The following is a 71,697-nucleotide window of genomic DNA, read 5'->3' on the forward strand; positions in this document are numbered from 1 at the left end:
ACCTGGCATGCTCTTCTCCAGAGATCCCAGCTCACCCCTCACCTCCTGCAGGATTCCCCCAATGTCACCATCTCGGGGAGGCCTTCTTCGCTCCCCCCGCCCCGCAGCACTCCTAGCCCACTTTCTCTGCTTGATTTTCGCAGTAGCATTCATCACCGTCCACAGTCTGTACATGTCGTGCATTTAGATTCTTTTGGCCTGTTTCCCCCCATATTTTTGTTGTCTTGTTCCCAGCTGTATCCTCAGTGCTGAGAACAGTGCCTGACTCACGGTAAGCACTCGGAACATCTTGTTGGATGAATGAGCGAATGAATGAATGAGTGAACTAACAGATGAATGAATGAACGAATGAATGAACGAATGAATGAAAGAAAAGAATGAATGAAAGGAAGGACGGAAGGGAAGAAAGAAAAAAGGAAGGAAGAAAGGAAGAAAGAGAAAGGAAGGAAAGAAGGAAGAAAGGAAGAAAGAAAGAAGCTAACTCACTCTAGCATAAGTTAAACCATGCTGGTCCGTGGCACCTGGCAGGCTGTGAACTTTAGACTCCTGAACGAAAGGGAGGGGTGAGGCCTGGGGTAAGCCGATGTGTTGCCGTCTAAAGGAAGCACCCGCTGTTCCACTCCAGCCCACTGCTGCCTGGTCTTCAGTTTTTCAGGACTGAGTGAACAATCTCAATTTAAGTTACCATACCAGATAAAATTGCCAATATTTGAGCATTTGGGGCCTACAGAAATGGCAATTCCATGTGATCCAAACAATACACAGGACTTCCCTGGTGGCACAGTGGTTAAGAATCTGCCTGCCAATGCAGGGAACGTGGGTTCCATCCCTGGTCCGGGAAGATCCCACATGCCGTGGAGCAACTAAGCCCGTGCGCCACAACTACTGAGCCTGAGCTCTACAGCCCGTGAGCCACAACTATTGAAGGCTGCATGCCACAACTACTGAAGCCCGTGCGCCTGGAGCCTGTGCTCTACAAGAGAAGCCACCACAATGAGAAGCCCGCGCACCCCAACAAAGAGTAGCCCCTGCTCGCTGCAACTAGAGAAAACCCGCACGCAGCAATGAAGACCCAACACAGCCAAGATAATAATAATAAAAAATAATATAATTTTAAAAAAAGTTTTAAAACAAACAGTACACAATTCCTCCCAATTTCAGTTGCTGCCGACAAGTTTTCAACCACATTATTCACCACAACAAACCCCCTGCTTGGGCCAAAGGGACACATCTCTGAGCTGGCTTCTCCCAGGACCACCAGTCTGCAAGCTGCATAAAGGCTTTCAGTAGCTAGTTGTCACCCCCAAAAGAAAAGCATCAGCTCTGCCTGGGTCCTTGGGTTCCACAGAGAGCGGCTGGGCCAACAGAAATGGAGAGGTGGGGGAGAAGGGAAACGTGGAGGAATCCCCCCTCCTCCATGTAACAACTGCAGACCCCTGCGAGAAGCCTCTTCTCAGGGAGGGGCTTCTGCCCCCAGTGGGTCTCCCCAAGCCACATGGGGCAGCCCCAGCTTTCTGGGCCCGGCCTGAGTCCCTTCTTGCTCCAGGGTGTGATTCTGTCAGGCCACAGGAGCGTGTCAGTGATGGTGCTGCCTGTCATCAGATGCACAGATGTTCGAAACTCAGAAAGCTGCTAAAGAGGCTTCTAGGCAATCGAGGGGGGGTTGGGTGGGGAGAAAAGAAGCTTCTGGAAATAAAACAAGCCAGTCACCGAGGGCAGTGTGATGGGGCCTTGGTGGGATTGAACAGTGGTCCTGCCTGTGGGAAGGGTCAGGTCAGCATGGCCCTTCCCTTGGAACATGCGATGGGGCAGTGCTAGCCGGGCCCAGGACGGGGCGCAACCTGCCCCTAAGTCCAGTCGGGAGGCGCCCTCCCACCCTGCCAAGTGTCCCAGGGTCTCCCATCGCTTTGGGTTGGACACAGCCTCCACATGCTGGCAATCCATCCCACCATTCATTCACTCACCGTCTCATTCAATTTTCAGCTCCTTTGTGCTAAACGTCTACCACGGCTCTGGGTGCTGCGGAGACAGCCGTGAGCAAGGGGCAAAGCACTGGTGGCCCGGCTCCTTCACTGAGTGGAAAGTAGGTCAACAAGTGACATGCAGTGCAAGGCTGGGGCTGTGGAGATGCTCACCCCAGTGCAGCCACCGCCTGCCTTGCTCCCGCCCTCTCCATCTCTCCACAAACACCATCATCTCCTTTTCTCTTTTGCCACAGACCACGAAGGTCCACACGACAAAGCGCACATTATTCACAACCGAACCTGGCTTCTCTTTCTGGAACGTTGGAGAGTGGATGCTCTTGATGGGCACTGGCTGCTCCAGGTGAGGGGAAGACTTTGCCGTTCCAGGCAGGGCTATGGGGTGGGAAGGGGAAGGGGAGCGGTTCTTCCCTCCTCATCAGGAAGGTTGGAGTTTTCTGACACAGCAAAGAAACAGCAACGACTGCAAATCAGTTAGCCGTTGTACTTGTACAGGCGGAAGGTTTCCGTCCTGCCACGCGTTTATGGCCATTTGGAATCATGCATTTTCTTGTTAATGTATCTGTCTTCTCCGCTTGCTTGAAATGATCAAACTAACAGTTATTGGCTGCTTCAATATGTTGCATTATGTGTATTTACTCATTCAAGACTCAGAACACCTTATGAGCTAGGGTCCATCATCGTCTCCTGTTTGTAGTATAGGAAATTCAGGCGCAGAGAGGTTAGGAAGGATGGCCAAAGACACACAGTTAGAAAGAGGAGCGATCTGGGATTTGAACTTAGGACCAAGGTCCTATGTTCATAATTTCTATCCCAAGTTGCTTTGTCGGCGAGTGAAGGCAGTGACCATGCCTGCTTGTTCAGCATGGGGTCCCACAGCATCTGGCTTGGAGTTGATGTTCGGTACCTTTTTGTGGAATGAATGAATGAATGAATGCACCTTTACCAGGATGGATGGTGCCTACTTCTGTGAGGGGATATTGGGCTCTCTGTACTGTGTTTTTTTATTTTTTGGTTGCTCCGGTTTTTAGTTGTGGCAGGTGGGCTCCTTAGTTGCGGCTCCAGGGCTCCTTAGTTGAGACCTGCGAACTCTTAGTTGCGGCATGCATGTGGGATCTAGTTCCCGGACCAGAGATCAAACCCAGGCCCCCTGCATTGGGAGCGCAGAGTCTCACTCACTGGACCACCAAGGAAGTCCCCTGCCTGTATTGTTTTTGTTCTAATTCACGTTTGGCAAGTGGTTAGCTCTTGGCACGTGGAAGTTACTCAGAAATTGTCCACTGACTGGATGAATGACTGAGGGAGAGAGTGAGTGACTCTGAAGTTGATGAGGCCAAGAGGCAAAAAGGGAGAGAGGGAGGGACTGAGCCCAGACATGCATTTGCCCAGGCCCCAGTCTTGGTTTTCTCCTCGTTGGACCACTGCTATTGTTGTTTTGCTGTTCTGTTGTCATGAATCTGGACCTTTGCTTCTTTCCTGTATCCTCTGCGTCAACATCAGGGGATCAGGGCGTTTGGACACCTGGACGGCATCAGGATGTCCCTGTGAGCGCTGGGTTTTTGTGGTGGCAGAGTCCAGCAGACCTCACAACATCCCAGCAGCTCTGGGAGAAGCCCCAGCTGTGATGTCCAGGACTTGAGGCGGGATACAGGGCCCATGGAAGACGTTGAACACTCCTGCTGCCTTTTGTGGATTCTCAGCTCCTGGTGTGTGTGGGCGCTCAGCCGGTGGCTGCTGGGTGTCCATCCAGGCCTTCACGCGTACACTCGTGCATTCCCTCGTTTGCTGCATTCGGCCCGGTTACCTGCCATGAGCCCTGGCCTCGCCCCCTCCCAACACTGTGAGCAAGTTAGTCCCAAAGTGCTGTGAGCTCAGTGTCCTTATTGGTAAAACACAGAGTGTGACTGTCCCTTTTTTGCAAGATGATTGTGGGTTAAACAAATTAAGGCAGTAAAGCTGCAAGAACAGAGCAAGGCCTGCAGGAGACCCTTAACAAATGGAAAGACACAGGTGTCTGCAGGTGTATGGGCATCAATTCACTCACAAATGAGGCCAGTGGTATCTCCAGGAGATGCATGAGTTTTCAGATGAGACCCAGTTGGGTTGGGACGGAAAAGAGAGAAGGAATTTTTCCACCCTCATCTTTATGTTCACTTTATTTTCTGAGAAAAGTGTGCTGTGTAATGAGAAAAGCAGAATGGGGTGACTTGGTGTTAAGTTTGGAGATTTCTCTTATTCGTTAATCTTTCACTAACAAGTGTAGTCCAGGGCAAATCCCTAACAATTCTGGGATTTGGGAAGAAAAGACAAAGCCATTTGTGGGCCATTCTGGTTCTCTTCTGCAAAAATTCTCAAGCCAGAGCAGCAGGGCAGGGTGGTGCGGGGAGAATCCTGCCTTTGGAAGAACATGTGGGAAGCCAGGGTCACATGTAGAGCCGGGATAAGAAGATTTGATGCTGGTAAGTGCACAGGTTGTCCTAGGGTGGGCTTGGGTGTGGGTTCTGGTCTTTTCCAACGAGGAAGAGAATTTTTGCCTTCATTTGGGTGTGGTTGAGTGGCTAAAGGGGCTAGGCCTGGAGTTACCTGCCAAAGAACAATCTCGATATGTGCATTTCTCCAAGCATTGGCCAAATCCATAACGATGGACATCGTGCATTCATCCATCACTTTGTTCATTTATGACATTTATTATAGAATAAGTGGGAATATCAGATAAGGTGTCTGAAAACAAAGAAATCCCTTGTGGTTCTACCACTCAATTTATTTTATTTTTTATTTATTTTATTTTTAAAAAATTGATGTACAGTTGATTTACAATGTTTCAGGTGTACAGCAAAGTGACTCAGTTATTCTTTTTCATATTCTTTTCCATTATAGATTATTACAAGGTGTTGAATATAGTTCCCTGTGCTACACATTAGGCCTTTGTTGTTTATCCATTTTATATACAGTAATGTATATCTGTTAATCCCAGATTCCTAATTTATCCCTCTACCCCCGTTCCCCTTTGGTAACCATAAGTTTGTTTTCTATGTCTGTGAGTCTGTTTCTGTTTTGTAAATAAGCTCATTTGTATCATTTTTTAAGATTCCACATATAAGTGTTATCACGATATTTGTCTGACTTACTTCACTTAGTATGATAATCTCTAGGGCCATCCATGTTGCTGCAAATGGCATTATTTCATTCTTTTCAATGGCTGAGTAATATTCCATTGTATACATGTACCACATCTTCTTTATCCATTCATCTGTCAATGGACATCTAGGTTGCTTCCATGTCTTGGCTATTATAAATAATGCTGCTATGAACATTGGGGCACGTGTGTCTTTTTGAATTAGAGTTTTCGTCTTTTCCAGATATATGCCCAAAAGTGGGATTGCTGGATCATACGGTAGCTCTATTTTCAGTTGTTTAAGGACCCTCCATACTGTTCTCCACAGTGGCTGCACCAATTTACATTCCCACCAGCAGTGCAGGAGGGTCCCCTTGTCTCTGCCACTCAGCTTAAATCAGCTACATATGCATGCATTTCCCTAAGTGGTATAGCAGGGCCATTAGGTGTTTAGAAAGGACATGGGAAAACAAAGCCATGTGATCACCAGGCGGTGTTTGATGGAGCCATTAGCACACAACCACGAAGGTAGGGACCCCCAGCCTTCACCTCCTGGCCGGTCAGAGGCGTCGTGCAGTCCAGGGATAAAAGCATCCTGTCAGCTCCCACTGCTCCAAGCCAGGAAGCTGAGGTGTTCTTGGGAAGTTCGGGCATGGGTACCAAATGGATGTCCCAGGAACAGTCCAGTGAGGAAATAACCATCAGGGACCCTGACCCCATCCTACCTTGGCAGTGAAGGGAGGTGAAGTTCTGCTGGAGGTGCCCCACCATCATCCTCCCCGTGTCCGTGCGCACCAGCCACCAGCACCTGCATTTCTCTGCCCAAGGGCTTCTTGTGGTAACGGTGCGAGATCTGCCATTCTTGGGGCCAGCTGAGGTACTGGGAGTTGCTGCCCCCTGGGAGCGGTCCTCAGCCAGTGACTCACAGGAATGGTGCATGAGTCTCTTCCAGTGGGCCGGCACCCAGTCCCCCCAGCACCATTGAGCTCCAGCCACTCAGACACTCGGGTGGTAGCTGGTGACACTTCCTGTGCTGGCTTCCCTCACTTCTCACCCTCCACCAGGTCTTCTGCGGACGCCCCTCCCAACCAGATCCCTCGCATTCAAATCCTTGCCTCAAGGTCTTCTTCTAGAAGCCCACTGTCTGCCCACACAGCACGTAGGCAAGGAAGACAGATGGTAAAACCCATACTGGTGACCAGTGCTTTAAATGGAGGCCCAAGGAGCAGTGGAGAGGCTATGGGGACTTAGCCTAGAAGGAAACAAATAACTCTGTTTGGGATTCTCAAAAACAGATTCTTGCCGGGAACTTCTCTAACATGCAGGAGACTTTTAGAGGAACTCAGAAACATTTACCCAGCGGTTCCTCTGTACCAGATGTTGAGACACAATACTGAGGCCGAAAAAGCTTGGTCTCTCTCATGCAGCTCATGATATAACTGGGGTGAGGTTGATCAAATGATCCAAGGAATAAATGTGCTGTAACACATGGTAGGAAGGAGAGGTGAGAGGCGCTCTGGCTGCTTTTAAAGGAGGTTTTGACCTAGTCGGCTCCGAGGCGTGGGGCTCCAGAGCACGGGGAGGCTTTGACCAGGTGCAAAGGGAGGGACCAGTGTTCCAGGCAGAGGGCCTGGCGTTTGCAAAAGCACAAGGGCGGGGGGATGTGTGCTGGAGAAGATGCATGGGGCCAGCGAGACGAGCTCACAGGGGACGAGACTGGGAAACGCCGTCTACGGCCATTCAGGATTTTACCCTGGAGTCTTGGAGGCTGTGAAGCCAGCGACGGGCTTTAGCTAACATGATTTGCGTGCTGGAGAGATCACTCTGGCTGCTGAGATCCACTCAGAGTTTATCTAAAGATTCCCTCCCGTCCCCTCCCCGCCTCTCCCGCCCACTAAGACCCTTGGACTGGAACCAGGGAGCAGGAAGGCTGGGGTTCACCACGACAGAAATGACTGTCGTTCCGTTTGAACCAGCCCAGCACACAGTGATTCTCGTCTTGCCAATTACCTTGCCGTTTCCAAAAGCACGTTCACGCTGGAGGAATGAATGAAGCTGGTGCGGCCTTATATAACAGTTGGATGTCCCTCGCGGCTGGAAAATAGTGCTCCTGTCAGACCATAAGCCCCAAAGAACACGCCTTGGATCTGATAAACAGACGTTGGCAAATGGGAGGTTTGAAGGCAGTGCCAAGCTCTGTGGTTTGGACTGGCCCTACGAGTGAAACAATCGAAGCAGCTTTCCCCTGCAGGAGGGGAAAAAGTAGGGGAAATTCAGCCTGAGACAAAGAGGCAGTGTAGGAGGCGTAGGGCCCGCAGCGTGCACGGCTCTGCCACGTTACCACAGCCTCGCAGGCTGCCACCAGCCCACCCAGCGGGACGCCATGGTTGCAGGGCCCGTCGACCATCCTGTTCATCCACCAATGTTCCTTCCTGCGGCGCCTCCTTTGAAAGTAAAGAGGTGGGGTTGGGTTATGCGGGTGGGCATGCGAAGGAAGACTGTGGACGATCTGTAGAGAGCTCTTGGGGCCCATGCGTTGTCCTTCATGTTTGATGATGTGGCTTAGAAGCTGTAAAGCCTTTACTTGTTTTGCCATGGATGGCTCTGAACCGAGCTGGGCAGATTCCCTCACCCAGTGTGGCTCGTGACCATGGACCATCTACCAGAAGCCTGGCTGAGGTTCCAATGCAGTGGGCCTGGTAGGAGGCGTGGAACCACATAGAGAGCCCGCTCGGGCATTCTTTTAGGACAACATCTACTGTTTGGAGGAGCAGAGGGCAGGGCCCATGTCTGTCAACCAGCTCCACTCCTCCAGGGCTCACACAGTAAGTCCTCAGACCAACAGCTCCTATGTCCTGGATAGAAATGCAGAATCTCAGACCCTACCCGAGACCAATTGAATGAGAATCTGCCTTTTCACAAGATCCCCAGGTAATCAGCAGGCATATTATAGTTTGCAAAGGGTGGGTCTAAAGGGTATCAGTAAGTGGTCTGTTATTAGAAGCAGTTTTTCTGTGCCAGGTATTGTGTTTTCCATACTTCATCTCATTTCATCCTTAAAATCACTCCTGGGGACAGAGGGAAACTAAGATGCAGGTGAGGACATGGGGGCTGGGTGATGTCCAGTCTTGTGCCCAAGGTCATACAGCTGGTAAAGGGTGGGGTCAGGTCTGGGTGGCCACTGCTCTCCTGCTCCCTTCAAGAGAGCCTAGCTGGACGCTCTCCATCCACGGCTTGGCAAACCTAGGTCTCTTGCCCAGAATCATTCCTCTGTCTGGTGCCCAAGCCGGCTCTTAACCTGCTGTGGTCCCATGGCCTCCTGCACAGAGCAGGGCCTCTAGAAAGGTCTGGGGAATGATGGAGACTGTGCTCCAGACAGCCGAGTGAAATGGTGAACAGCCTGGGCGTGGACAGAGAGACTCACATCTAGAAAGACCTCTTCTCGAGCAAATACTGGCTCCGGTGATGTTAGGGTGCACACCCCACACTCCCACTCCTGTAAACTCCCTATTCTACTGTGAAGGCCGGGCTGGGTGGAGGGCCCCGTGCGTATGTGTCTGTACACATTATACACAGTAAGAGCCGTAGAAGGCAGCTCAGTTGAAAGACAGAGTGTTGTTTTTTTTTCTTTCATTTTTAAATGTAAAAGCCTGGTGATGTTGGAACAGATTTTGGCCTGGATTTGGCATTGTATTTTTTTTTTTATTTCACTTCCACTAGGGGCTTAAGTTGTTGGGTTTGGACAAGAACTAGGCAGGCAGCTGTGGCTACTTGCCTGCCGGAATTTAATCTTCTCTCTTTTGTGTGTGATGGCGACCCACAAGGCCCCGGTTAGGTGCCACCATCGCTTAAAACAGAGATTCCATATCAGGGGCCCATGAGCCTTGTGGTGATGCACTTACTGGACAGGCAACCCCAGTTGGCACTGGACAGGCAGCCATGAATGCTTGAAGGCCTGCTTCTGGGCTGAGGAGATGAATGAAGCAATCTAGCTATTCCCTCTCTTTCTCTCTCTCGCTCCCCGATTCCTCTCTGATCCTTAATATCTTACTTCTTTGGCTTGTCAACTTTTAAGGAGAGGCAAGTGAACTAATCCCTTTGGGAATAGATGTCAGGTGCTAATTCCATCATGCTTTTTTAGCCCAAACACCCAAATTTAGTAAAAAAAAAAAAAAAATTCTAGGGCAGGACTTTAAACATCTAGAAGAGATTAAATTTCATCTCTATTGCATTTTTCCAAATGCCATATGCAGGTTTGTGAAATCCTGGGATACCCATTGTAACTGCAACCCATTCTGGTCTAGGATTTAGGAAAAGGCAGGGCCAAGTTCAGATCTTTCATTTATTCATTCATTCAACAAAGTTGCTACGTGCCCAGTACTCTTCTGGGCTCTGGGATTCTGGGTCCCCGCTCTGTGGAATCTCCATTCTTAGAGACAGACACTAAATACATGAACAAACAAGGCAGTTTCAGACCCTGATCAGTGCCACAGGACAATACAATGGACACTGTGCTGGGGGCATGAGGGTGGGGAGGGTACTCTTAAATGGGGTAGTCAGGGAGGGCTTCTCTGAGGAGGTGACACCTAAGCTCAGATCTATGTGGCCAGAGAGAGCTGGGGAATGATCCTCAGGCTGAGCCTCCAGGCTGCCAGAACAGCAGAGGCAGAGGCCCCAAGGAAGGAACAAGCTTGGCTTGTTAGGGGAGCAGAATGAAGGCTGCTTCCAGGGAGAGAGCAAGGACTTGAGCCTGGAAAGGGCTGCAGGGACCAGACCCCACTTGCGGGGCCCAGCAGGCCCCAGGATGAAATTGGATTTTTATCTAAAGTGCTTTGGGCGTGCCATGATCTGATTTAGGGTTTAGAAGACCCCTCTGGCTGCTGTGTTGAAATGGACAGAAGTGGGAGCCCAGAGGTTGGTGAGGAGAGTCAGATGGTCTCAGGAGTGGAATGACGGGGCATTGAGCTCAGCCGGTGGGGACACTGTATAGGGAGAGATGCCCCAGGTGGGCAGCCTTTCCCCACCTGTAACTGCCTCTTTCCAGCAAACCATGTTTCTTCCACATTAACAACAACAGAACCCTGACGCCTGTGGGACTCTGGTGGGAAAAACAGAGCTCCACTGCGTTAGTGCATCAGACACATGAGGGGCGAATCCCGAAGGAGGGTCAGGGTAACACAGTCATAATTTCCTTCCATTTCTTCATCATCTCTAACTCACAGACACAATCTCAAGAAAGAAATACACTCATTTATTTATTTACACCTTGTCTTGTTACAAAATGATAGACTCTCTAAACAGAGACATTACAGAGAGGAAGTCATCTTGAGAGTGTGTGTGTGTGTGTGTGTGTGTGTGTGTGTGTGTGGTGTGTACTTTATATTACTGAGTGCCTATTATATGCCAGGCACTGAGCTTAAGCTCTTTATTACCTTACTTAATCCTCTCACCAACTCTAGAGGTAGGAACAATTATTATCCTCATTTTAGGCTGCTGGGGGTTATGAAACTAGCCCCAGATCACACAGGTAGCACCAGGTCGGAAGGCATTCAAACCCACGGCCCATCTGTTTCCAGAGCCGATGTTCTCACCATTGTTCTCTACTGGCTCCGCCATCTGCTGGGCAAGGGCTGGGAGCCTTGGTTTGCTAATTGGCTACTAGAAAGGCTCTTTTGCACAGAGTGGGTTTTGTCTTTTTGTCCCAGCTAATCACCCATGCTCTAAAAGTAGAGGTCTTTTGTCCATATTGGAGGCAGTACCTTGGGCTGATGGGAAAAAGTTTCCCTGCTGATCTTTATTTGCCATTCTCTACCCAATACATTGAAAATCCCTTGCCGCCAGAAGAACATTCCAGGATCAGAGGATGCCACTTCCCCACACAGAGTTCAAGACGGTTCTTTCTGTGGTTTCTGAACCCAGCTCGTTGTTGGGATGAAATCTCTGTGGATGAGAGCAGTGTTTTCAAATGAGTCACACTCGTCATGGCTCATGGAATCTGTTTAGTCGTTTGTGACAAGCAATTTTAAAAACAGGAATAGAGAGCTCGCTTTGGCAGCACACATACTAAAATTGGCACGGGACTTCCCAGGCAGTCCAGTGGCTAAGACACTGTGCTTCCACCGCAGGGCGCGTGGGTTTGATCCTTGGTCGGGGAACTAAGATCCCGCATGCTGTGCAGCGTGGCCAAAAAATAGAAAAAAATAAAATAAAATAAAATAAAATTGGCACGACACAGAGAACGTTAGCGTGGCCCCTGTGTAAGGAGGACATGCAAATTTGTAAAGCATTCCATATTTTAAAAAATTAAATTTAAAAAAGGAATAGAATAGAAAATATCAGTATCGGGGTACCTCTCTCACAGTAAGGGAAATACTGTTTGTTAAACTTTTCTTTTAGTTTATGTGCACTAGGTCACAATTTTGTGGAGGACTTAAACATTTGAGAGCCACTGAATCAGAGTGTTGTTGGAAGATCCTGCACCTGGAGAAAAAACATTTTACCACTTGTGGGTCTTGTACCTCATCTACACCAATCGTTTCAACTTACAATGTTAAGATATCAGAGAGTCAAGATCAATGTTAAGAGGCTCCAGTCTACCTGTCCCACCTCCTCTCTGAGGATAGGGCTGGTTTTGTCAAGGACTGGTCCAGGCAACAGCCCAGAGGGAAGTCTTTCCATTGAAATCTGGGTAATGTGTTTCAATTCTGATGTCTCTGTTTCAATTCAGATTATAATCGATAGGAGTGACAGTGTGTAAAGATAGTGACTGTCTCTTGAGTACTTCCTATCCACTAGGCATTTCCCATGTTGCGTCTCATGAAACTCTCATGGCAACCCTATGAGGTATAGGTTCTATTCTTATTCCTAATTTACTGAGACTCAGGTGGTAGAAATCACTTGCCCACCTGTGTGAGTCAGGAATTGTTTGGTTGCAAGTGGCGGTAACTGACAAGACCAGGGTCCTCTGGCTTTAGGCACTGCGGGATTAAAGAACTCGGATAAAGCCAGGAATCTCTCTTTGTCTCTTAGTTCTGCTTTCCTCTGTGATGGCTTCGTGTCATATAGTCTTTTCTGTATGGTACCATATAGTACTAGGCAGCTTGGGCTCATGGTCTACCATTTTACACTCCAGCACCTCTTTCGTGATAGTTGCAGCCAAAGTCCTGTCTTTCACTCCAATTGGCCAACGTGGTTCTGTGCTGGGGCCTGAGGGTCAGCCCCACCTGTGCCACAAGGGCTGAGAGATGGGAGGAGTCATTCTATGTATCAGGTAATTTTTGCCTCATCACAAGCCACCCAAAACTTAATGGCTTAAGACAATAACCATGTATTTAGTTCCTGATTCTGTGAGTTGGCAATTTAAGCTGGACTCATCTGGGTGATTCTTCTGGTCTCATGTGGGCTCCCTCATGTATTCCAGGGTTGCCTGCAGGTCGCAGGGTTGGCTGGCTCTAGGCAGAGAGGTCCTGCCCTGTTCGTTATGGGCTCCCATCCTCCAGCAGGCTAGCCCGGGCGTGCCCTCAGGGAAGACACAGTGGTCCAAGAAATGGAGTAGAAGAGCACAAAGTCTCTTGAGATTAAGCTTGGAACTGGCACACCGTTACTTCTGGCACAAGTTGTTGAGAGAGGCTCAGAGAGGTGAGGCAGCTGTCTGTGTTCAGTAGTGGAAAGCCCAGAGAATCACGGAAAAAGCCTGACATTGTGGACCTGTGAAACTACCACCTGTCTCTGGAGTTCCCGTAATGGATGAAGAAGCCTCATCATTTAGGCCTATGATGGCGTGTATTCTCTTAATTGCATCCTGAAACATTCCTAATTAACACACCGGTGTCCCCTGAACAATCTTACCAAAGTCTTTGGTTATGCGAGGCCGTGAGCCAGCCAGTGAGAATTCCTTTCCCTGTGTTATGCTTTCTTGGTGCTGCTCAGGGCTTGTTACTCTGCAGGGTTTACAGAAATAGCTTTTTGGGTTTTATTCCAGAGCCTTCCTCTCTCGAAGATCCATGCATGTGGCTAGAGCAGGTTTCTCAGTCATGGCCATATTGACATTTGGGGCAAGATAATTCCTTGTGGTGGGGCCGTCCTGTGCCTTGTAGGATGGTTGGCAGCATCCCTGGCCTCTACGCACTAGATGCCTCTCTCCGGTTTATGACAACCAAAAGACGCCTTAGCGGGTGGAGGTGCGAACAGAAATATCCCCTGTTGAGAACCACAGAGTTAGAGGGATAAACTGGAGACAGATTTGAATGCTGCCTACAAAAGTTCCAAGTATCTCTCTCCTTTCACAGTTGTTTCTTTACGTATGTCAGGATGGTCATGCTTAAATTCCCATTCACAGCAGGAAACACTCTCACAACACTCTCTGGCCAAACGAGCACCCTCGTTACAGGGCCTCGCCAGTTCCCCAGAAACACATGGGGGAATTCTGAATCCCCCTGGACCTAGATGGGACCTTGAGAAAGCATTCAGGTTGTTTAACCTGGTTGTTCTCATGCTTAGACTGAAATGGGGCCATAGCTTGAAGGTTGGGTGATAGCCACAGACCTGGCCCAAAACTGGTATAGAGAGCGGGTTGGAATGTTTAGAAATACGAATATGTTTCCTTGAAAGAGCCCTGGATTTGAGCTGAGTTAGGTCGTAAAGACAGGAAGCCGAGCTTATGGCGGACTGACATTTCCAGCACCCAAGTGGGCCTTGAGGATAAAGAGATAAAACGTTTCCAAGACCTCGTTGCAAGGAAACGTTCCTGGATGAGAGGCCCACAGCCAACCCAGCATCAGCCCAGTCTCGACAAGGGAAACTGGGTGTGTTTGGGTTTTGTCTAACATCTTGGAATGATTAATTTAGTCTTCTGCTCTTAATAAAACCCACCGGCCTTGTGAGGACCTTCCCATCATTACAGACTCTGTTTTGTATAAAATAAATTGGATCCGTTGGCGTCTGATTCATCTACACTGAATGCGGCAAAATAGTGTTTTGTGAGAAATTCTTGCTGTCTGCTAAGCCGGGAGAGCCTTGTCTTTAACAAAGTGCCTCCTTCCCTGGGGAAACAGGAAGTTACAGGGGGCCAAAAGAAAATGAGTTCCAAGCTGGCTGGGTTCAAGTCCAGACTCCACCCCCAAGCCCACCTGCGGGCTCCGCGTCCACCTGCCTGGCGCTCTCTCCAGCTCTTGACACCGGCGGGTGGTTAAGCCCCTGTCAACGTGGCCCTCCTTTTTGGCCTGGCCTTTCTGGTGTCAACAATGTCCCTGTTCTTATTCAGAGAGAAGGTTCTGCCTTCCCCCTCATCTCTCCTCTTGGCCCCCTCCTTAATCCTTGGAGTGCAAAACTCCGAATGTGTTTTTTCCTCAGATACGTTGAAGAAAGGAGGAGGGTGCCGGAGGTTTCCAGCCAGCACTCCATAGTCTTTCCTCCTGGCTTAGGGTTGAAAAGGAGCGCTGTTCTATGATCCTTCGGCACAGGTTCCTGACCCAAGAAGCTTCTCGAAGCTTATTTAATTGCGGGTGAATGGAAACCCTATGCGAACTGGCTCAGATAAAAGAGGGAATTTATTGGCTCATATCATTGAAAAGGCCAGTGGCTTCAGGTACAGCTGGATCCAGGATCTAAAAGATACCATAAGCAATCATTCTCTATCTCTCAATTTGGCTTTCCTCTCTTGACTTCATTCTAAGGCAGATTAGCCCTTCCAGGCGATAAAACACCCACCATCAACTTCAGATTTACATCCTATTACTGTAGATACTTCAAGCAAAATGGATGTTGGGCAGGCAAAAATGGCACTGCTATTGGTCGCTACCTACCTGACAGCTGTCCATGCAACTGCTTGTACTTGAAAATAAAAAAAAAATCTCTTTATGTTTTCCAGTCTTCCCCAAACTTTTTAAAAATTTTGTTTTTAATTTGGCCACACCGCGTGGCTTGCGGGATCTTAGTTCCCTGACCAGGGATGGAACCTGTGCCCTCAGCAGTGAAAGTGCAGAGTCCTAACCACTGGAACACCAGGGAATTCCCTTTCCCAAACTTTAAACAATGAACATGGGTCTAGATACGGATAATTTGGTTGTAAACAACAGACATCCAGTCAAAGTAGCTTAAGCAAAAAATTGTCATTTTAAGGAATTTAAGGATCACAGTGAGGCCTGACTTTGTGAGGATGGGAAGAAGAAATCAGAAATCCGCTAAGAGTCAGCGTGGCATCCCTCTCTCTCCGTGATCTCTGGTTCTCCTTGGGCGTTGACTGAGGATGGGAAGAAGAAATCAGAAATCCGCTAAGAGTCAGCGTGGCATCCCTCTCTCTCCATGATCTCTGGTTCTCCTTGGGCGTTGACTTCAGTCTCCTCCTGCTCTGCATCTGATGCTTTACTTTTCTATGCTCACTGCAGGACATGGCCACTGCAGGCAGCTCTCGCAGCCGCTCAGAGGTCACTGGAAGCCCACGCTCCCCTCCGATTCCCGGGAGAGAGCATCCGACTGGGCTGGCTTGGGCGAGGGTCCACCCTAAATCCAATCAGCTGTGGCCAGGAGACAGGGCACATGACCTGTGTCCACCCGATAGGCATAATGGAAGCCGATTCTCTGAGAAGGTGGTCACGGTCACCTTCCTTCCTGCCACAATGGAAGCGGTATCCTGTTTCTGTCTCAGGCAGACTCCCATATTGGTGTCCTGGTGTGCATCGCCTTTTTGGAGGACTTCACTCCTGTGGCCTCTGCCTTCGACTCTGGTATCATGTTTCCTCCCCTGCACCTCCACACCCATCCTGTGTCGCTCCTGTAGACCATGGTTGCTCAGCCTCTGTACTAGTGACACGTGGATTAATTCTCTCTTGGCGGGACTGACCTATGAACAGTAGGGTGTGGACGGGGTCTGACCTCTACGCACTAGAAGCCAGTACTGCTCCCCACTCAAGTGTGACAAACAAAAACCTCTCCAGACAGTGCCACGTGTTCTCTGGGTGTGGAGGGCAGAAGCACCCAGGTTGAGAACCTCTGCATAGACCTTCAAACATGCCTTGGTCTCACCCTCTTTAAAGGAGCCACCCCCCTTCACCACAGGTTTGCCTCTGTCGCTGGGGCATTTTCTGCTCCCTTCACGGCAAAGTGTCTCTAAAGAGGGGCTGATCCTCGCTGAGTCCACTCTTCTTCACTTCTATCCTTGGATTAAGAAGACGATGGATTAGTAACCAAAACAGCAGGTATAACTTTTTAGTTTTATCTTTTTATTTATTTATTTTTGGCTGCATTGGGTCTTTGTTGGTGCGCGTGGGCTTTCTCTAGTTGCGGCAGGCGGGGGCTACTCTTCATGGCGTTGAGCGGGCTTCTCATTGCGGTGGCTTCTCTTGTGGAGCACGGGCTCTAGGCACACGGGCTTCGGTAGTTGTGGCATGTGGGCTCAGTAGCTGTGGCTCATGGGCTCTAGAGGGCAGGCTCAGTAGTTGTGGCTTGCGGGCTCTAGAGCGCAGGCTCAGTAGGTGTGGCGCACGGGCTTAGTTGCTCCACGGCATGTGGGATCTTCCCTGACCAGGGCTCGAACCTGTGTCCCCTGCATTGGCAGGCATCGGATTCTTAACCACCACATTCGTGCCACCAGGGAAGCCCAGGTATAACTTTTCTTTTTTAAACAGATCAGTATTTATTTATTATCTTATATGTTTAACAAACATTTTATTGGACTTCCATCAGATTATCAGTAGAACATTAGAATTTCCTCGGTTTAGCAATGAAAATCCAAACTAAATTTTTTTAGAGTTGACCTCTTTCTAAAGCATGAATTCGTATATAGACTTCAATGATAATAATAATTATTTCCAACTTCAGTTAAAAAGAATAGCTAAACGTTTTTTAAATTTCGGAAGAAGGTTTTGAATATATTGGTAAATGGTGGGAAGGAGGAGGGAGATTAGGGGAAGATAAAGTTCCCAGAAATCTTTAATTGAGTGAAAAGTCATTTGGCTTTGTATGATTTTGATATTGCATAATAACCACTCAAGAGGCAGTGTGTCTGAGTGGGTGGCGCATGTAGAGAACACATGTTTTAATAGTTGCCATGTCAGGTATAACTTTTTAAATAGGAAAAAGTAAAGATCATAGATTTAGCCTTACCAATGGTTTAAATTAAAACCTGGATGAATGATAAGAATTATTAATGAAAAACTACAGTCTGGTTGACTCTGGAAATTTAGAAATACAATCTAGGGACTGCCCTGGCGATCCAGTGGTTAAGATTCCAGGCTTCCACTGCAGGGGGGCACAGGTTCGATCCCTGGTCGGGGAGCTAAGATCCTGCATGCTGCACAGTGTGGCCAAATTTAAAAAAAAAGGAAAGAAAGAAATATGATCTAAATTAAGTCTTAAGTTCAACATAGAACATTTGGCATTTTAAATCAATTAAAAAAATTTTCTTTATTCTAAGAAGTGAAAAGCATATCAGACAAGATTACAGTATTTACTTATTTTTTAAGAAAATTTATTTTAGAATAGTTTTAGATTTACGGAAAAATTGCAAAGATGGTACGGAGAATTTCCATATATCCCACACCCAGTTTCCCCTTTGGTTAACATGTTAGTTAACATTTTGAATATTAATTGTATATACATTGTATATTTGTTGTAATTAATGAGCTACTATTGATACATTATTATTAAGTAAAGTCCATACTGTATACAGATTTGTTTAGTTTTTCCTTAATGTCCTTCTTCTGGTCCAGGATCCCACCCAGGACACTATATGACATTCAGTCCCCGTGTCTCCTTAGGCTCCTCTTGGCTGGTTCAGGTTCTCAGACTTTCTTTGGTTTTGATGACCTTGACGGTTTTGAAGAGTGCTGGCCATGGATTTTGTAGAATGCCCCTCACTTGGGATTTATTTATGTTATAGACTGCGGGGATAGGTTTTAGGGAGGAAGACCCCTGTGGTAAAGTGCCCTTCTCATCACATCACATCAAGGGTACATACTATCAATATGACTTACTGCTGATGGTAAACTCGATCACCTGACCCAGGTCATGTTTCCCAGGTCTCTTCACTGTGAAGTTACCTTTCTTCCTTCTTGACAACTCTTTTCTTAACCTGTCATTGTCATGGGTCTGTAGAGGACCTATGACATAATCTTGCATTTGATGCAAGAAGGCAAAATAGAATGTCATATCAATTTAAATACCTTTGGAGCAGAATTTTTTGGTTTAGAAAATAAATAAACAAAAAAACACACCTCTTTTCAAAATATGTGGTTTTCTTAAGGGAAAAAATTTGCATTCTGTCCAAAGCACTGTTACCTCAAAAATAAAATCTAGAATGGGGTTTAGTTTCTTTTCCATGGTGACAATATTCATATTGCAATGGCTTATCAAAAGAAGTTGATTTCTCTCAAGTTTCCAGTTTTCTAAGTACTGCGAATTTATGGGGGAAAAAAATTGACCCAGATGGTTGGGGACTCGTGAGTTCTCTGTGGACACATGAAGTGTGTTGCCTAAACAGACAAGTCCTTGAGGCTTCCTACAATATAACTGCAAGTTTCACTTAAAAACAAATGAATATCCCCATTCCCCACCCCCCCCCCCCCGCTTTTATCCCCCTAACAACCTGCCAATTGTTTCTCTCTCTTTTTTTTTGTTTTTTCCTCAAGGAATTTTGGGGCTAAATAAAAATTTACATTCTTCACTTATGGCAGCCAACCTTTTTTCTTTGCTAAAGCCATATATCGCTTGCTTTAAAAAGGCACTCTGAGGAAGGGGAGAATAAGATGAAGGATAGCACTGTTTTGAAGGGTGTGTTTATGAAAGGAGAATATTGTGCGTTGCTGGGTAGCTGGGTTAAGCCTGGAAAGGTAGATTTTGCTGGTAGGAATTTGGTACCCTGATGAGGAGACAGTTTGTTTCCCTGGGTAATTTGGTAGCTCCTGGGTAGCTTAGCGCACAGTGCAAGTGCCCACGTCATAGCTTTACGTGACAGTAGTCTACACAGTGTCTACACGTCAGCACTCTTCTGGTGAAAGACAGTGATGACAAGTGACTGCAACCCAGATCAAAATAACTTAAGCAAAGTGATCATTCATTGGCTGCCCAGATCCATGGAGGGGCCAAATAACCAAGAACTGTGGTGCTGCTGGGCCTCTCAGGTGGCCTGCGATCCAGTATGGGTCAGTGATGTTCTCCAGTCGGGAAAAATGGGCAGCTCGTGCACAGTGGACCTTTCTCATCTGGAGAAAGGATGACCTTGAAGCTCCGCCTCGTTGGTCAATGACTCTGTGGGGCCTGAAGCCCAGGGAAGGCTCCCATTGGCTCAGCTCTGGTCAGGTGACCACCCCTAGACTAAGGGATTGACTCACCTGGAAACCCTCATGGAAACCATGTGGTCCAGCAGGGAGGAGAATTGACGAGAAGAAGTGGGGTTCGGGGACTTCCCTGGTGGTCCAGGGGTTAAGATTCCATGCTTCCAATGCAGTGGGTGCGGGTTTGATCCCCGGTTGGGGAACTAAGATCGCACAGACGTGCAGCGTGGCCGAAAACAGAAACAGAGAAGTGGGGCTCAGATTCCAGAAGGCATGTAGTGGAGTAGACAAAACGGTTAACATTAATGTAATAGTGAGCATGTAATTAGAAAATTCCAGTTGTTTCTATGTCTCGCATTTTCTCAGTTTATTTCTTGGGAAGAAAAGTCAGATATCTCGTTCTGTTCATAATAGGTTACCAGGCAGCCCTTCCCATAACTTTACCTCCTCACATATTGTTAACGTGTGTATTTTTCCTTCTGGTATTTCCTTTCCCCATCCCCCTGGCTTCTTTGTTTTTCTTTGCAAGAGACTGGACTGACCTTTGGGTTCTTAGCTAATCTCCATATCTGTGGATTTCTTTCAAATGGACTTGGAATATTCTTTTTTTTTTTTGAATTTTTGAGTTTTATTTTATTTATTTTTTATGCAACAGGCTCTTATTGTTATACATATTAGTGTATATATGTCAATCCCAATCTCCCAATTCATTCCAACACCACCACCCTCCCCCTCCACTTTCCCCCCTTGGTGTTGGACTTGGAATCTTCTTGATTACAGCTATATTGACATGGAACTCTGTGAAAAGTTCTTAAAACATTTCTCCCCCTTTGGTTCCCAATTTTAGTGAATCTTGAAACGTAATTAAGGCTCTGAAAGAAACCATTGAAATTAACCAGGAAACTTGGCCGCTTGGTCCCATGAAACAGAGAGCCCTAAATAGTTGGTGTGACAAATCACTTTCCAAATTTTAACCTAGGCATTGCAGGCCGGAGGACTGCACGTCAGATTTGGACCAAAAGTGTTCTGTTTGGCTCATACAACTAAAAAAAAAAAAGTCCGAATTAGTTACCAACATTTGAGCTTTATCAGGATTTCCAACTTCTCTCCAGATATCGGGAGATGGGGCAGTAGCTGGCCAGCCTTCCTGCTGGCCTGTTGTGGACAGTGGGGTGTGCTCGTCACCACAGAGCCCCAAACCCCGTTGTCATCCACTTGAGTCATATAGGAGGCTGCTGGGCCTTGGCTTGCTCAGACTCAGAACTGTTCTGCTCCATCCAGTGCAGGGCCCCGTGGGGTTTCCTGCCAGAGCTGGGCCTGAAGCCCAGACTCAGGGCTGAACCTTGTAGAACTTGATGGTTGGAGGAAATGTTTGTGAGATTCTCAGGAGGGAAATACTGGGTGCAGACTTTCATAGGGCATATTATCCTCCTCAGGTAATTTGAGAAATATGCACATATGAAATGATCTCTAGCGTTTGTGTCACTGCCTCTGCCCCCTTATCTTCCTATTTGCACCAACGTTTTAACACTACAGCAGAATCCCATCAAATGTGCATTTAACTTCAGCCAATTTAACTACATATGCACTGAAGAAGAAAGAAATCCTTGGCTGCATGTTTTGCATACGTATGTATACTCTTCAGAGTCTGCTCTCACCATTCCAATGCCTTATCCACCCTGCATTCACATGGAGGGGGATCCATTTCATTCCCACCCATTATCCCTGCCCTATCCCGGAAGGGCTTGTGCACACAAACCCTGTTTACAGGATCGTGCACATGATTGATGGGATTTCCCAGAGGAATTCTGACCATACCTAGTTCTTTTTTTATGCATTGATTTAGAACCCAGACTGGGTGATTCTTGGGGAGACAAGGTGATTCCTGGGGAGAGAACCAGCAAGAAGACGGCCTACGTGGAACTTACATTCTAGTGGGAGTTTTCAGTTTGGCACAGTCAGGATTCAAACCTGGGCTTGCCAGGCTCTGAAGGCATTTCATCCCTCCCTACATCTGATGAACAGAGCTAATTCGTACCCACCAGGTGCCAGCACCAAAGTTTATAAGGTATCTTGGAACCACATAGTAGGTGGGAAAACATGGCAGAAACACAAGAACCAGTGAGAGGTTAACAAGACATCTCCTGCTTGTTACCTGTGTGATCTAAGCATGTATTTAACCTCTCTGATCTCAGCTTCCTCGGGTTGAATAATGGGGCCCATTATAATGAGTCCCCTATGTGGTGGACCCAGCTCATGAAGATTAGAAGTAGTAATAATGCCCACCATTGTATTATATTCCAGGTACGGTGCTCAACATTTACATCCATTATATCACTTAATCCTTCCAGCCATTTCAAGGATAGGTACCCTCATTATCTCCAGTTTAAAAGGTAAACAAACTGACGCTCAGAGGATTTTAGTAACCTGTCCAAGGTCACACAGCTTTTAAGTGGCAGAGCAAGGGTTCCAAAGATCACAAGCGACCTACATGAGGACCCATAGCCAGGGAATATAGGGAGCAGATCTGAGCTACCTTGTGTTCCAGGGCCTTGCCGTGCACACACCCGTCCTGTGCCTGTGGATGAAACACCAGCAAATGTACATGGTAGCTTTCCTCTTGAAGCTGCTATTAAATTCCTAAAAAATGATTGGGAAAGCAGTTCATGGGACGGTAAAGTGTACAAGCACAGAGTGCCCTTGCTTTATAATAATACCGTCTAATACCTCTATAGCCCTTATGAAATGCCCTATTTAGACACTCTTCTAAGCCCTTTACATATAATAACTCATATAATCCTCACATTTTACAGATAAGGAAAGTGAGGCACAGAGAGGTTAAATAACTTGCGCAAGGTCACACAGTAAGCAGCCAGGCTAGAATTCAGAGTCAGGCATTCTGGCTCCCAGTCCGCAATCCTAGACTATGCAGTTCTGTACCTCCCATCTCAGGCCCTCCTCCCCACACTTTATAGCGTATCTTGCTAAAGGGGCCAAATGAGAACAGAAAGTTCTACCTTGTTCTTTAAAAAAGTTGCATAGATGATTCACAATTTATTCAACAATGTTCTGGTTGTTTTCATCTATTTGGTACTACTGAGGATTTTGGATGAACCTTCCTGCAGAGAGATCTTCCCATGTCTATCAGTAGGGTAATTTCCCACCTATATAATAAAACAAGGCTTTCGGGAACTTGGCTTCACCTAAGCTTGATGTGGATTTTATTTGGGCCATAGCGCATTGATGGAGTAGGGGATTTATTGTCTACATTGTAGTTCATTTTAGGCTGAGCCAAAATTGCTTCTCAGCTGCCTCCAAACGGCGGGTACCTGAGCAGAAGGCACACTGCATGGCACTGGCCTCAGAGAGTCGAGGGCTGAAGTGTGTGCAAAGCTCGGAATTGATGACACTGCTGTTCCCTATAATCCAATCTCCTTGGTAATGCTGATTCTGGAAGGAGGGGCGAGTCCAAGGGGAGACAGTAGGCAGGAGATATGTGCAGTGCTCAGGCTCAAAGTTGGTTTCAGTCTTGGTTCCACCATTCCCCGCCTGGTGACCTTGGCCCTGTGTTCCTCATTCATAGAATGCGGGTGTAATGAGAGTACCCTACCCATAGGGTCATTGGGAAGATTCAAAGAATACACGTATTCAGGACTGTTCCTGGTTCTTGGTTGGCCCTCAAAAGATGGCAGGTAGTATCACTGTGATACTGATCATCGTTGTCATCTTCACTTCAGGACACCCTCGGAAGACAGGGTTTACAAAGCTCAAGTCTCCCAAATACCACTGTTAACCCCTCAAGCCCTTCCGACTCTCTACCCAACATTCTGGTGAAGGCTCAGAAATAGAGTCGGTGAGAGAACTTCTGCCCCACCCCATCAGTGGACACTCTCCAGATCCCACCTTCCAGAGAGCCAGGCAGTGTGTCTAAAGTTGCTATACTGTTCACTCCTTCGGGACATTATTTTCGACCATTTACCCCAATATATGTACACAATTTAGCAACACATACTATTTTCATTTATAATTGTATTATTTACTACAAGTTATAAATCATTCATAAACTATATACATGTATTAGGTTGAAACATGGAATTGCCATTTCTGTAGGTCTTAACAGCCAAATATCTACAGTTCCGCGTGGTCTAAGCCCCCTGGCAATTTAAAAAATTAAAGTATTAAGAAGTGCAAATGTACCTTTTTACTTTTAGATAAGACACGAAAATAGAAGCTCTAATCCTTTTTGGTGATCTTGGGCGGAATATTCGTGATGGCAAAGCCTGATTTCTCATCTGTAGAGATAATAACGGCCCCACCTTCGCAGTAAGGTAGTGAGATTTAAAAATATATTTAAGTGAATTACTTATTTGAATAAGGGTGTAATCAAAGTTGAGCTATAATTAGTCCAAAATTCTGGATTCTATTTATATTTATCCGCTTGTTTTACAAAGATGAAGCCGTACTGCCCTGCTGCTTGTTAACCGCACAGCACGTGGGGACGTTAATACATATAATGCTCAGTGTCACGGTGCAACGGCTGCATCAGACTTCAGCGTGTGGGTTTTTAACCGTTTTTAAACTGAACCCCTATTGACGGCCGTTTTGGTTGTTTGACTCTTTCATATCTTTATAGTTGTAGCATTGTGCGCACCCTTGACTGTTGTGGGGGGTAAGTCCCCGGCCAAGGGAGCAGTTTCTTCTGGCCCCAACCCTGCCGTGTCCCTCCCTCCACTCTGGGAAAGGAACTGTTTCAAGTCGACAAAAGAAGGCTTTGGCTGGGAACTCTGGGGTGTGTAGGTGGGGCGGGGATTCTGCTCGCCCAGGTATAGCTGTAAAACCAGATAAAAAGGCTGCTTATGCATGCTGATGGAAGCTCAGATAACGTGCAGTTTACAAAACCCTCCTTGCTGAGAGTTTTAAATATGCCCTTCTTTTGTGATTTTAATATGTCCTGACCCGCCCATCATCTTCATAAAGAGCCAGAGAACCAGAGAACCAGCAGCCCTTATCTTTCTCTCTCATCTTCCTTTCTTGAACATTTTCAGCCCTCCAGAAAGGTCTGGATTTTAAGGTTTTTTCTCAGGGGAATGAAGTACAAATCGTGGATTTTTCACATGTTTGGAAACAGAAGCTCAGCTTTGCGAAACCGGGCTCTTCCTTAACCTGGTTTGAGCGTCTGCGCCATGCTAGGGCTGGGACCCTGGGCCTGAATTTGGAGATTGGAGGGTGAAACAGGTAGAAAGCGAACGAGATGTAGGCGTGTGGGGCTGAGCCATCTAGGGCTTCTTCTTTGTCATGCAAAATGCGGATTTACCTCAGGGGCTCCTGCAAGATTAAATAAAATGAGGCCAGTAAAAGGCGTCATGCTCAAATCCTTGCATGAGTGATTTTAAAACAAGGCTCTCGCTTAGATTTGGGGGTGCTGGGGGCTTCGGCCAAGGCTTCCCTGCGAGGCAGCCAGCCCCGCACGCAGCATCTTCCCATCACTCCTCAGTACCAGAAGCGCCGGCCCTCTCCCCGTTCTCCCAACACCACATGCCCCACACAGCTTCGGAGCCTTGGTCGTGCTGTTCCCTCTGCTTGGAACCGCTCGCCCTCACACTGGTTGACTCTTTCTTGACGTTCAATTCCAAGGTCAAATATCTCAGAAAAGCCTCCCTCACTCTCCGACTACCTAGTTTAATTTTTCTTCCCAACACCTACCGCTCCCTGAAATCTGTTCACTTTCTGCTCCTAGATCTGTCCTTCTTTCTTCACCCAGTGCCTTGCAGCTAGTTGGCGCTCAGCAGTGGCTGACATGCCCTCCAGCGGTGCTCCTCGGCTTGAAGAGAACACGCGCCGAGCGGGGAACCTTGTTAAAATCGAGGGTTCGGTTCAGTATGTATGGGGCGGTGCCCAGGATCCTCTCCCAGGTTGCAGTGATGCGGGGAGGTGGACCACGCTTTGAGAAGCAAGGTGCACGAGTGTTCTCTGTGGTACAAAACCTACATGGTGGGGCGTGGGAGAGTGAGCGTGGCGAGTGTGTGGTCGGCACAGACCCTGGCAGGAAGCAGGATGAGTGGTGTTCTCGTTTGGGGACCTCTGGGTCTGCCCTTTCATTTGGGGCCTGACGTTGAGCACTAGGGTTTGCACTCCCCCCTGCACCGCTCCCCCCGCCCGCTGCAATCACTTCTCTGCCACGTTATTGATCTTCACGCTGTACCTCTACCCCCTCCCCCCCTTCTACTGTCCCCACGTTTGGGTGAGCTTTCTAAAGCTGGTACAGTGCTTGCCGTGGCCTCCGGGTTCCTTAGACTCCTGACTACTTAGCCTGGCACCAAACGGGTGCCCCAAAACCTTAGCTGACTGAGGGATGAGGTGACATCACAGGGCCACCGTCACACCGGGCCCCGCCCCCACCCCCCAGGAGTCTATTGTCCTTTCGGCTCCATCCCTCATCTGCATGTGTGAGCCTCCCAGTTGGGTTGGAAAAAGGTTTAGTTCGTCTCTTTATTCTGTAAGTAAGCTCTGCATAGAACTCTTAAATGGAACAATGAGCCTCCTGCCTTTGCAAAAACATCTTAATATCTGTTATTGTGGCTAATTCTCAGATACTGTGCTCTCTCCAAAGGCCATGTGTTCTCCGGAGGTTAGGGCCCAGGCTCAGGGGACACGTGCCTGTGCTGGGCTCCCCGACTCCCTCGTTTTAACTTCTTTGTGCCTCGATTTTCTCACCTGTGTAATGGGGATAATCAAACATACCTTAGATTGCTGTGAGGATGGTAAGGAGTTAAGACCCGAAACTCAAGTCGCACAGCACCTAACACCCTCGATGAGCTTTAGTAATGCAGCTGCTGTTGTTTTGTTAGCGAAGAAACACAGGCAGCAAGAAGCTCAGAGGCCAGTTCAGGGCTGCTTACTTTGCTAATGGGAGAATGGGGCTGAACAAATTCTCCTGACGACAAATTCTCTGTGCTTGCCATTATACCCCAGGAGTCCCTGATTTGGGATTTTGTGGACCAGAATAATTTGTTTAAACAGTTAAAATTTGGGGGTGGGAGTGGGTTGCCAGCTCTTCAGTTACCACCTGAGCTCACTGGCATTTCATCCAGGATGGGATCATCAAGCGTACATGTCAGAGCAGGAACAAAACTGACCTTGGAATTTAGAAGGCTCATTCTCATGGAAGGACAGCTAGAAGGCGTCGGCATCCGTATTGGCCTGACCCTTTGGCATCTATACGGCGTGGCCTACTTCCATACGGCCTGATTCTCTTTCTTGTCTCAGTTCCACAGGGACTCTTGACAACTGTGTTCTAAAGCTGTGATACCTCCCCTCAGGGAACATCGGCAACTTTTGGGGGCACAAATCTTTGCTTGTCACGATGGCTGAAGGGCAGCTGACGTTTGTGGGCCGGGGCCAGGGATGCTAAATGTCCTGTAAGACACAGAGCAGCTCTCCAAGGAGACCTGTCCTGCTGCCCACGTGCCTTTGAACCCCGACCCCCCAGCCACTCCTGTAGGCAAAGAACCATTTATCATTACCCAGGTCTAGAACCCCATTCCATAAGTCACTGAAACACAAGGTATTTTTTGCATAGTGTTAATATCCACTGGCTTTTCCAGGAATATATCTACTGTGTAAAATGAAGGGAAATATATTTTGTTCTGTTTGGAACTTTATCAAGAACTGTTCACCGTTCTGGGTAATCATGTCACCAACAGCATCCCTGGCCCCTCCTTGACTGTTGTCCCCTCTAAGCTGTAAGTCCCTGTGGGCAGCCCCTGGACCCCAGCTCCAAGCACAGGCTCTGGGATGATGTAAGCCCGTGTGGAAGGCTGCAGGGCCTGGTGATGACAAGCACGGGTGACTTCAGTATGTGGTTTGGGCACTTCCTCGCTGTATGCCCTTGGGGGGGGGTCTTCAGTCACTCTGAGCCTCAGTTTCTTTAGTGGTAAAATGAGGCTCCCACAGTCCCAGCGTCATAGGATGTGAGGGTATGATGAGATAATGGGAGCTATGTGCTCCCATTAAACGGATGGATGAATGAGTGAAGTCGACCTCAGAACTGTGTGTATTTTATATTGTTTCCGTGGTATGTAGTGGTGCTGAGTAGAGTCAGTGATGTTCACACACACACATGCACACACACTCACCAGGACAATCCTTCCTCTCCCGTCTCCTCCGCCCCCTACCCTCATCACTCATGCTGAATGAGGGACGGACTAAACCCACCCTGCAGTGTGGCCTTGAGGAACAGAGCCCATGCCTGGGATTGGGGGCTGGGTTCACGTGCAGGCCACCACTTGCTAGCTGGGTGAACATGACCTGTTGGCCCCGTTTTCTCATTGGTCAAGCATCATAATGAGATTGGCGTGCACAGTGGGTTGGGAGGATGAAATGCGGTCCCACGTGCAAGTTGTTTGGCCCGGTGCCCAAGGACAGAGGGCTGCTCAGTGAGCAAGCCATCCTCTCCTCCTCCCTCTTCTACCTTTGTTCCTGGAGGCTCACACCTGGATCTCAGGGGACCCATGAATACTTGCATTTTCTAGATCCCTGTAAGACAGTTCCCCGGGGAAGGGGCAGAATGGAGGCATGGAGGAGCTGATCAGGAATTTTGCAGAGGTGTCCTTACCTGTGGGAAGACTTTCAGTCCCTCTCCAGGAAGCGGGTGTGTGCTGCAGGTAAAGAGGCTGGGAGTGGGGAGAGGCACCCCAGGCAGAAAAAGTGGCAAGTGCAAAGGGGCAAAGGCAAGAGAGCAGAGCAAGCTGGAGCAGCAAAGGCGCGTGCTTCCCATCCAGTGATTGTTCCTCAGGAGGATGTGATCGGAAAGGCCTCCTTGCTTGTCCTGTCCTCGGAAAGGACATCCCACTTGACTTAGAGTTACGGTGGAGGTCAACTCAACGGCTGCGGTACATTTCAGGTACCTACAGGTTCGTATTGGTTTCCCTCAACATCGAGATTCTTGGGTTCTTGACTTTCTATTCATTCAGATCGATTAATTGGGGACCTACTGTGTGCAGACACCACTCTCAGTACTGGGGAGACAACCGTGAATAAGACCCAGTGACACGCTTGTCACGACCCAGGGACAAACTCCTTTCCCTATACTCATTTTATGGACAAGGAAACTGGTAATTCGTCCAAGGTCCCGCAGCTAGAAAGTACCAGAAGCAAGATAGAAACCCTGTGTCCTTCAGAGCCTGAGCCCCGAGGTGTGTGTATTGGTTTCTCCTTGCTGCTGTAACAAATTACCCAAACTCAGTGGCTTAAAGCAACACACATTTAGTATCTTACAGCTCTGGAGGTCAGAAGACCGAAAAAGGTCTCACTAGGCTAAAATCAAGGTGTCGGCAGGTGTGTTCCTCTGGTAGTTATAGGGGAGAATCTTGTTTCTTGCCTTTTCCAGCTTTTTTCTGCATTCCTTTCCTCGTGGGCCGTTGTTCCACTTTCAAAGCCAGCAGTGTAGCATCTTCTAATCTCTCCTGACTCTGACCTTCCTGCCTCCCTGTTATAAGGACCCCTGTGATCACCTTGGGTCCACTGGGGTAATCCAGGATCATCTCCCACCCCAAGATCTTTAACATAATCACACCTGCAAAGTTGCTCTTGCCATGTCAGGTGACTTATTCACAGATTTCAGGCTTTGGGACGTGGACAACTTGGGGAGCCATGATTCCACCTCCCACAGTGTGTATAGCAAGAAAGAGCATGGTTCCCGGTCCCAGAGTGCATCTTAACTTGGTTATTGGGCCTCTCTCTGCCTCAGTTTCCTCATTGGTATAACAGGGGTGAGAATGATACCTGTCTCGTGGGGCAGATCAGAGTAAAGGAGTTGATCATTGCAAAGTGCCGGCCACATGCCTGGCACTGAGGAAACATTTGCTGTCCGGCCAGCCTGCATCTGTCCTCATCCCTGCCCATAACTAGGTGTTCTTTGTGGGGGCAAGTCCCCTGCCCACCTGTGATCGACCACCCCACCCTGACCTTTTTCCCTGTCACTCCAGGGAGGGGGCTGGCCCACATGACTTTAAAGTTCTCTTTCAGTCTTGACATTGGATTGTCGATGGCTCTGTGTGTGTGTGTGTGTGTGTGTTTGTATGTGTTTCTGGGGAGTATGGGTGGGTGGGACGGAGGCCAGGAAAGACACTCTGTGAAATGTTTATATTGTGTGCCTTTTGAAGTAATTCCAGTCAAACCAGATCTTAAAACATGCAGCAGGAAGCTCCTTTAAATGTTTAATTTGTTGTTTTTCTTAGAAATGATTATTTCCACATTGAGCCCAGAGACACTCCAGTCTCATCCTGTCTTCCCTCCTTTTATTGTTCCTAAAACTCCCTGGGCGGCGGCTGTTTCCCGCTGCCAGTCAGGTGGGCTTGGCACAAACCATGCTCTTGGAACCAACAATTGCCCTGAAAAAATGACGCAGAGAGAAACTTGGGTCCACCCTGTCCCTTGGGACAGCGGTATATCTTTAGGGGAACACTCTGCAGTGTGTCCTGGGTCAGCTGGGGAAGGGTATCATTTAGAAGAAATCAGACCTGTAGAATTCCTTGCCAAAAGCCACAGTGATGTTTTACAAGACGGGTTGAGAGAGAGCTGGGGTGAGGGTGAGGGGGCCGTGTGGGACTAGATTTCTTGGGGTGATCTTCCCAGTGTTTAATTTTTTCTTTTTTTCGGTACGCGGGCCTCTCACTGCTGTGGCCTCTCCCGTTGCGGAGCACAGGCTCCGGACGCGCAGGCTCAGCGGCCATGGCTCACGGGCCCAGCCACTCCTTGGCATGCGGGATCTTCCCGGACCGGAACACAAACCCGTGTCCCCTGCATCGGCAGGCGGACTCTCAACCACTGCGCCACCAGGGAAGCCCCCCAGTGTTTAATTTTTGATGCCAACAGCTTGGTCCTGGTTTTGAAGAACAATGGAGTGAAGAAGAAAATAAATGATGTAAATGTAATAAGAATTGAGGCAAGAGATACTTGTGATCTTTGAGACTTAAACCCCAAACAAGTCAGAGGTGGCTGCATCCCTGGCCTTTCAGCTGATAACCCAGGAGGGTGTCACATGGAGCTGGGGGACGTTTATGAACAGGGGCGAGGCGGGGTTAATGCCTGACCCGAAAGCCGACATCAAAGCTTGTTCTTTACAAGAGAGCAAAGGATACCAGGAGCCCCTGTGAGGAGCTGGGGAAGTGGATCTGCAGGATTCTACACCCAGGCCTAGGCTGGGCACTGGTCGCTGATGGGCTCAGAGAGGGGGCTCAAGCCCACAGATGCATGGGGGTCCCTTTGCTGGGGAGACTTCCTGAGGGTCAGGATGGGGGCGGGGGCATGATGGCGGGACTTGGGACAAAGCATATAACTCTCCGAGCCTCAGTTTCCTCATCTGTAATAGGAGGGTGACTTTCAGCTCATAATGTTGATGTGAAACAAGGTGAAACAAGCTAGTGGGGTAAACCGCGCCCAGTTAAGCCCTGGGACTTCAGAATGGAGTATGCGTTGTAGCTGTCTTCTGGTGATAACTGGGGCATCTAAACCTTGACCCTATAGACAGCTTCATCTGGATCCTTCCCTTCTGTAGGGTGTCCTGTGCACTGCTGGGTGTTTAGCATCACCCCTGGCTTCTACCTACTAGACGCCAGTAGCACCACCCCCTACTCCCCAGTAGGGACAACCAAAAATGTCTCCAGTTATTGCCAGGTTTCCCTGGTGGGGCAAAATCCACCCCCCACATAACCAAGTTATAACTGAAATGCATGCCTACTGTAAGCAAAACTCAAACCAAACACTGTACCACACAATATAGAAGAGCGTAAAGAAGAAGTAAGTATCCAGAAATTCCAGTGTAGCCATGTTTGCATTTAAATGTATATATTTACAGAGATTTTTCTATGCAAATACGTAGTACACACACATGCACAAACAACACGTATGAATTTAATTTTTAATACCAATGATCATATTTATACTGTTTTATATGTTTTTTCTTTTAAATAATATTTTTATTTTACTAAGTTTTTTGAAAAAATTCAAAAGGAATACATGCTTAGTGTTAACAGGTCAGACAACACACTGTAGAGAAGGAAATATTCCTCCTCTCCTACTTAGGATCTCACTTGTCTACTACTGTTATTGCTATTAATGGCAGCTACTTTTTTTTTTTTTTTTTTTTTCCTGCACTGCAAGTCTTGCAGGATCTTAATTCCCTGACCAGGATTTGAACCTGGGCCCCAGCACTGAAAGCACCAAGTCCTAACCACTGGACCACCAGGGAAGTCCCAGTGGTAGCTACTGTTTATGCAAAGCTTTCTTGGTGCCACTGAGCAGGTGCCGAGCCCCTGACACCTGTCTCACTGCAGCCCTCTGAGATGAGTGTGTGCTTACTTTTCTTCTGGTTTGTGGATGCAGACAGCTAGGCACAGAGAGGGTTTTTCTCTTGCCTAATGAGAGCTGGTCCTAGATGGATGATGATAGGCTATGTCACTGCTGTCCCTTGGGGCTTAGAGCAGTGGGTCTCATACCTGAGTGTGTATCAGAATCACCTGGAGGGCTTGTTAAAACACAGGCCGCTGGGCCCACTCCCTATTTCTGATTCAGAGTTCTCAGGCAGAGCCTGACAATCTGCATTTCTGGTAAGTTCCCTGGTGATCCGGGGAACACATTGAGAACCACTGACCTTGATCCATATTTCTCAAAGCGTGCGTGTCAGACACTACAGAATCTATCTGAGACCGTTTTAGGTGGTTTACAGGCATGGTATTAAGTGCCATTGCATTCCATCAAAAGAGTTATTCTTGTTTTCAAATTCTTTTCCAGTTCTTCTAATTATATCAAGGAAACAGTTTCAGTTTGGGGTTAGTCTGTCCTCATGCTTCTCTAACATTTGCTAATCTTTCTCCTTGTTTACTTATTATTATTTTTAACAAAAACAAAAAGGGCCTCAAACTTAGAGCCTTCAGCTGGCGCTGCTTGACTAGCTAGGATTTAACAATATTGTTCGGTTTTGTTGTATTCGTTTAGTTAATAGTCACCAGGAAGGGCAAGTGATACTGGTTAACAGCAGTGATGTAAACTTTCCTTTCAAAATACATTTAACTCCCTAAAGTAAGTCATTTTAAAAGAAAAATAAGTAAATACAGTGTAGGTGGCAAGGTATGGGGGAAATGCTATGCAGGGGACTGGGATGTCCAAAGTCTGGGGAATGTTTGGTGTACTGACCGCGGACATCTCCCATTCTCACCCTAGCCAATGGCAGTGTGACCCTGGCACCCTGGCAACTCCCTTCTTATCTCTGGGGCCCAGTCTGCCCGTCACTACATCTTCTCCAAGGGCTGGCGCACTCGGATGGTCCAGATTCTCACTGTGATCGGAGGGTATTAGGCTCCAGGTACAGGACACATGGCAGGGCAGCTTCCCTCTGATTCCTGCCTCTGAGCACTGAGAAGGGGCTTCCTTCCTTCCTTCCTTCCTTCCTTCCTCCCTCCCCCTCCCTCCCCCTCCCTCCCCCTCCCTCCCCCTCCCTCCCCCTCCCTCCCCCTCCCTCCCCCTCCCTCCCCCTCCCTCCCCCTCCCTCCCCCTCCCTCCCCCTCCCTCCCCCCTCCCCTCCCTCCCCCTCCCTCCCTCCCTCCCCCTCCCTCCCCTCCCTCCCCCCTCCCTCCCCCTCCCCTCCCTCCCCCCTCCCCCTCCCTCCCCTCCCTCCCCCTCCCTCCCCTCCCTCCCCTCCCTCCCCTCCCTCCCCCTCCCTCCCCCTCCCTCCCCCTCCCTCCCCCTCCTCCCCCCTCCCCCTCCCCCTCCCCCTCCCTCCCCTCCCCCCTCCCCCTCCCCCCTCCTCCCTCCCCCCGTCCTCCCTCCCTCCCTCCCTTCCTTCCTTCCTTATTTATTTTGGCTGCCCTGGGTCTTAGTTGTGGCATGAAGGATCTTTCAGTTGCGGCATGCAGACTCTGAGTTGCAGCATGCGTGCGGGGTCTAGTTCCCTGACCAGGGATCGAACCCTGACCCCCTGCATTGGGAGCGCAGAGTCTTACCCACTGGACCACCAGGGAAGTCCCGGGGCTGCTTTCTTAGAATCCTTCCAGACTCCCCATCAACAGCTGGCCTGTTTTCTGTGGCCTTGGCCTGGGCTCATTTTCTGACTGTGCCACGATAGGGCACTCACCTTTGGTGCGCAAAGATGAAGCTTTCCTCATCATCAACGACTGCAGTGCCCTACTGAGCTTGGAGCTCTCCCACTCATAAAATTCTTCAGTTGAAGCACCCTACCCCCAAATGGGTGATCGAGAAAATTCAGACCTCTTGGACTGATTTTTAAGGCCATTTATCATGTTTACCCAGGCCGGTTTCATGCCCAGACGTTTACCCAGGGCTCAGCACTCAGAAGGGCCCAGTGCTGGTTAAAGGCTCTGCTGTTGCCATCTGGAAATTCAGATTTATTTATTTATTTTCACATCACTCCTTATATATCGTTACTTGCTCTTTTCTTGGTTAGGTCACATTACATATGTCTCCACACCTGAAATAAATTTTTGAAAACCGCTGGATTTGAAAATAACATACCATGACTTAGTCAATGAAAAGTTCACATGTATCCACATGTGTTGTCAGTGAACTTAAGCAAAAGGTAAATTATTCAAGAATTGAATATTCAACTGAGTCATTTAGGATATGTGTCTGGCAGCAGAGGGGGAATCGGGACTCTCTGGTAGCTAAGTGTTGAAGCAACTCATTATGCATCTTGTAGTGGTTGGCGTGGTGGCAATTCTTAGCAGCTCTTGAGCAAAGGACCCCATATTTTCATTTTGCACTGGGCCCCGCAGATTCTGTGGCCAGACCTGGTGTCAGCTCCCCCTTTCCCAGCCAAATCTCCAGCCACCTTGAGGTTTTGACTCCCTCCTCTCAGACCTCCAGGGTCCCTGAACATGTGTTCACAATACTTGGCTCTTCTCTTATTTTTTTTAACTTTAAAAAAATTTTTATTTTATTTTATTTATTTTTGGCTGTGTTGGGTCTTCGTTGCTGCACGCGGGCTTTCTCTAGTTGCGGCGAGCAGGGGCTACTCTTCGTTGCAGTGCGCGGGCTTCTCGTTGCGGTGGCTTCTCTTGTTGTGGAGCACGGGCTCCAGGTGCGTGGGCTTCAGTAGTTGTGGCATGCAGGCTCAGTAGTTGTGGTTCGCCGGCTCCAGAGGACAGGCTCAGTAGTTGTGGTGCACGGGCTTACTTGCTCTGTGGCATGTGGGATCTTCCCGGACCAGGGCTCGTGTCCCATGCATTGGCAGGCGGATTCTTAACCACTGCGCCACCAGGGAACCCCTTGGCTCTTCTTTTAAAACAGGGTTTGCAGATGTGGGTACAGAGGAGCTGGAGAAAGAAAAGCAAGAGTGGGGATGACTGGGGTCCCCAGGAAAAGCCAAACTCTGTCTCAAGGGGCCGTCGCCCCTCAGATCCAGCTATACCCTTTTGACTTCTCTACAGCAGATTTTAAGATAAATGTCAGCCTTTTTTTTTTTTTTTTTTTTGTGATACGTGGGTCTCTCACTGTTGTGGCCTCTCCCGTTGCGGAGCACAGGCTCCGGACGCGCAGGCTCAGCAGCCATGGCTCACGGGCCCAGCCGCTCCGCAGCATGTGGGATCTTCCCGGACCGGGGCACGAACCTGTGTCCCCTGCATCGGCAGGTGGACTCTCAACCACTGCGCCACCAGGGAAGCCTCCAATGTCAGACTTTTAAAGGTTGATAGCAATTCACATTTTTTTAAAAAACACAAATCCAAATTAAGAGGCTTTCTACCAAAAACTAACCTGGACTCTTCAAAAATGCCCATGTCTTAAAAGACAAAAACCAAAAATGACAGAAGAATAGTCCTAGATGAAAGGAGATTGAGGAGATATGACAGCTGGGTGCTGTAGGCAAGGGACTACAGAGGACATTATTGGGACAGCTGGGGACATGGGGACATGGACTGTGTATTAGGTAATGATAGTACGTGTACTGCTATGTTGGTAAGCTAGTCATATAATCATGTGCTATTATCATACTAATATGTGCAACATGTATGTAATATTTCAAACTGAATAGTGTGCAAACTATGCTGTGGTTATGTAAGAGCGTGTCCTCAGTAGACATATATACATATCTGGCTCATGAGCCCCCTAGTTTATGACATGTTCATTAAATCATCTGACACATGGGGAACTTCCTGCCTGACTTTTACCTCTGTGAAACCTCCCTAATCCCTGAGAGCTAACCCAGTAAATTGTACTGGGCACTTACAATAGTTTGGGCCACTGGTTAGACCTAGGTGCCTCTTTGTCTTCTCTTAATTAGGCTATGAACGGAGAAGGGAATGTTTCCTACTTACTTTGGTATCCTTCTCCCCTCTCTCCTCCCCCCTCTCTTGTTAAGACTAGAATGAACTGCTAGGAATTTAAAGCCCCCAAATCACAGAGATTTGGACAAGAGAAGTGTTTATGTCTGTCACATGCTTACAGGATCACCAGAAAGGGAATCCATGTCTGATGTGACCAGCACTCCATGGAGTGAACCCTTCTGTTATTTTTGTCCTACTACATAGGGCTTCCTTTCCTGAGGATAACTCTTGGACCAAGATGGCTTCTGGAGCTCCAGCCATCATTTCCATGTTCCAACCACCAGGAAAGAGAAAAGGACAAAGAAAAAATTGAGGAGAGGCTATATCTTAGCTCCCTTTTGGGAAAGGTTCCCAGAAGCTTTCACATGATACTGCCATTTGCATTTCATTGGGTAAGCTTAGTTATATGGCCATGCCTAGCTGTAAGGGAGGCTGAGAAATGTAGTCTTTATTCCAAGAGACCATGTGCCCACCTCAAGTGCAGGGATTCTGTTGCTGCCGAAGAGGAGAATGGTCACTCTAAGGGATAAACAGCAGTCTCTGCCACACCCCCGAGCCCGCAGAGGGCCTGGCGTGTACTTAAGCAGAAGTCAGCAAACTACATCCCATGGGCTGGATCTGGCCGGCTGCCTATTTGTTTACAGTCCGTGAGCTAAGAACAGCTCTTCGATTTTTCAGTGGTTGCATTTTAAATGGTTACATGAGAACTTAACATAAAAGCCTCCATGTTATTTCTTAGCCAGTAAAGCCTAAAATATTTACTATCTGGCCCTCTAGGAAAACTTGCTGACCTCCTGTACTAGATGCTTAATACATTCTTTTAAAGATTTACCTTTTCAAGTATTTATCAGCCATTTGCCATGTGCCAAGCCCTGGAGGTGCAGCAGCAAGCTGTCCTCACAGGGCTCAGAGCTAGTAAGGGACAGAGATAAGAAGTAACTAGCGAGGGACTTCCCTGGTGGTCCACTGGTAAAGAATCCATCCTGCAACACAGGGGACACGGGTTTGATCCCTGGTCAGGGAACTAAGATCCCACATGCTGTGGGGCAACTAAGGCCGCACGCCACAACTACTGAGCCCACGTGCCTCAACTAGAGAGAGAAAACCTGCACACCACAATTGGAGAGAAGCCCGTGTGCCACAACTAGAGAGAAGCCCACGCACCACAACGAAGATCCCGTGTACTGCAACTGAGACCCGATGCAGCCAAAAATAAAATATAAATTAGTTAATTAAAAAAAAAAGAACTAGCGAAAAGTAATTAATTAATTACGATTGTACTTTGTGCTGTGAAGCAGTATGGGGTACTATGAATGCATAGGATGGGGGAACCTAATCTAACTGGGGCAGGCCAGGGAAGGACTGAAGAAGGACTGATTAGCTGAAATCTGAAGTAGAAGGAGTTAGTTAACCTGGTTAGGCCGGTGATGTGTGTGTGTTGAGGGAGGAGAATTTCAGGCACAGGAACAAGGACGAAGACCACAAGAGAAGAAAGTTCTTGATTTCGTCTAGAAGTGACCAACGGCCTGTGAGTGGTGTGTGAGAATGAAGGGAGACGGTAGAGGAGCAGCATAGAAATGAAGGAAATCCTTCTCTACCAGGATGTGCAGGAAACCTATTAGCTGCAGTGATTCACATTGTCTCCATCTGTTTCTGTTTCTAACCGCCTTTCAAATCCCATGAAATAGTCATTTCTAAAATGTATCCACTGTCTTCCTTTCTTTTCATCCCCCTGCCTTCCTCTGAGTGTCTTATAGAAAAAAAAAAAAAAATGCAGGAATTCCAGTAAGACTGGTCCAGCCACATGGAAAGCGGCCCAGAAAACTGCTTGGTGATGGCTGCGAATGCCGTGAGAAGAAAATTATCCTGTAATTGAAGGGGAAATTCTTTATTAGGATTGTTGAAGAGTTCTACAAGCTTCTTTGATCTGCCGCTTGCTCCATGCTTTAATTAATTTGAATTCAGGAGGATTCCCAAGCCTCCAGTTGTACCATCTCCCGTGGAGATCAGGCCTTCTGTTGAAGATGGAGAGACTAAGGCCAGAGGGACCCTGGAGCTTGGGGACAAGTCCTGCCTCAGAGGGCTGGTTTCTGAACACGTCGAGCCTCAGGCTTTCAGGAAAGAGCTCAACAGTGGTTCCAAAGAAGAGGAAGAGCTTCTACCTTAAAATAAGCTTTTTTTTGGTTATAAAACTGGTTAAATCACATTTTACATAGGACTGGAAAAAAACAACATATAAACACATGACCTCTTTTAAAAATACAACTGGCTAAGGAAACACTGATATTGCCACTGGGTTATTCTCCTTTTTCTTGATTTTTAACTGAAGCCCAACTCAAAAAGGACCTTCAACAAAAATGGTAGTTTGTTGGCTCCCATAAACAAGAACATCCAGGAGGTAGATCTGCCTTCGGGCATGTCTGGTTCCATGGGTTTAAGTGATGTCACCAGCGCTCTCTCTCTCTCTCTCTCTCTGTCTCTCTCTCTGTCTGTCTCTCTCTCTCTCTCTTTCTCGCGCGCGCGCGCACACACACACGCTCTTTTTCTCTCACTTCCTCAAGTATTCTCTCTCTCTTCTGCCTTCTAGACTATGAAGCAGCCTTCAGGGGCTCACAGAGGTTTTTGCAATCTAAAGAGAAAGATGATTTTTTCCCAATAGATCTACAAAAATACGGAGAGAACAATTCTGAGAGGCACAAAGATAGTGAGGGACTTCAAAGAATTTTGCTCATCGCTCTGACAATATCCTTCTCTTGGGCATTTTCAAGAGACTCTTGTAAAGTTTCTATTTGCTTTCAACTTTTGTTTTGTTACTGGACTGTTTCTTTGAAACTATGTAGAAAAACAGACACAAACCAATCACCCATGATCCGTCCTATCAAGTTACTACAGTCACTGCTATCATTTGGGGGTGTGTCTTCTTGACTAGGTACCAAAGCATTTCTGTACCAAGTGTAATTGTGGCGGTGGTGTATGGGCTTTGGAGCCGGATGGACTTGGGTCTGAATTCTACCTTTTTTATTCTTATAGAATGTGCCACCTTGAGTAAGAGGGAAGGCAAGAGGGAGAGAAAGAATTCTCTCCATCCTTGGACCGAAAGCCCAGAGCTCCATGCTGATTGGACCACCTGTGACCAATGCCCGTGGCCAGGGAAGTGCCACGTGCTGATTGGTTTAGGTCTGAGTCACTTGAACCAATCATGGTGGAAGTCTGGGAGGGAGCATTCTGATTGGTTTAGGCAGGTGGAGGTGGCTGCAGGCAGGGAGTCCTGCTGGCCTATGAGGTCCCCAAGCTGAGAGGGCAGGCTGTGCCATCTCCCCTTGTGGGACGGTGCAGTCTTTAGAGTGAAGGGAGTAGCCGTTGGGCCGTCGTGGCTTCCTCCCCGCGGTCTGGGGCTCAGCTTTCCTGGGCCTTGACCCGTGTCCTCTGCCGCCCCCAACACCTCCTTCACCGCATCCCCCTACTGCCCAACCACATCCCCAAGCGAGGGTTCCACCACGTTCTCAGCCCACACCTTCTCCTGAACTCAGGGACAGCCCTAACTGCTGCAGTTTGGAGGCTGGACGGTTTTTATTGTTTTCTCCTTGGCAAAACATGAATTCTCTTAAGAAAATAAGACCCCCCCCCTTTTTTTAAAGAAAAAGAAGAAAGAAAGGGGGGAAAAAACTCATAAAAAGAAAAGCCCAAATCCCAACTCCAGTAGTAAATTGTACTTCAAATATCTCTTAACAAACTATAGACTTGAAACCGTCCTACAAGAGCCAACCAGATGCATCGGAATTAAGTTGCTCATAAAGACAGAGCCAAAGGGAGAATGGAAGCAGGGTTAGGGCTAGGGAAAAGGGGAAAGACCCTGGAGGCTTCTGAGGCAGAGATTTTAGCAATTGTTGTCAATACCCGTGGTTTATTGAGGGCTCACGCTGTGCACTGATACCTATTATCTGTCATCTTCCCTAAAGCCTCCTTGTACAGAAGAGGCCCCTGAGGCACAGAGGCCAAGGGGCTTGCCTCAGGGCATGTTGTTTGCAGTCGTGGGTTTGGCACCCAAACCTGTTTCTTTCTCCACAGCTTTCTAACCACTGCCCTTCACTGCCTCCCTTCAGATCTGGGATTTGAGAAGGTTTGCAGAGTGTGGTTTCTGGGGTGAGATGGGGCCTTGAGGCAGACACAGCCTCCCCTCCTGGTTTCCATATTCTGTTGGGTTTTGGTTTGGTTCCCATAGGTCTATTTCAAGCTGGCTGGAGAAGGAGAATTATTCTTTTTTACTTCTGGCTCCCTGGATCCTCCACAAAGTGAGTTGGCTCCAGCAAGCCCGGAATCGTCTATCTTCTGAGGCATTTTAGATGAGAGTGAAGCAGTGTACTGTTAACCCTTACAATGGGCAAGATCCCTGGACTGGGGGAGGAATGAGAGCTCCTCCTCATCCTGACTTTGGGGGGAGAGGCAGACAGGAAAGAGCCAAGATAATTTCCCCCAGGGATAAGTGCTAAAAAGACAAGAAAGAAGGATAAGGTGGTAGAAGGGGACTACTTCGGGTGTGGTTAGGCAGGACCTCTCTGAGGAGACTCCTCTTAAGTGGAGCCCTGAGTGAGGGGGAAGAACCAGCTTTGGGAGAGTCTGGGGAAAGAGTACTGCAGGCAGACGGAGCAGCAGGTGTTAAGATTTGGAGGATGAGCATGAGCTAGCCAGGCAAGAGGGACAGGGGAAGTGGGAGGGAAGGCCCCGCTGGAAGAAGGAACTGTATGACCTGGAATGTCTCTAAGCCCATGAGAGTTTCTGCCACTGTCAGATATGACGTCGTCTGAGTCTATGCCCAGTAGTCTCTCCAGCCTGGTGACACAGGGGGTCCACTCAGTGGCCGAGGAACATGATCTTTCCGGCCTGCAGCTGGGCGGGGGTGGTGGTGGTGGTGGTGGTGGCTGGCGCTGTAGGTGTCACCCTGTTCTCCCTGAGGAAAGGAAGTTGCAAGTTGGGAGGGAGAATTGACTCCCTTCCACTCACATCCCAAACAAAGGGTCCAAAGCGACACCGCACTGTTTGCGGCAGGCGGCGGACAATCCCTCCACCGGGACTCCAGGGCTTGCTTACTAGCTGCCTTCACCCTCAGGCTTAGCAGCCTGTGAGGCAGACAGCCCGGGAGGGGTGCAGCCTGCCCAGCTGCGAGGCTCAGAACGCCGGGAGGGAAGAAGGGCACGCTTTGCTGAGAAAGCATGAGTAGTCCCTTATAAAATGCTTTCTTTTTTCTTTCTTTTCCTCTTTCCGGTTCAGAGCAAAAGGCACCACCTTATCCTGGAGGCAATGTCAGGTTGTTTTCCAAAAGTGAAAATTGATATTTGCTCTCTGAGCTGTGTTGATCTTCATTTTAGTGGCCCTCCAGGCAAGCAAATGAGAAAATATCAGTTTCCGGGATGGGAGAGCCGAGAGATGCCATAATTGAAGGGCAACAACCTAAAAATTAATATGGATGATTGTTTAAATATTTACTGCGTCTGTTTAAACATTCCAGATAACCAAAATTATATCCTGGGGAGGCTGTAGAGTGTATATTTAAATGGTCAAGTGCTTGGGTCATGAACACTTGAGTTTTAGTCTTCCTTTTGCCTCTTAGCAGCCCTGAGAATTTGGGCAAATTCCTTATCCTCTATAAGCCTCAGTTTACTTGCATTAAAAAATGGAAATAAGACCAATTTCTAGGTATTCTTTTATACATATACATATTCAAATGTCAATATATGTGTATACTTTTTAGTTTTTTAAAAAATAAAGGCAGTCATGCTAAAAAAATGGAAATAATAAAACTTTCTCATAAAAGTGTTGTCCCTGGCAAATAATAGATGCTCAGTGCCTGTTAGAATATACATAAGGTGCTTGGGCTAGTGCTGGGGCATGACAGCAGTTCATGAGATTTAAACTATTGGTATAACAATAATAATTAGTGTAGTAGTAGTGTTAGTGAGTGGTAGATACCAAAGTCAGACTTTCTAGGTTCAATTACCTGGCTCTGCTGCTTACCAGCTTTGTGACTTTAGGCAAGTTACCTGACTTCTCTGAGCCTCAGTTTTCTTGACTACAAAATGGAGATGTAGTAAAACATGGTTATTATGACGATTAAATGACTGAGAACTTAGAACTGAGCTAGGTGCAGGGTGAGCACTACACGAGTACTATTTTATTATTATGAGTAGTATATTGTTGTTCTAGTGCTAGAGTGTATTCTTCTTGAGAGCAGGGACTTGGTCCTATTCTCCACTATATCCCTAGTGTCTACAACAGTGCTGAGCACACAGTAGGTGCTCAATAAAATTTCACGAACTTTGTTGAATAAATGAAATGGAAGGTAAAGAATCATTCCTGTGTTTCTCTGCAGATGGAAAGATCCTGAGCCTCTCTGTAGGCACTCTGATACATCTAGAATAGAAACCTCTCTCCCCTGAGTCCAAGTAGGTGCCTTTCATGTTCCAATCTCTTGCCCCGAATATACACAATACTCAGCAAATGGGAAGCAAGGGCTCCTCGGTTCCCTGTGAACTCACAGCGCTAAACACCAACCGTCTCCACCATGCATCTCCCAGCAGGGTCACCACTGGCTCAGGAGCCTGGAATCTCATTGGAGACTTACTGTGTTCAGTTCATTCGCATCTCTAGGGCCTTCCCAGGGAGGGTGGATGAAATGGTATTGATGCATGTAGATGGCACCCAATAATGCTATTTTGATGGAGTTTTGTGTTCACACATCTGATTGAAGGGGAGAAGAAAGAGGTGCACACAGGCTAGGGCACACAGGTTATTGGGGGGCAGAGCTGGACTAGAAGATGGGCTAGCTAAGGAGCCACAGAGGCTGCTATCATTCCTCAGATACTAACTTAGGTTGTCATGATGAAACCTTCCCTCAAAGAATAATTGATTGTCACCAGATTGCCTCCATAGAAGGGTGTGCCAGTGAGCTGTGGGGTTGCTGAGTAGGGCATGCAAGTGTGGGCCAGACCTGAATTGCTCTAGAGAATAAACCTTGGGGTCCTGTCTGGCATTGCTTCTAGGCTTGAAAACCAGTAGAACTTTTAGCCCGCTTCCCAAAGTGGTCATGTCTGGGACAGGTAGTGATGTGCCAGGGTACAGCCATAGCTTAAACATGGCATGTCTTTCAAAGCTGTTTAGAAACCCTTTTAAGTCAATTTAATACAAGTATCAATATATCGTGGAGTAGGATGACAAACGGTTTCATAGATTTTTAAGTTAAAACACAGGACTTCAAAAAAATGTCAAGCCTGCCCCAGGCAATTCATCTAGACCCTCAGATAACTTGTTTGCATTTCTCTCTGCAATTAGGAATATTTTGGTGGACACATTTATGAAGTACTGGTATTCTTAAAACCCTGAAGTGGGACCCAGCCAATTGGCCATCTCTCTTTAATTCTTACTGTGAGACTGATTTCTGGAAGGAGTTGATATCTTTGATCTTGAACTCCCTCAGAGAAGCAGGCTAGAGTTAGGCTATTATTAGCACTGATGGGGCATTTAGAAGGAGAGTTTTTTGGTTTCTGGGACAAAACCCAATTAAAACTAGTTAAAGCCAAAGAAGAACACTGTTTGGCTCACAGAATTTGGAAACAGAAGGATGGGTTCATGGATTCATATGTTTCCATCAGAGCTCTCTCTCTGTCTCTTTTTTAAGCTCTTCTCTTTCTTTCTCTCTCTATCTGGTCTCTTGATATTTTCCCAGAGACACCTTCCTTTGCAACTGGGCAAAGGCGGGGAGGGTCATAGACATTGAAAGAGCCAGACTTACAGACGAGGCAACCTTGCCCATGGCCATCACAGAGGCACTAGAGAGCTTGGATTTCTCAGGGTCTGCCTATAAAATCCCAGGGCAGGGCTCTGATTGGTCTAGCCTGGATCGTGTGCATATGCGTACGCCAATCAGAATGACCAGGGAGCTGGTGCACTGTGATTGGCCAGGCCTGGATTACTGTTTTTCTTTAAGGGGTGTGGTAGGGGAGTATATAATGGACAGCCCAACCAGAACTACATGGAGAGAGGGGCAAACTCCCCAGAGGTAGAAGGGAGTCATTTACCAGAGTTGGGGAGGAGCATTGGGCAGAAATAAAGCAAGATATCCACCACCCAGGAGAAGGTATTCTCTCTTGGAGAAATGGGAAGGCACCCAGCATCTTCTTGTGACGTTAGCCCACGTAGGTGTGGGCTTCATTTAAAGACAGGGAATTACAGGGGGTTCCACATATTCAGGGACCCTAGCTGCCTTCTCAGGAGAATGTTAAAAATTAGAAAAGGAGGGACTTCCCTTGTGGTCCAGTGGGTAAGACTCTGTGCTCCCAATGCAGGGGGCCCGGGTTCGATCCCTGGTTGGGGAACTAGATCCCGCATGCATACTACAACTAACAGTCCACATGCCGCAGCTAAGAGTCCACATGCCTCAACTAAGAAGTCCGCATGCCGCAACTAAGTCCTGCACACTGCAACAAAAGTCCCGCGTGCCGCAACTAAGACCTGGTGCAGCCAAAATAAATAAATAATAAGATATTTTTTAAAAATTAGAAAAGGAAACTTGTTTTCATGACCAGAGCTTGACTTTGGTTCTGGTTTCTCTACATGTTAAGAGGGTGGGAGAATGTTCTGGAGCCCGTGGGTCAGTCTTGGTGCCAGTTTCTAATTCTGTGCATCCGGCAGTCCAAAGTCTGGCTGCACAGCTTGACGGGTACACCAAAGAAGAAAGGTTCGTGAGCAAAACTTTTCAAGTATTTAATAGTTTGAAGCCAGAGGCCACAAAGCGATGGCATGCCTTCTTTGGCCGGCAAGTAATTTAGGAAAAAAAAATACAAACGCCTGCCAACATTGACAAACTGGAATATTTCATATGAAAGCATGGATTTCCGGTTTCTCTAGGAAAACCATAAGATCTGGCCCTGCTGGGCCCAGAGCTGCACATGGTCACCACTGGCTGGAGAGGAGCAGCGGCGACCCCTCTAGACGGAATGTAGGACTCTCATCGGCCACCGTCTCCACCACCCCGTCACCCTACCCCTGGCCCCCTTCATTCATTCATTCCCATTTCCTGTTTGGCCTCTGTAAGCATTTGCCTTCGCGTGTCCTGGTTTTTGTTTTTTTGTGTTTTTTTTTGCGGTACGCAGACCTCTCACTGTTGTGGCCTCTCCTGTTGTGGAGCACAGGCTCAGGACGCGCAGGCTCAGCGGCCATGGCTCACGGGCCCAGCCGCTCCGCGGCATGTGGGATCTTCTCGGACCAGGGCACGAACCCGCGTCCCCTGCATCGGCAGGCGGACTCTCAACCACTGCGCCACCAGGGAAACCCATGTCCTAGGTTTTACAACAACAAATTCCCTGAGCAAAATCTCTGAAGAACTAGGTTTTTTTCTAGCTTTGTGATCTTAGGCAAGTTAATTCCTCTCTCTAAACCTCAGTTTTTTGATCTGCAGGTTGGGGACGAAATACCAACTGCATTTAAGCAATCCTTACTAAGCACCTGTTTTCCGGGCGCTGGTTTGCAGTGAACAAGTAGACACGGCGGGGCAGACGGGGTGTGTGTGTGTGTGTGTGTGTGCTAGTGAGGCCTGTGGGACCACCTACCTGACACCTGCTTTTGTAAATAGTCATTGGCACCCGGCCACGCCCACCATTTACATCTTGTGTGCAGCTGTCTGTGTACAATGGCAGAGTTGAGTACTTGCAATAGAGACCATAGGACCCGCGAAGCCTAAAATATTTGTTATCTGGCCCTTTATAGAAAAAGTTTGCCAGCTCCTGCCTAGCCCAAAGCCTGGATAAATAGAAGGAACTCAATAAATTCCAATTTATTGTTAGTAATGGTCCCTCTCCCTGCCTCTCTTGCTGATCCTCCAGGGCTGGGAGCCTTTAATTCCTCACTATGTCTCCCCTCCCCGACGACCTTTCTGTTTGCTTGCTTAGCAGCTGTGCTCCTTGTTCAGGTAAAACTGTAGAACTGGGGCTTCCCTGGTGGCGCAGTGGTTGAGTGTCCACCTGCCGATGCAGGGGACACGGGTTCGTGCCCCGGTCCGGGAGGATCCCACATGCCGCGGAGCGGCTGGGCCCGTGAGCCATGGCCGCTGAGCCTGCGCGTCCGGAGCCTGTGCTCCGCAACAGGAGAGGCCACAGCGGTGAGAGGCCCGCATACCGCAAAAACAAAACAAAACAAAAAACTGCAGAACCAATATTGGCTACTTCTTCATACAGATTTCATAGAAAGTTTAATGTGGCCCTAATCAGGGGCAGGCTTGGGGTTCACCCACTATCCCTTTCTGCGTGTCGAATCAGGTTAATCAGACCAAATCAAAAACAGGATTAGGCAGGTCGCAGCTTGAAGCCCACGTAGAAAAGGCCGCATCGGTGTTGACTTACATTTTTCGATGGGGTGTGTGGCAGGTTTGCTGAGGTTTCACGGTCTCATCAGTGGCTCTACTCTTGTGCCAGCTCCCACAGCCCGACCGTGTGCCGGAGACTTCCGCTCTCAACCGCTTGGGAAGATTCGTTTTCACCCCAACAGCATCAGCACAGACCTTCGGCCTGGGTGGGGTCACAGAGAGAAAGCAGGTGTTGCCCAAGTACATGTAGCAACAGCAAAGAGTCTTGTGGGTAATCGTGAAGGTCAGCAGAGTCCTCGGGCAGGGCCCGCCTCATGAGCGTGGCACCTGCGTGGTTACCCCAGTCCCTGTGCTTACAGAGACCCTGCTCTGTTAATGCTTTGCTGTCAGTGTCTTGAAATTCGTAATAATTTTTAACATTTGCATTTTGCACTGGGCCCTGCAAATTATGTAGCCAGTCCTGACCTTGGGGGTGTGGGACTTGCTTAGATCCCGGTTTTGGAGGGTCTGCAGGGGGTGCTGGGGGAATTGGAAGTGACCGGGTTTCCTAGGGGGCCTTACAGCTCCCGGTTCCTGCACTCGGGAGATTTCTGGGGGTGGGAAGGGAGTTGTTAATGTGGGGCTGGAGACAAAAAGGACCCCCCTTCCTCCTCTGGCAGCTGATGGGGCAAGAGCCGGACAACAACTGCATCGTTTCAGGGGGCATCGTCTCATTCACCCCCAGGAGAACTCTGTGAAGTGGGCACCGTTGTATGGGATTTGAGAATCAGCCAGGTGAGGAATCTGCCAGGGGTCACACAGCTAGGAACCATGTAGAGTGGGGATGCTGTCTGAGCTCAAACTCCTGGATAATCTCTCAGTTTCCTAGTCTGGAAAAACTGAAGCAATTAAAGCTGATTTGTAGCATCATTGAGAAGACTGAAGAAGGGATATACAGTGCCTAGCACACAGCATGTAGTACATGCTCACGAGATGGTAACCTGTGATTTGCTGACCCTTATCCACCCCACTAAAAGGTCATTTTGTCCCACAGAAATATATGGAGTAATGTTCTTTTGCTCCCTGAGTTGATTTATGTCCTGTGGGTGCCACAGCAAGTTACCACTAACTGGGTCGCTTGAAGCAACAGACATTTACTTTCTCACGGTTCTGGAGGTCAGAAGTCCAAAATTAAGGTATTGGCAATATTGATTCTTCTTGGAGACTCTGAGGGAAAACCCACCCGTACCTCTCCCCGAGCCTGCGGTAGCTGCTGGCAGTCCTGGAGTCCCTTGGCTTGTGGCCAGATCTCTCCAGGCTCAGCCTCATCTTCTCTTGGCCTTTCTCTCTGGGTGTCTCTGGGTGTCCTTTTCTGTCTCTTCTAAAGACACTCTCGTTTGATTTAGGGTCCATCTTAAGGGTGATCTTATTTCTATCCTTACTTGCATTATACCTGCAAAGACCCTATTTCCAAATAAGGCCCTGTTCTGAGGTCCCAGGCTGACATATGTTTTGGTGGTGGGGTTGCTGTTGAACCCATTCACCGAGGCAGGTCAGTGGGGGTCTGAGGAACTGAGGGGACCTGTCATGCGCCTGCCCCCTGCGGGCCCGGGCACTGCTTACCGGGCCGCTGTCACAGCGGCTGTCATCGGTGCTGTGGAAATTCCGGTGGACTTGTCCACTGCGCCTCTTTGAACCTCCGAGGATGGTGACTCACCCAGGGGTTCGTCCTGGCAGGTGCTGGGCCGGGAGCCGATGGGTGCACCTGGCCCTGGAGGTCCGGCGGGTCCTGAGGAATGGGGGCACCCAGCGAGGCCCACCAGCCCCTCTCCAGGGGGTGCGGGAGCCTCGGAGGCCGTGCGTTGGGTGCTGGCCAGGGCTCTGGCTGCATTCACCTTTCTCTTTCCTTCTTTCAAACAAAACGTTGGAAAAGGAAATTGCAGCTTGCCATCATTGTGGGCAGGCTGGGACCCGTGGAGGGAGCTGGGGCCATGCGCGGGCTCCCTGGCAGCACTGGGGGGATCCAGCCGGCCGCCGTGACGCCCCCTGGACCGGCAAGCCCGCTCTGAGGTGGACCCGGCCTCTGATGGTTACTCTGTGCGTCGGGAGGGGAGAGTGTGGCCAAGAGGGAAAGGGGGTGAGTTGTGAAGTCAGTTCTCACCTTTAAACAGAGCTCTGCTGAAAAGGGGGCCCCACTCCCCACCATTTCAATTTGCACTCCCACCCTCCTGCCACCCTCACCCACGTCCACCCCATGGGTCTTCCAGTCTCCTGAGGTGGCAGGAGAGCAGCTGGGAGCCCCATTACTGTTTTCAGAGAGAAAACAATACTCAGGTGGGGTGGGTGGGTGTTGGAGGCCATTTTTCTCTGGATGTGTTTGGTGGGAGGGCTGTGGCATGAAGGTGACTGTAGATACTAATGTCCTTTGCCTTGTTTGTGGAGTGGGAAGTCTTCGGGAGGTCTCCCCTCCTTCGGGGTCCTGACCCCAGGATCTGGGGAGCACAGAGGCTCTGGGCGCCTGTGGAAGCTGGAGGGATTTCAGAGAAAAGCCAGAGATTCCTTTGCAAAAGGCAAGTTTGCTTATAAAAGTGGAATATGTTGGTTTTATTAGATGAATGTGAGTGGGGACGATTGAGTGTTTCCTTAGTGGGCTGACGTGAATGGAAATGTATACCTTTAGTGCCTCCGATAATGATAAGGAGGAGAAAAAAAACAGGAAGGGAGGATGGAAGAGAGAAAGGGAGGGAGGGGAAGGGGAGAGAGGAAAAAGAGGGAGAGAAAGAAGGAAGGAATACAGAAGACCAAAAGGTAAAGAAAATGAAAAAAAGAAGGGAAAGAAGAAAAGAACAGAGTGTCAAGAGAGTCTTTCTGAGGAGATGACATTTAAGCAGAAAACTCTTTGGGCCATAGGAGGCTAAGGGGGTGAGTGGTCCAGTAGGGGAGCACATGCAAAGGCCCTGGAGCTGCTTAAGGAGCAGCTGAGAGAACCATGACTGAGCCTGGTGGGTTTGGGGCTGAAAGGCACGAGATGAGTTTGGAATGGGCGGGATCTAGACCACAGGTCCAAATTCCTATGGGTGCTGGACAGGAAGATGGGGGGGCGGGGGGGATGTGGCCAGCTGGGGCACCTCCGCCCCCCGGAAAGCTGGCAGCCACCTGGGCACACGGGCTTGATGTTGCCAGGTCTCTGCTCTATGAGAGAGCAGGAATACAGATTGTTGTGTGAATGATGCTGGCTTCCAATTTCAAGATTTAAGAGAGAATTTGCATGCTGGACAGGGACTGTGGGCTGGGGCAGCCGGTTGGCAATGCTGGGACTTGGTCATCATGGGCTATAATGGAGCTCACAAGTTGTCATCTCTCCTTCTGTCCCCAGCAGAGCTGGGCCAGGTCACAGGAACTTGCTTCCCTATCTATGAAGCTGGCCAAGGGACTTCATCCAAGTAAGGACACAGCCAGGAGAAAAAGGGTGTGTCTTCCTTAAAGGGCCTTGAATAAAGGAGTCCCATTCAGCACCTGAAAAGGCCCATGTATCAGTGAGTGGCAGCCCATCTGGTCAGGTCTGTGTGCACAGTGACCTCTTACAGGAGGGAGGTTTGCTGCTTGGAAGTTCGGTGCTTCTGCCTGTTGAGGAATCTCCTCCGGCAAAATCCGACACATTTAGTTGCAATTTCTGCTTTGATGTTGCGGAAATAGGTCCTTAACCTTCCTCTGGGGATTATGAGAAGGAGCCTCCTGGGCACAGCTAGCTCATCCCTACCTCCAGCGAGGAGAGCTGAAGCTCAGCCTCTAAAGAGAGTGCAGCAGATTTGTCAGTGAGCTTGTGAAATCACATGCTACTGGTGTCTAGCTGAGTGGCAGGATGTCATCCAAGTCTAGACTCTTGGTTGCAAGTGACAGAAAGTGAACCCTCACGGAGTTAAGCAAACAAAAGAAGGTGACAACTTGGGTGGACCTGGAGGGCATTGTGCTAAGTGAGGTAAGTCAGACAGAAAAGGACAAATACTGTATGATCTCACTTGTATAAGGAATCTACAAAAAACAATCTCACAGAAAAAGAGATCAGATTGGTGGTTGCCAGAGGTGGGGGGTAGGGGGTGGAGAAAATGGATGAAGGTGGTCAAAAGTTACAAACTTCCAGCTGTAAGATAAATAAGCCCTGGGGATGTCATGTATAACAGGGAGACTATAGTCAGCACTGCCCATGGTACATTTTAAAATTATTAAGAGAGTAGATCCTAAAAGTTCTCATCACAAAGGAAAAAAAATGTTTTGTAACTATATGAGGTGATGGACATTAGCTTAACTTACTGTGGTGATCATTTTGCAATGTATACATATGTCAATCCATTATGTGGTACACCTTAAACTTGTACAGGGTTGTATGTCATTTATATTTCAATAAAACTGGAAGGGAAAAAAAAAACAAAGAAGGAATACATTGGCTTATGACACTGAAAAGTCAGCCCCTGGGTGCTTCAGGGACATGGGGAGAATCTGTGTCCGTCCCTTGACCCTGATTTCCACAATGCCCCCCTTCTTAGCCACCAGCAGCTCTAGATGCAGTTTCTAGCCTGGCAAACTCAGCAGACAGAGCACCCAACCAGACCCCCGGGCTGACTCCTCCTGGTCCAGCTTGGTCATGTACCCATTTATGACCCAGTCATTGTGACTGGTCTGGCCTGGTTCCAGGGGATAAGGTCAAACCCCGCATGCCACATGGACCAAAAGTAAAAGAGGAATGGTTTCTCCAAAGCAAGTCAGATGCTGTTATTAGAAGAAGGGGGATGGCTGTTGACCGTCACACCACATAACACAGCTGATAAGTAGCAGGTGCTGGTTTTGAGCCTGGGTCTGAATAACTCTGGACCCATGTTTTTAATTTGAGGGGTTCAGGATTGGCTGGATCTAGGGATTCAAAAAATGTCAGCAGGGCTTGTCTTGCCTGCTTATGCAGGAAATTCTATATGGCCAGTCTTCTCGTGGGTTTGGTGGAACTGGGATTTCCAGGAGCAAATGTGTTTGAAAGAGGGTGTGGACCATCCCTCAGAGGACCTTACGTTGGCAGGGGTGTGGCAGGAAAAGAGCTTCACATTTCTGCTGTGATTAATGAGGTTTAAGGAGAATAATGCTTCCTAGTTGCACTGATCCTGGTATTTTTTAAAATGTTGAAATTTGGGAACTCAGAGGAGCCTCATAACAGCCTCATAAGAGCCTGGATGATCAGCCCCATCACCATAGGGGGAAAATGAGAGAGTATGTGACATGGTGACAATGCAGCTTATTGGGACACCCAAATGGGCACCTGGGCTCCTGACCCTTAGCTGTACCAGTTTTTCCTGTTTCACCATGGCTAGACTTAAGTACCCTGAATGTGAGTTCTGCACCCAGAGGGTTACAGTTAAACTTCTGGCTCAAGCCACTTGTTAGTTGTGTGACCTTGGGCTCTGCATCTTGGTTGTCTCATCTGTAAAATGGGTAAGGACTGTAAAATGGGTAAGCATCATCTGTAAAATGGGCACCTACCTAATGAGATTGTGGCAGAGATTGAGTTATTATATGAAAAGTCTTAGAATCATCCTTGGGACACAGCAAACACCATTAACTTTTACTACTGTATCAGTTAGAAATTAGGGTCAACTTTATTTTCCCACTTAATCCCCAGGGGCGGGCAGTTGCTGGCATTCAGTTACAGGCTCCCTGGTACCAGAGCCAAGGTGGCTGTGCTTCCTTTGGCCTTTCCCTTCAGTCCCAAGATGGTTGCTGGTGCTCCAGCCATCATATCCATATACCAGTCAAGAAGAATGACGAATGGGGAGTGGCAAAAGGGCTACCTTCCAACTGAGTCAGCCCCTTAAAGAACTCTCATGGATGCCACACCCGCTGACTTCTGCTTATATAACATTGGCCACACACTTTGCAAAGGAGGCATCAAAATGTGGTCCTTCAGCCAAACTCGTCTCAGCCTTTGATGATTCAGGATTTCTGTTTGAGATGAGGAAGGAAGCTGGATAATGGGAAGGCATCCAGCAGTCTATGTTATGGAGCTTTTTTGTTTTGCCTTTTTTTTTTTTTTAGGCCGTGCTGCATAGCTTGTGGATCTTAGTTCCCCAACCAGGGATTGAACCCGAGCCCTGCAGTGAAAGCGCTGAGTCCTGACCACTGGACTGCCAGGGAAGTCCCTTGTTTTTCTTTTAATGAAGCCATCATGAATGCAGGGTTTAAAGCAAGAGTCACACACTTACATGCCCATGAACAGGTGTCCTTAAATGCATGAGGTAGGCTTCAGAGGAAGAGAGGCAATAGGGAGTGGTGGGGATTGTGGCAGACGGGGGAACTCGTGTTCTGTCTCCAGCTGCCTACAAATCAGATCTAGCTGCTACTTGTCATGTGAAAAAGAGGAGCTCAGTGTTAGCAGAGCCTCAGATTTATCCAAAAAAAGTGGATAGAGACACTTTTAGATGAAATCTGCTGATTTTTAAATGATGATAATGAATTCAAATTTACCCCCCCCAAATTACATGGGTCAAGTAACACACAATTATGAGATGGATCTTACTTTTCTTTTTAAAGTCAGATTTATTGAGGCATAATTTACAAACAATAAAATCCACCCTTTTTAGGTGTACAGGCCACGAATTTTGCAACATATGCAGTTGTGTAACCATCATCACAACCAAGCTATACAACATTTCCATCATCCCCAAAAGTTTCCTCGTGTCACTTTTTAGTCAAGCATTACCCCTACCCTCAGCAACTAATAATCTTTTTCTGTCCCTATAGTTTTGCCTCCTGTAGCATGTCACAGAAATGGAAACATACAGTAGCTAACTTTTGAGTCTGACTCCTTTCACTGAGCACAATGCAGTGGAAATTCGTCCGTGCTGCTGTGTGTACAGTAGTTTGTTCCTTTTTATTGCTGAATAGTTTACCATTGTATAGATATGCCAGTTAGTGTATCCTTTCACCTGTTGATGGACGTTTAGTTTGTTTGCAGTTTTGGGCGATTATGAATTAAGCTGTTATAAACATTCACATACAGGACTTTGTGTAAATGTATGTTTTCATTTATCTTGGGTAAATATGGAGGATAGATCTAGGATGGTTTCCGAGGTGGCTGTACAGTTTTGCCTTCCCTCCAACAGTGTGACAGGGTCCTGGTTGTTCTACAACCTCGTCAGCACTTGGTGTTGTCAGGTGGGTTGGTTTGTTTGTTTAGCCATTCTGGTGATATTGAGCATCTTTTCATGTGTTAATTTGGACATTCATATATATTCTTTGGTGACGTGTCAGTTCACATATTTTGCCCATTTCTAATGGAGTCTCTTGTTTTCTTATTGTTCTATTGTGAGAGTTATTTATATATTCTGGTTGCCAGTCCTTTATAAGATGTGTCTTTTGCAACTATAGTGTCCCAATCTGTGGCTTGTCTTTTCATTTTTGTAGCAGTGCTTTTTGAAGAGAAGAAGCTTTAAATTTTGATTAAAGGCCCATTTATCAATTTTTTCATTTATGGTTTCTGTTTTTCACGTTCTGTCTAAAAAAAGCCTGTGCATAATCCAAAGTCACAGAGATTTTCTCCAGCGTTTTCTTCTAGAAGATTTATAGTTTCAGGTTTCACATTTAGACCTATGTTCCATTTAACTTATTTTTTGTATATAGTGTGAGGTATGGATTGAGGTTCATTTTTTGTATATAGATGTGTGATTGTTCCAGCACCATTTGTTGAAAGACTTTCCCCTCGTCATTGCATTGCCTTGACAGTATTGTTGAAAATCAGTTGACATTGTATGTGTGGATCCCTTTCTGGACTCTGTATTCAGTTCCATTGGTCTGTGTGTTGCCCTTTTATCAATACCACACTAGTGCCCAGGCATGAGTACTGTATCAGTGTTAGCTCTTACCATATTTTATTAATTTTTAAAAAGTAAACTGTATTTTAGAATAATTTTAGATTTACAAAACAGTTGCAAAGATAGTGGAAAGAATTCCCCTCTACCTTTCACCTAGCTTCTCCTAATATGAACATCTTACACACCCACAGTACGTTTGTCAAAACGAACACACTAACATTGGTACAATACTGTTAACTAAACTACTTGGATCTCACCAGTTTTTCCATTAATGTACTTTCTTCCTGTTCTGGGACCTGACCCAGGATACCACATTGCATTTAGCCATGGGTTTTCTAGAGGCATATCTTAACATCTCTAGAACCAAGATTCATCTTATAGTCAATACTGTCTTACAATGATAGCTGGGTGTATTTTTTTTCTTAGTGTGGCACATAAAATTATAGAATGTCTTCGGTTTAATGAGACATGGCATTATTATTAATTTAAAATTTGTTTATTTATTTATTTTTGGCTGCATTGGGTCTTCCTTGCTGCATGCGGGCTTTCTCTAGTTGCGGTGACCGGGGGCTACTCTTCGTTGGTGTGCGTGGGCTTCTCGTTGCAGTGGCTTCTCTTGTTGCGGAGCGTGGGCTCTAGGCACATGGGCTTCAGTAGTTGTTGTGGCTCGCAGGCTTAGTTGCTTCGCAGCATGGGGGATCTTCCCAGACCAGGGCTCGAACCCGTGTCCCCTGCATTGGCAGGCGGATTCTTAACCACCGCGCCACCAGGGAAGTCCTGGTATTAGTATTATTATTTGGTCTCCTTAAGTCTCCACTTCCCCATCTGTAAAATGGGAACAATGCTAGGCTCACTTCATACACATGTGGGAGGGTAAAATGAGAGACCACATGGAGAAGGCCCAGCACAGAACTAGTAATTAATGACTGGCGTTAAATCAAAATGTCATCTCTATCCAGAGCCTGCTTGCTGGGAGCTAGTGAACACATCTTTCCTTACCCTTCCCTACATTGGAGAAAAGTTGCTGGGAGCCCTGATTTCTTAGCAGCTTTTGTTTTCCCAGCAGGAGCCCACAGGAATAGCTACCAATTAAAATAACCAAGTTTCAGGTGACAACATTTGCAGAAAAAGCTGCAAATGTTTAATAAAAGCCCAGTTGCTGGGAGAGTGAGACAGCTACCTCTTTTGGAAGACCTGAAGCCACATTTCTAGTTGGCCAGCGAATTTGCTCTTGTTAGAACAAGACACTATTTTTGCTCAAGCTCCAGACCCTGGCCCTGTCCTCACTGAGTGTCTGGGGCCAGGCCCCGGCAGAGTCCCCTTTTCTGCTTTTGCTTTCACATCCTGCAGTGCATTCCCTGGTCCTCTCTGGTTGGCGCATTTTCAAAACTGCACCAGCCACACCTTTCTTGTGGACAGTTGAGATTGTTGTACAGACTTGAGCTAATAACAAAGAAGGAAATTTAAAACGTGTCCTGTAACCCCACCACTCAGACATGGTCACCGATGCTGAGCACTTTTACCTTTCTTTTTCTGTTAGAAAAATTTGTTATTTATCTTCTTCTGTTAAAAAGTATTTGCCATAAATTAGAAATTGTAGAAAGAGTACAAAAGCAAAACATCCCCTGTCATCTCACCATCCAGACCACCAACGTGTGAATGTCCACCGTTTCAGAACTTTAAACACTTAATATTTTCATGCATATGTCAAAATACTGCAAGCCTTAATAACTGACAGCAGGTGCTGGGGGCAGATGACCAGAGATCAAACCTGTGCCCCCTGCACCGGAAGCACGGAGCGATAACCCCTGCACTGCCAGGGAACCCCCTCACCTTGGCCTTATGTAACATAATCCCAGGGGTGACATCCCGTCATAGTCACAGGTCCCGCTACACTCAAGGCAAGGCATTCACACAGGACTTACCGCAAGGAAGAAAATCTTGGGGCCAGCTTAGAATTCTGCTTACCACAATTAGCACTCCTAAGGCCCTCCTGTCATCCTGTGTTTTAGTTTGGGGGCAAACTAGAGAAACTTAAGCTGTTCCCAAGGACTCAGACTTGGAAAGAAAGATCCCATCTATCCAACCAAACGTTGGCATTGAATGTACTTTTGAATAGATGAACAAGCAGCTTCATCCAGAAAACACTGACGAATGAGCTAGTTCATTCATTTGTTCCTCAGGTAACGACATCTCTGCGGACCCCTGGGCTCAGTGCTGAAATGTGGACTCACGCGGGTACTGATAATAGTGGGATCTTTTGTGGAGCACTTACTACAACCAGGTGCCACTGCGTCTGTGCTCCACGGGTTAGCTTCTGTAACCCCACGGCAACCATGTGAAGGATGCACCAGGGTTACCTTCACTTTGCAGAGAAATTGAAGTAGAGAGAGGCTGTTTAACCTGGCCGAGATCACACAGCTAGAAAGCAGCAAGGCTGAGACAGGGGTCCAGGCAGTTTGGCTCCAGAGCCCGTGCACGCACCATACCAACCCTATCCCCTTTACCACCACCAAACATGCTCACAGCCGTGAGGTCACTTGGTGCGGAGTTGGGCAAGCTCCTTTCCTTTCTCCATAACTGCCTCTCTCTGACTCTCCCTGGACAAATGGGGACATGTAAGGGGATGAAGGGCAAGCCTGCTGGAGAGCTTTAGCCTCGGTCACGTGCCACTGCCATAGGAGCAGCAGCCGTGGTCCCTGGTCTGAGCATACCTTCCATGGTCCAAGCCTCCAGTGTCCACAGCCTCCGCCCCATCAGGAGATTCCCCAAGGGAAATGGCTAAAGAGGAGGGACCAGAGTTGCTCCACCCAGAGCTGAGCATAGCAACTGCCCCTTGCAGCCACTGCCCTGCTTATCCCTTCAGCAGTTCGGGCCAGTTCTGGGAATTGTCTGTGCATCAAAAATGCGCATGCTAGCCGTGGGTTGGGTGTCCCTCAGCCCCACCAGCCCCACCCGCTTCTTTTGCTTATTTATCGAGGACACTTTTTCTTACAGAAGGATTTAGGGAAGTGGAGGGCAGAAACCTTGATGAGAGCATCTGGACACATCTGGTCCCTTGCAAAGCTACCTCTGTGCAGCAGTGGAAGATAGAGGCCAAGAGTTTGGGTGTGGAAGACCCAGTGACCAGGTGCAAACACTGCAGCCCTAGGCAGAGCTACCTCACTGCTCTGGGCCTCAGTTTCGCCAAGTAGGGATAGTGTCAGTCTCTGCCTTACAGGGTTGCATTTGGAGGATCACATGAGATAATGTACATGGAGCACTTAACACCACGCCAGCGGCAGGTAAGCTCTTGGGATCATGAATTGTCATGATTCCTGAGCAACATGGCTTTCTTCTTCCCAGAAGGCAAAGGCCCCAGCAAAGGCTGTTCCGTCTCTCTTCCCTCTAGGTCCCTCTTCCTTCCTGCATGCACTGCAAATGGGCCACGGACCTCACATGGCAGGATTCATCCAGTTCCCTACTCAGCCCTTGCTGGCCCCCCAGCCCCAACCCCTGGCCACAGTGATTGGGCACTGAACAGAAGCTGAGCCAATCAAAGTCCTTCCCTTTCAAACTGGACGTGAGAGACAAAAACTCATCGTGCCCTCACAGTGCCTGGCCTGTCTGTGAGTCGTGCAAACCTGGGATAATTTACTTCTAGTCATCTATCTGGTCTCTGCTTGGCTGGGAGCTCCCTGAGGGCAGGGAGACCAATGTCATATTTGCCCCCGTGTGTCCAGTACAGGGCTCAGTGGGTGGTTAATTTGATGAATGAATGAATGGGGGGTTCTGCTTCCTACTCCTTTTCCATGGATGCTAAATCACCGCTTTCTCTCTGGAGACTGCAGCCTTTTCTTTCCATTCTTTCTTTCTTATTTATTTTTAACTTTTCATTAACGGAATATTTAAAACCTGAGAATAGGGTAAGAAACTCCCATACACCTGTTCCAGCTTCAACAATTGTCATCATTCTGACTTTCTTTTCCCATATATCCTTCCCTCTTTTATCAGGGGAGTGGGGATGGAGGTGCTGGAATATTTTACACTTGATATTAGCCAAAAGGCCGAGAAGCGATTGCTGGAATATTTTAAAGCAAATCCCAGACATTGAATCATTTCACCCCAAAATACTTCTGTATGTATCCTTAACGGATAAGTATTTTTTCAAATAACCGTAATTCCACCATCACACTTAACTAAAACAATCATAATTTCTCAATATCACATAATATCCAGTCTACGTTCAGATTTCCCCCATTATCTCAAAAACTCCTTTTACAGGAGGTTTGCTCAAATCCTGCCAAGGTCCATTCATGCTGAGGTTTATCAGTTGAGACTGTGGTCTCAAGTGACCGAGACCAAGTTCAAACCAGCTGAAACCAGGAAGGGGAATTTGTTAGCTTCTGTAAGGAAACTGAGAAATGGGAAGTTAAGGGGCACCAGGGGTACTGGATCCAGAACCCAATCCATTCAGGGCTGTTTCTGTTGCCCCTGCTTCTCTCGGCCTGTATTTATTTTCTCAGACTGTTCCAGAGGAGCTGAGATCATGACCTGAGGCCGTTGCTTGCATACACTCTTTGTTTTGTGAGGACAGAAATTAGTTTTCCTCTCTCCAGGCCTGACGGAAAGTCAAGGGTTTTGATAGGCTCAGCTTCTGTCCAGTGCCCACAGTGTATGTCTGTGTTGGTTATTATCATGGTTGTGGTTGTTGATATATTTAGGAGCATTTCGTAAGCTTTGGGAAATTAAGGAGCACAGGTCTGGTGTTAGGTGAACTGGGTTTAAGAGCTTCCCTTAAATTTTGCAGTACTGAATTTTCTCATCTACATAAGGAATCAAAAAGACTCACCTTGTTGAGTCGCCATCAAGGTTAAAGGGAATAATATAGACAAAGTCCCTGGCACATGTTAAGCCACTGTATTATCACCCCCTGCTGCAGACGGGGAAACTGAGGCCCTCAGCTCGGGAGAGATGCCCGGGGGACCACATCCTCAGCTCCAGCCCTGGAGCCTTCCACAGACGCCTTTTTTTTTTGTCTTTCAACTATTATAACTGTTTTGTTTTTTTTTAACAGCATTATTGGAGTATAATTGCTTTACAATGGTGTGTTAGTTTCTGCTGTATAACAAAGTGAATCAGCTATACGTATACATATGTCCCCATATCCGCTCCCTCTTGCATCTCCCTCCCTCCCTCCCTATCCCACCTCTCTAGGTGGACACAAAGCACCGAGCTGATCTCCCTGTGCTATGCGGCTGCTTCCCACTAGCTATCTATTTTACATTTGGTAGTGTATATCTGTCCATGCCACTCTCTCACTTCGTCCCAGCTTACCCTTCCCCCTCCCCGTGTCCTCGAGTCCAGGACATTTATTCCTGTCCTGCCCCCTAGGTTCTTCAGAACCTTTTTTTTTTTTTTTTTTTTTAGATTCCATATATATGTGTTAGCGTACGGTATTTGTTTTTCTCTTTCTGACTTACTTCACTCTGTATGACAGACTCTAGGTCCATCCACCTCACTACAAATAACTCACTTTCGTTTCTTTTTACGGCTGAGTAATATTCCATTGTATACATGTGCCACATCTTCTTTATCCATTCACGCTTTTGACTTACCACTTTCCCTGGGAAGTCACACCTATGTCCTTCCCCTCCAAGTCCAATGTCTGCATCCACCCAGCCCAGCTCGAAAGCCCAGTTAGCCTTGACAGGTGTGAAGTCTTTGTTTTTGCTACATTTTCCCCCTACAACCTTCAACTTTGCCTTTGCCTGAGCAGAACAGCCGTGAAGGCAGAGAATTCGCTGGCCTTCTCCCACCTTGCCTCTCTGCCAGGTGTTGCCTCCTGTCAAGCAAAGCCTCCGCTGTTATCTTTTCGGCCAGAGGCCGTGGAGGCAGCCAGGTGTGGGTCAAGGACTCAGGCTTTAAAACGCCAGGTCCGAACTCTCACTGGTTTTCTTTGCCCTGATTTTCTGGTCTGGGGACAAGAGCCTCTGGGTTTGAGCCCAACTAGCTGACTCCATTTGCCTTTTCGAACAGGGAGGCTGAGGGTCCGAGGTTCTTAAGCCCGACTGCAGAGACACAGATTCTTTCTTGTTGTCTTCATTCCATCAGCTTTGAGGGGGAGGCGCTGTGCAGTCACCTGGCCGTGACCTCTGTCAAGCAGCCACCTCAGGCTTTGAGAGGCATGGAGGGAGGGTCAGGAATGCCAGCCTTGTCCACCACCAGCTCACACACGTCTGGAAAGCAAAGGCTCTGCCTGCTTTGGGGGAGACACTGAGGGCAGAAGAAACTTCTAGGGGCCTCCTTTTGCCCTGTTATTTTTAACAGAAGAGTCAGGTCACTGAAGTTAGACTGCTTGCAGTCAGACTCTCATTTTCTTCCATTCTGTGCTGGTTAAGTGACCCCGGCCAAGAAATTTATCCTCATCAGGCCTCAGATTCCTTCTCTGTAGATTGGGGGCAATGGTAGTGTCTTCCTAACAGGGTTGTCATGAGAGTGAAATGAGCGAACACACGGGGCACCCTCAGCAAACGTCAGCGGTCACTAATCACATCGTAGGGCCCGTGTGAACTGGCCTGTCCTCCCCGCTGGCCCTGTCCCTCACTACTGCAGCCACACTGGCCTTTCTTCCCTTTCTGACACATACCAGGCTTGTGCCAGCCTCAGGGCTTTCCCCCTCGCTGGTTCCTCCTGAGAAGAGTTCCCCAGATCTTTGCCAGGCAGGCCCTCACCTTCTCCTTGTCTCAGGTCAGAGGTCACCTCTTCCAGGAGGCCTTCGCCCACCCCCAGCCTTGACACTTTCTCTCTCACGACCTTGTTTTATTTTCTTTGTAAACTTTATCCGCTCTTGAAATTATTCAGTGTATTTATCACTTTGCTTGTGTATTTTCCGATCCACCCCAGCAGAGAGAATTTCCATTTTCAGGAGCACCATCCATACCCCTGAGCGCCTGAAAGAGTGACAGCTTACAGTAAGTGGTCAGTAAATGACTGTGGAATGAATGAATGGATAGCTGTATAGAATATCAGCTTAAATACATACAGTCAAAGCTGATCCTGTTCAGCTTTACTGTATTATGTGCTTGGCAGTCTGAGAAGCCCTTTGTATATGTTTCTTCTTCTTTTTAAAAAAAAATTAATTAATTTATTTATATTTTGGCTACATCGGGTCTTTGCTGCTGTGCGCGGGCTTTCCCTAGTTGAGGCGGGTGAGGGCTACTCTTCGTTGCAGTGCCTGGGCTTTTCACTGCGGTGGCTTCTCTTGTTGTGGAGCACGGACTCTAGGCGCGTGGGCTTCAGTAGTTGTGGCGCATGGGCTCAGTAGTTGTGGCTCGCGGGCTCTAGCGTGCAGGCTCAGTAGTTGTGGTGCATGGGCTTAGTTGCTCCGTGGCATGTGGGATCTTCCCAGACCAGGGCTTGAACCCGTGTCCCCTGCATTGGCAGGTGGACTCTCAACCACTGCGCCACCAGGGAAGCCCCTGTTTCTTCTGATTTTAAAAGACTCTTTAAAACTTTTTTCATGGGCCTACTGTCTAGTGAAGAAGTCTGCTCTGGAGGAAGGTCATTTTATAGAAACACAGATTAAATAATCATAAAATCCAATGACATATGACAGATAGTTTTTAATATTAGTGAAAAAAAAATCTCGGACTTCCCTGGTGGCACAGTGGTTAAGAATCCACCTGCCAATGCAGGGGACACGGGTTCGAGCCCTGGTCCAAGAAGATCCCATATCCCGTGGAGCAACTGAGCCCGTGTGCCACAACTACTGAGCCTGCACTCTAGAGCCCATGCTCTGCAACAGGAGAAGCCACCGCAGTGAGAAGCCCACACACCGCAACGAGGAGTAGCCCCTACTTGCCACTAGAGAAAAGCCCACGCGCAGCAACAAAGACCCGACGCAGCCAAAAAAAAAGAGTGTTTGTGTATCCCCACGAGAACAACAATGCTAATGCATCTTGTCTAAAGCACGCTTTTATTCTTCACTAATTATATTCACATCCAAAGTCATGTGTGAGCCCCTGTGTATAGGTGATGTGTATGTGGGATGGACATCTCTGTCCCTATTTCACAGGCAGGAAAACTGAGGCTCAGAGCAGAGATGGGTCTGCTCAGCGTTGTGGGGCATATATGGTTGCCACACTTTAGAAAGATCTTGGCCAGGACCCTACCCCTCTGGGGAGCCTCCCTGGGCCAGCCTCGGTCAGCCGCTGGTCCTCCATCACACTGCCGACACGTTCCCCATCTGAGCATCCCCAGTGCGTCACGGTTGCTCACTGCATTGTCTCTCCCGCTGGACCTGTGTGGTGGCCACCAGACCAGTGGTTCTCAACCAGGGGCAATTTTGCTTCCACCTCCAGGGGACATTTGGCAGTGTCTGGAGACATTTGCGGTTGTCACAACTGGAGGATTGGGACACTACTGGTATCTAGAGAAGCTGCTAAAGACTCGATAATACGCAGGGCAGCCTCCACAGCAAAGAAGTATTTGGTCCAAATGTCAGTAGTGCCTGCTGTAGACACAGCAGCTGTTAAGCACTTGAGATGTGGCTGGACCAAATGAAGACACCAGATTTCAAAGACTCAGTATGAAAATAAGAATGTAAAATATCCCGTTAATAAGTTAGAAATGTTGGCTACCTGTGGAACGGCGTCTCGGATATACTGTGTGGCGAAAATTAATTCTACCTATTTTAAAAAATGATTTTAATTGTAGCTACTAAAAAATGTTAAATCGCATATATGGTTCGCATTACATTTTGAATGGGCAGCGCTGTGCTAGACGGCACATGCCATTTGAGCAGGGGTCTGTCTGCATCTCTCTGGGTTTGCTCATCGTTGTAAATGCAACACTAAGCAGAGGGCTGACACATGCTGGGTGCTTGGTAGATAGTTGGGGGAGAAGGGAGGAAGGAAGGAAGGAAGGGAAGAAGGAAGAAAGGGAGGGTCAACACCCCCAGGAGCTGCCCTGCTAGGACCCCCAAGAACCCATTGGTGAGCCCAGAATTCTCCCTCCAAATCCGGTATTTAAGGCAGCTGCCAAGGAGAGCTGCTTCCTTCTAGAAGGTGCCCTGGATGCCCACTGTCCCTGATTCCCTGGCCTGGCCCTCCTCTGGGTCTTCTCGCCCTGTTTCCTCCCACTCGACCTGGCCGACAGTAATCTTGGGTGAGTCACTTAATCCCTTGTTTTGTAGCTTCTCCCCTTGCAACCTGCCCCCCTTCTGGTCCCCATCAGCAGGAGGTTCACTTAGATTTTTAGAGCTATCTGTCTGAGCCAGGATCCTCTGGGTTCTACGTCCAGACAACAGGGAAGCAGTCGCAGGCTTTCTGTGACTTTAATTATCTCTAGCAAATGGGTTGATCATCCCCACAGGAAAAAGGTATGAGCCCCAGAACACATATTTGGAAACGTCTGTCCTGTCCTGATAATGGGCTTTCTGAGAATACGGCTAATTCTTCATCATTACACAACACAGAGGTGATTGAGCAAGTGTCAGCCGCAGTGAACGCCAGCTGGATTTGACTGGATTCTGTCCCCGAATATTAAAAACAGGTCAGTTTTCTTCTCAGCCCTCTAAAGATTTGTGGATGGGCTGGGCACGGCATCGTGGGGACGACTGACTCTAGGTGGCATCGAGAGAGGATGTCTAGAGGGGATCTATTTTAATCAGGAACACCAAGTCGCTATTCGATTGGCAACACCTACCAGCCTGGCCTGGAAATTGGAATTTACAGACAAAAATGACAAGTCTGTTTTCATCTAAATGTTCCTGGGATTTTTTTTTCCCCTTAAAAAAAAAAAAGTCTGTGAGAGAAACATGCACATGAAATGGCAAAATGTAGGAAAATACGAAGAAAAAATAAAACTTACCCAGAATCCCATGACCCAATGATTATGACTGCAAACATGATATATTTCAGCCTTCTCTTGTACATAAATATTCATAATTTATTGTGTATAGTATTTTCCAATATTGCTATCAAACGGCCTGTGCCAGTTGAAACTTTTTTTTTTTTGCTGTATATCAAGAACATTTTGTCACATCTCATTCAATAGTCGACATCAATTTAAATGACTGCAGAGCCCTTCACTAGGAAAGCAACCCAACACCTACTTAAACAACTCCCCAATATTTAGGCTGATTCCAACTTTTTGCTATTGTAAATAACTCTACAATGGACATCCTTGTACATGAATCTTTGCACACATCTCTGATTATTTCCTTAGGGTAAATTCCTAGAAGAAAAATTACTGGTGAAATGATTCACACATAGTAAGACTTTTTTTTAAATTTAAAGCACCCTTATTTTTATTTTATTTTTTAAATTTATTTATTTTTGGCTGTGTTGGGTCTTCGTTGCTGTGCACGGGCTTTCTCTAGTTGCGGCGAGCGGGGGCTACTCCTCGTTGCGGTGCACGGGCTTCTCATTGCAGTGGCTTCTCTTGTCGCGGAGCACGGGCTCTAGGCACGTGGGCTTCAGTAGTTGTGGCACACGGGCTCTAGAGCACAGGCTCAGTAGTTGTGGCGCACGGACTTAGTTGCCCCGCGACATGTGGGATCTTCCCGGACCAGGGCTCGAACCTGTGTCCTCTGTATTGGCAGGCGGATTCTTAACCACTGTGCCACCAGGGAAGTCCCCGTAGTAAGACTTTTGATAAGTACTGTCATGTTAGTCCGGAAAGTTTATGATAAATAACATTTCCTATAGCAATAGAGTCTTTTCTCTCCCACTCCCCTGCGACTTTGCCAGTCCTGGTAGATACCAATTGAAACGCAGAAAAAATAAATACATAATTCTACTGCCTCGAGAAGAACACTGTTAACAATTTGGTGAATATTTTTTCCAGACTGTTTTCTGTGCACATATGTTTATAGATATATGTGTGTTTTTCAGATCTGGAATGATGTATACATAGTGTTTTGTACCCTGATTTTTGAATTCAGTATACTGTCCTTATCTTTTATGAAACATCCTTCTTTTCCTTGACTCCATCCTATTATACTGGAAAACTGTACTGTAGCATCCCTCACCAATTCCTTGATGCTGAACGTATAGACTGCTTCCGACTTTTCCCATATAAATGGTATGGGAGTAAATTTCCTTCATTATCCATAGTTTCTAAATAATTCCTTAGAAACAGAAAATGCTAGAACAAAAACAATGCACCTTGTAAGGATTTTAATATATGTTACAAAACTCAGAAAGACCAATGCCATCTTCCCTCCAGTAATCTGAGAGTCGTATCACTGTCTGTTTCTGTTCTTTTTTAATATTGCTACTCTGAACGGCATGAAAAGTTATCTCATTATAGTTTTCACTTGAGTTGCTTTGACTGCTAATGAATTTAAACATTTCTCATAAGTGTATTGCCCATGTGCATTTCTACTTTTGAGATTTGTCTCTCATTTTTCTTTAGCCATTTTTACTGATCTGTGAGGGCTTTGTATATTTTGAGAGCCTTAATACTTTGTCATATATGTTGGAACTATTCTTCCTAGTTGTTATGTGTTTTTAAAATTTTATTAGTGGTGGTGTTGATGTCCTGGAGTTTTTAATGTTTGTGTTGAATCATTTTGTCTTTTCCTTTGTGGTGTCTTTTGGGGGAATGATTTTTAGGGCTCGTTGCCACAGTGGACAGTTAGACAGATATCCAGACTGAACTAGATGATGTCACACATGTACAGTGAATAAAATGGCCTTTGACTTTGGAGGAGCTGTGTCGATCACTTGGCAATGCAGCGGTCAGTCAAAAGCCCTCTGTCTTTCTTAATTTTTATTAGGAATCTGTCCCTAACTATGTAGCAGAAAGAGCACTGGGCAGAGTCAGGGCCGCTGACCTTGGGCCGTGCTGCTAACTCACCATGGAGCCGCCGTCCCCTCATTTGTAGAATGAAGGAATGATCAGGATCTTTTCCTTTCACCCCTAATTGATCATAGGATGACCTTAAACAGGGCCCTAAAAATCACTCCCCAGTGAAGCCTGTTCTAGGCATATAAAGCCAGACCCCCCAAAGAAAGACAAAATGATGGCATCATATAAACATTCAAAATTCCTGGATGTCAAGAAAGACCACAAGTACAATGAAAAGAGAAAGAATAAGCTAGGAAAAATATTTTCAACCATTACATCATTAGCTCTCCCCGACCCGGCCAATGGACAGATAATTCCTGCTCTTCCTCGCTCAGAGGGTGGGGGAGGGTGAAAGGAGCCCGGCACACGGCAGGGCTCAATGCAGGCTTCTTATTCTCATGAAGGAATGAACGAATCAATGATGAAACCTGCATCCTAGGTGGTGTGTGCGCCTTCCTTTAAATTGAACGGAGATGGAACGCCTGGGCTGGGGAAGGAAGTGGTTTCACTTCTGTTGTTTCCTGCGGGGTCACTGCAGAACCTCTGAGCTCATCTGGAAAATGGGTTTAGAACTGTTTACTCCCTCAGTTCCAGCCTTCTCCCTCCCAAGGGATGTCAGTTGGATGAATCAGAGCATAGGTATTTTGGCCCAGCCATTGTTTTGACAATAGGAATGATTAAACAGATAGTTTATTTATATTACTCTCATCGTTTGCACCCACATGTCCAGAGCTTTGTTCATAGGTGTACCCAAGAAGGGGACTTCCTGCAAAGTCAGAAACCGGTTGTGGGAAGAAAATGGGGGCATCGTCGAGGCAAAGGAGCTTTTATTTTTTTCACAGGGTTCCTTTTCACTTTAAACTGGTTCCTTTCTGCTCTTGTGTGGCCTGGAATGTCTGCTGAACTACAGGCCTGAGGAAGGACTTGAGTTGCAGCATGAAAGATTGGGTCAGATGTCAAGAGGGACTTCCTGGTTTATGAGATTGTGTGGGTAGAGGAAAGAGCGAAGGAGGAAAGTCACACCACCTTCCCTGTGAGTAAGAGGCGGTTAGCTTGGAGACACCCCAGTGCCTGTGGGTGAGACCCTCTCCCCGCCTTCCCAGAGACCTGGGAAGCAGCAGTGGAGACAAAGCACAGCCCTGCTGGGAGGTTCCTGAGAGAAAATGCAGCACCTCCCTCCCATTTCACAGGTGGAGAAACCAAGGCAGGACCGTGCAACAAATATTTACCAAGGACCTCCTGTGTGCCGGGACTGTTCTGAGCACTGGGGGTATAGCAGTAAGTGAGACAGATGACTAGCAAACAAGGTGAGGGACACAGAGTTAGATGTTGGGGAGTGATGGGGCTGGACTGGGACAGGAAGTAATGGGGGAGGAGGGGTGGAAAGCATCCTTAAAGGAGTGGTCGCGGCAATGCAAAATGAAATGACTCACCAAGATCACACGGAGATACAGTCAGAGTCTGGTTTCCTGACTCTTAGTCAATGGCTCCTCTGGCTCCTCCAGGGTGTTTTGGTTGCAAGTGACAGAAAACTCAACTCAAAAAAGGCTTATGCCCAAAGAAAATTGAGTGACTAAAAAATCTGAGGGTAGATCAGGAATGTCTTGGTCCAGGTTCTCAAACAATGTCACCAAGCCCTGCCCTCTCTCCATGTGTCTGCCTCTTCCATGGGGGTTTTAGTTCTCAGGCTCCTTGTGGGAGCAAGATGACTCCAGCAGCTCCAGGCCTGCATCCTGGGAGTCAGGCTCAGCAGGACAGGTTGCTTCTCCTTCCCTAGCAATTTGAACGGAAGTCCTGGGCCTGATTCCCTCGGCCAGTTTTGGGCCACAGACCAATTTCTGAACTGCTGGCAGTGGCTTAGGGGACATTCTGCGCCAATTGTCCAGGCCTGGGTCACAGGCCCACCCAGGAGCACTGGGCTGAGAGAAGGGAGAATGTGTTCCCAGGTGAATTCTGAGCATTGTTGGCAAAAGGAGGAGGATGGATTCAGGCCAGCCCAAACCCAGCCATGACAGCGATGTCATCCTGCTGTCCACGCTGTAGCCCCACCAGCCACTTCCCCAGGCTGTATTGGTCGCTGACTGTTTGCTTCCATCTCTGTTTCCCAGAGCTCAGCCTTCAGGATATAGAAGATACTTTTCCTTTTTTCAGTCCTCCAGGATCTTGCAATTTACTTGAGGAAACAAATCCTATATCCTTATTTTCATCCTGTCTTTTTGTGGTTTTCTGATGACATGAACTTTCTGTCCACAAAGGGAAGGATGTCTGTGGGCTGAAGGAGTCAAGTCAGGCAAAGGAGGCTTCTAGTGCATTTCAAAGGGGGTGGGGGCGGTTGCATGGGGCAAGGGTTTGCAGAGGGTGGAACGCGACAGTGTGTGCAGGATGCCAGCTATGGTCAAGTGCACGCGTAGCCATTTGATGATGATTTGTTGCGATACATGGCTGGGGTTTGTATAGTTCTTGTACCGCTGGTACTTTACAAGATTACAAGGTAGGAACCAGATAAACGTGTATTTTAGTCGTCAAGTATTTACTGCAAATTTGTGTTCAACACAAATATGATATTAACTTATCAGTTCTGGTTAATATGGACAGGGGTGAAGTGAAAATTAAAAAGCAAAAAGGAGGGGGAAGAGTCGATTTAAAGAAAGCTCCTAAATGGTTTGCAGAAATGGCGAAAAATATCGTAATGAGAATGAGTCAGGTCTGGGAAATGCTGGTCTAGAGCCTGGATTCTGGGATCTTACTTGGATTCCAGCGTCAGACCCACCGTGCGTCCGCAATGCAATTTGGGGCAAATGGCTTCACCTTTCTGAACCTTCAGCTTTCTTACCTGTAGGATGGGGCTGAGACTGGGACCAGCTTCGTGGGCTGTGGCGGAACCCTTGAGACAGATAATGTGTGTGAAACGCTTAGCATGGTGTCCGACGCGAGTGAAGGGTCATTCAGTTGGCTGTCAGTAATCTGTTATTTTTCACAGGAAAGGGAGGGAAGGCAGCCCAGGTAGCAGGCAGGGCAGGAGCAAAGGCCCAGAGGTGGGAATGGACACGGCAGTTTGGGGCCTGCTGTGCGTGTGGGATCTTGTGGAAGAACAGCAGGGGTGATTTGGGGTCCGGAGGGGAGGATGTACCATTTGAATGGAAACCCCAGAAGGTGAATAAGGCTCCTCTGGGGGTTGGGACTCACTGCTCCCTCCTGAATCTTTCCCCTCCCAGCTGACCACCGACCACTACCATCCTCCCTGTCCCAAGTCGAGAGCTGTCTGTGCAGGCAGGTCCTCAAGAACCGGGGTGGTGCTCCATAGAGCTAATCTATGTTGTTTGTCTTTTACACACCATTAACCACAAATTAGCTGATTCTTTTGTGGCCATAAATTAATAGATTCCATTAGTAAACAGTCAATTACAGGATGATTACTTTTTCTCCCTGAACCTCGAGTTTTTTAATAGTTATTTGAGAGCATTTGATGCCGTCTTCTTCCCACTCCCGGTCTCCTTTCTGTGTTCTTGGTTCATTGGACCGGATCTTCCAAATGGACTGCAGAGGCTGTGGGTGGGTGGCGTGGATTCTCTCTGTAATGAGCTTGTAAGCAGCAGCCTGTTTGTTTTGCAGAAACAAAACTGAGATTTATGTTGAAGAGAATTTTTATTTCCAACACAAACCAAAACAGCAAAGCTTCCATCTCCTTTTATTTCTGTGTATGCCATAAACATATTCTATTTGTGTTTTCTTCAATATCTTTCCTACTTATTGGGCCTCATTCTGGTAAACCCCTGATAATCTTTTTTTTTTTTCTCTACTTATCCATCCATGCATCTTATCATCCATCCCAGTATCCATCCATCCCACCATCCATCCATCAATCCTTCCATCCATCCATCCCTCTAACCGTCCATCCACCCATCATCCATCCATCTTACCATCCATCCATCCCACCATCCATCCATCCATCCATCCATCTTACCATCCATCCATCCCACCATCCATCCATCCATGCATCCATGCATCCATCCATCCTTCTGTCTATATACATCCTTCTATCCTTGGCTGGAATTTCCAAGAGGGATACTGATCCCACTGTATCCATCTGCCGAGTCCTAAAGTATTCAAGTAGTGAGATGGAGTTAGTCTTTGGAACCCATAGCCATAAATCTACTACAGGGATGGCAAACCTAGTGCCCTCAGTGGGTAGGCAGGTAACTTAAATAACTAAAAGCAAAAAAATGTCCCAGGGCTTCAGTGAACTGTAGGGTTGTAGCTGTTCCTAAAGCCTTCTAATTCAACTTAAAAACAAAATGCAGTATCTTTAGGCCTTAGGTCTGTGACTGTTGCTGTATCAGCCAGAATTCTTTGGTTGCAAGCAATAAAAACAGACTCTTCTGGTAGGCTGAATAATAGTCCCTGACAATGTCCATGCCCTAATCCCCAGAGCCTGTGTATATGGTATCTTACATGGTAAAAAGGACTTTACAGATGTGATTAAAAATTTTGAGATAGGCAGATTATTCTGGATTATCCAGGTGAGGCTGATGTCATCAGAAGGGAGGCAGGAGGGTCAGAGTCAGTGGTAGGAGATGTGAAGGTGGAAGCAGAGTTTGGGGTGATGCAGGGAAGGAACCATAAGTCAAGGAATGAAGGCAACCTCTAGAAGCTGGAAACGGCAAGGAAGTAGATTCTGCCACTTTCAGAAAGAATGCAGCCCTGCCATCGTTTGACTCTAGTCCAGTGACTGATCTTGGACTTCAAACCTCCAGAACCACAGAATCATAAATGTGTGTTGTTTTAAGTCATGAAGTTGATGATAATTTGTTACAGCAGCCGCAGGAAACTCACCCACTAAAAAAACAAAACAAAACAAATTATTGAAAGGCCTTTTAGTAGCCTCCAGCTGCAACTCAGAACAGAAACTCAGGGGGCTTCCCTGGTGGCGCAGTGGTTGAGAGTCCTCCTGCCGATGCAGGGGACACGGGTTCGTGCCCCGGTCCGGAAAGATCCCACATGCCGCAGAGCGGCTGGGCCCGTGAGCCATGGCCGCTGAGCCTGCGCGTCCGGAGCCTGTGCTCCACAACGGGAGAGGCCACAACAGTGAGAGGCCCGCGTACCGAGGAAAAAAAAAAACAACAGAAACTCAGGAAAGACCATAGCCAGGGAGAGTTCTGGGATTTTAGAGAGCAAATCTGAGGGATGATCCCTTGGGCACCTCTGCTGGGATAAAATCAGCATTTCCCATCCTTGTTTAAGGCTGCTCAAATTTCACATTCCTAGGAGAGGCTCTGATTGACTGAGCTTGGGTCACCTCAAACTGGCCGCCTCACTGGAATGGAGTTCCCCAAAGCAAAACCAGGGCCATGCTTGAGTGACTTGTCCCTCCGTGCCCAGTCAGCTCTGGCCAGAGATGGGGCCACAGACTATAGATATGGTGGTGGGGACCCCTCTACAAGGACGGGGGCCTGGGCAGATGCTCCAGCATGGCCTAAAATATTCCCAGCTCTATTCCATCCTGGGCAAGCCCAGCCTTGGGTGCCTTCTAGTTGGACATCTGAATTCTCAGCCTCCAGGAGGGCGATTCAATCCTTGTGACCTTAGCCTGCGGTCTCAGCCCCATGCTGATTCTTGCCGGGACTAAAGCACCCACCTCCTAACCAGGCCTGGTGTTGGGTCTTTTCTCTTCAGCCGCCCACCTTTCCAGCACGGGTCCAGTTTTCTTAAATAGAAACATATTTAAATGGGGATTTTCAACCTCAACACTATTGACATTTTGGGCTGGATCATTCTCTGTCCTGTGCACTGTAGGGTGTTTAGCAGCATCCCTGGCCTCTGCCTGTGAGATGCCAGTAACCTCCTCCTCCAAATTCTGGCACCAAAAATGTCTCCAGACATTGTCAAGTATCAAGGGCAAAACCGGCCCCGGGTGAGAACCACTGGTTTGAAGCGTTACTTCTGTCCCTATCCATCACCTCTGACACCACCAC

General features: G+C 47.7%; 1 long non-coding RNA gene and 1 pseudogene across 1 annotated transcript; one reads left to right on the forward strand and one right to left on the reverse strand.

Annotated features, from left to right (window-relative positions):
- Positions 1–11,297: 11,297 nt before the first annotated feature.
- On the forward strand, positions 11,298–11,395 carry LOC115803401 (U6 spliceosomal RNA; annotated as a pseudogene).
- Positions 11,396–33,748: 22,353 nt separating this feature from the next.
- Positions 33,749–46,809, reverse strand: LOC149747517 (uncharacterized). Its single transcript, XR_016387949.1, has 2 exons — positions 46,096–46,809; positions 33,749–34,696 (listed from the first exon to the last, which is right to left on the reverse strand). It is a non-coding gene; the product is annotated as an uncharacterized LOC149747517 (long non-coding RNA).
- Positions 46,810–71,697: the final 24,888 nt, after the last annotated feature.

Source organism: Delphinapterus leucas, chromosome 15 (assembly GCF_059928025.1).
Source record: "Delphinapterus leucas isolate spDelLeu-1000000601 "Yukka" chromosome 15, BTC_Dleu_Yukka2, whole genome shotgun sequence".
NCBI lineage: Eukaryota > Metazoa > Chordata > Mammalia > Artiodactyla > Monodontidae > Delphinapterus > Delphinapterus leucas.